We start from the raw sequence: 58650 nt of genomic DNA, 5'->3' as shown, positions 1-58650 counted from the left end.
CACAATCGGGGCAGGACAAGTGAGGGTAAGGGAAAGTTTGAAAGCTAATTCTTAGGAGCAGCTGCTCTGTGATCAATTGTTTTCAATAGTTTGTCACCGCCATGGGAGTTTTTATTTTTAATTTTTACATTTAGAAATTAAATTTAATAGGATGACATTGGTCAATAAGAATACATTGGTTTCAGGTAAACATCTCTATAGCATTTGAACTGTTGATTGTGTTGTGTGCCCATCACCTAAAATCAAATTATTTTCCATCACCGAATATTTATCTTTCTCTAGTCCCCTCCCCTTAAATTAGAAAAAGCTAAAAGACGATAGGATTTCACACATAAGTGGAACATAAAAATGAGATGCATGGACACAGCCACGGGAGTTTTTAGTTTGCCAATACATATAAGGCATGAGAGAGGTGACATCACCATAGATATTAAAATGATAAGGGAATACTGTGAAAAATATCCTGTCAGTAAATTTGGCAACATAGATGAAATGGGCAAATGCCTTGAAACACACAAACTACCAAAGCTCACTCCAGAAAAGAAAAAATAGATAATTTAATCATGTGGCCACCAGGCAATGTGTGCTACTGTTTCTAATTTATATTTCACAGTGGCAATTGGTCAAGTGGCAGTATTATTTGCAAATTTGGTGTAAAGACAAGAGCACAAGTTACATTGTATCCCCCTCCACCTATTCATCCTTTTTAATTAATTTTTTTTTTTTTTTTTACAGAGACAGAGAGAGAGTCAGAGAGAGGGATAGACAGGGACAGACAGACAGGAACGGAGAGAGATGAGAAGCATCAATCATTAGTTTTTCGTTGCACGTTGCAACACCTTAGTTGTTCATTGATTGCTTTCTCATATGTACCTTGACCGCGGGCCTTCAGCAGACTGAGTAACCCCTTGCTCTAGCCAGCGACTTTGGGCTCAAGCTGGTGAGCTTTTGCTCAAACCAGATGAGCCCGCATTCAAACTAGTGACCTCGGGGTCTCGAACCTGGGTCTTCCGCATCCCAGTCCGACGCTCTATCCACTGCGCCACCGCCTGGTTAGGCTATTCATCCTTTTTAAAGCCAGTCACCCTAGACTGTCACTACTCTCAAACCCTCTTCACACACACACACACACACACACACACACACACACACACCTCCCAGATCTTTAACTTTCTCATGGAGGAAGAGAAACGTGTTTTCTCCTGTTTTTTAATGTTAGTTTTTAGACGCATGCTTCTTCCTCTCCCTAGTGTTCCATTTAGATAATAAAGCTAGCAACCTTTCTAATTCACCACCTTATAAGAATGTACAGCCATTCATCCACATATCCAACACATATTATATTTATAGAATGCTATTATGTCTCAGGCACTGCTCTGGATGCTGAGGATAAGAGAAATGGACGGAAATAGCTATCCTCCTGGGGCTTATACTAGTGGGGGTAGGCAAAAACTAACAAACAAGTGAAATCTAGTGTGTGTCTGATGGTTGTCAATGACGTGGGTGGGGATAAGGTTAGGAATATGGTGTAAATTAGAATTACAATATAAAGACATTGTCACCCAGTAGATGATAATGAGTAGGCATGTGAGAAGGTGATGGAGTGAGCCCACACGTCTGAGGGCAGTTTTCCAAGCAAAAAGAATCACAAAGACAAAACTCTGAGCAGGGAATTAATTAGTAACTTGAGAAACAAGGAGGCCAAGAGCCTGAACAAAGAGACCCAATGAGAGAGGAGAAATAGAAGAGGGCACAAAGGGACCACCACGTAGGGACATTGACAGATTTTACATTTTACTTTGAGTGAGATGGAAAGTCACTAGGGGTTTCAAGTAAAAATGTGGTATAACGTGTGTGTTACATGTTATTGAGTCACGTTTAAGTCCTGGTGAACTTAAGAATAAGTGATTCCACAATGTCCTGCCCTCAATACCTTACTTATAGATTCCTGCCTATGGGTTCTTTTATGGAGTCAATCCATGTCATATTGGTCTTCCTTTTTTCCTGTTGCCTACTACTTTTCCCAGCATCATTATTTTTCCCCAAAACCCTGCCTTTTCATGATGTGCTCAAAGGAAAAGAGCTTCAATTTTATCATTTTTGCCTCCGGGGATATTTCAGGCTTAATTTGCTGTAAGATCCTCTTGTTCATCTTTCCGGAAGTCCAGGGTTTCTATAAAGTTCTCCTCCAACAGCATCTTTCAAATGAATCCATTTTTATTTTATCGTCGCTCTTTACTGTTTAACTTTTGCATTCATATACAGTAATTGGGGATTCAAGGATGTGGATGAGCTTAGCCTTGGTTTCTAATGAAATATCTTTACACTAGGTGATCTTTCCTAATTCTTCCATTGTTGTTTCTCTGAGTCTCAATCTTCTCTTGAATTTTTGGTTGCAGGCAATATGCACTTAGACGTAAAAAAATCACTTCACAGCTAAGGGTGAGGCAAGAGCACTTGAAAGGAGACCCATTAAGAAACTGCTATATTGCAATAATCCATGTGGAGTATGATTGTGGCTTGTGTTATAGGTATTGAAAAGGGGTCAAATTCTGAATATACTTTGAAGGTAGAACCAACAGGTTTTGCTCATAGATTAAATGTAGAGGTGATATGGAAGAGAAGGACCATAAAAGGACTCTAAGGCCTGTGGCTTGGGAAACTAGAATTGACAACACAGATGGAAACAGAAGTTCGGGACAGGGCACAGTTCAGTTTGGAATGTGTTAAGTTTGAGTCCTTTCTGCATTATCAACATAGAAACAGGAGAGAAGCTTACACACGAGCCTGGAAATTAAGGAAGAAATCCAGACTGTATATATATCATAAATATGTGCTATCAACAACTAGCTAGTACTAATGCAGTAAGGCTAGATAAGGTCACCTAGACGTCAAACAGTTGCAGAAATTTTAACAAAGAAGACTCAGGAGATGCAGCCATAAGACTGGAGAAAAATCCAAAAGCCAAGTAGAAAAAGGTTTCAAGGGAAAAGGAGTGATAAATTGTGCCACATTCTACTGAGAGACATCCAGTTTGCTAAGGACTAAGAAACAACTACTTGATTTTGCAACATGGGGGTCTTTGGCAACCTTGACTAAAAGTTAGCCTGAATCTTTGTTTAACTTGTTTTTTCAAAGTAAAAACCATTTAAAATCTTCACTTTACTATTGTATTGATGTCAATTTGTTGTTGTGTTTTCAATCATTTTTCTTATTTATATATTTTCATAAAACATCATTTGGCTCATAAATTTTTCTAATAAATTATCTTCATTGAACTTTTTTTTTTTTCTTTTTTCTTTTTTTCATTTTTCCGAAGCTGGAAAACGGGGAGGCAGTCAGACAGACTCCCGCATGCGCCCGGCCGGGATCCACCCAGCATACCCACCAGGGGGCGATGCTCTGCCCCTCTGGGGCGTTTCTCTGTTGCGTCCAGAGCCATCCTAGCGCCTGAGGCAGAGGCCACAGAGCCTCTTAACCCCCCGGGGCCATCTTTGCTCCAATGGACCTTCGGCTGCGGGAGGGGAAGAGAGAGACAGAGAGGAAGGAGAGGGGGAGGGGTGGAGAAGCAGATGGGTGCTTCTCCTGTGTGCCCTGGCCGGGAATCGAACCCAGGACTCCTGCACGCCAGGCCGACGCTCTACCGCTGAGCCAACCGGCCAGGGCCTGAACTTTCTTTTTAACATATGTAATAATTTACATTTTTTGTTTAATGCTTTCATATTAGATACTACTTTATCTTACTGTGATTTCTACGTTAATACCTTTCAGAATTACAGCAAAATCCGACAAAGTCCACAGATGTTGCAACAGAATTGAAAGAAAAATATGTATAAAGTACAGAGCACTTGAGATAAAACTGAAAGCTTATTGTATTGCTCTGGAGCGATTGTTTTCTCTGGAGGAGAAGCCAAAGTATGAAAGCCATTTTTAGATTTCTATTCAAAGCTAATACAAAAAACAGCTTCCCTTTGGTGCCTAATCTTTGTGTCACCATCTGCTGACCTCTTTCCTCTTTCCTCTACCTCTACTCCCCATCCTCTCTATCACACAAGTTATCCTTCTAAAAGCTAATTACTGATTACATATCACTTTAGTTCCTGTTACCTAAGATATTGTCCAAACCCTTTGTAATAATGCTTCTGAGAATCTGGCTTAACCCCACATAGCTTCTCTATCTATACTCTTCCTACCCTCCCTGTCCTCCCCCAGAACCACTGAGCATGTTTTATAGGTTGTTTTACTCTTTCATGATTTCGGCTTCTCTTTTACTTGAACTGATAAATGTCCACTCATCTCTAAGACTCTTCTTAAATTATTGTCTCTTCCAGTGTGAAACTTTGCCCAGTCAGAATTTGTCTCACCCATCCTTTGATTCTCTCAACAATTTGCCATCACACCTATAATAGCCATAATATTTTTACGTTGTTATTAGCTGCTTCCTTCTTTACTAGAGCAACCAAAGGACAGTGACTGTACCCAGAACAGCAGCTGGTACCCAGTGAGTGCTCAATAAAATTTTTGGAATAAAAATTAGTTAATTAGATACTAATTACACTCCATTAAAACAACTGCAGTACAATTAACACACGTTTCAAAATATCTGTGAATAAAGAACTGAACAAGATTGAGAAAAATGATGTTAAACTTTGAGTAGCATCATTCTTGATGGGTTCTATAAAAACAATCTCTTCTCTCCAGCTTATCTGTTAGAATACTGAAGTGGTTATTTCATGAATGAAATGCCCTGACAGCACCAAACAGTGCTTAACTTGGGAACATTTTTTTTTTTTTAGTTCACCAAGTTCTCTAGACATTTGTATTAAAAATTTATTCTTCCTTGCATTTAACTTCCTACCTTAATCAATACTCAATGCTTTTTGACCAGAATCTGCTTCAGACAATGATACACAAAACCATTTAAAGAAATTATCATTAGGTTTTCATAAATAGGAAGATAGGAAAAAGGCAACTTTAAAGATTCTTTATTTCTTTGATAAGGAAATCTCACATAAAAGTCTTCATCATTTCATTAATTCATAAAATGTACTGATGTCATTTAAGATTAAAGAGAAAAGTTCACACCAAATCATAAAGATACATTTTGTCTTCCTCTCTTCACCCTATAACATAAACAAAAATATATTAAGTACTAATTAAATGAATAAGTACAAAAGGCAATTGGTGTATTATTTTTATATCAGAGAAATATTAGATAGATAAGGAACTTTTTCTGCTGGCATTCTCCGAAGCTTTAAAAACAACTTCAAAGAATTTTGAGTTAGTTAAGTCACTAATTTAAAGCTGTGGGTATAATCAATGTCTTTAAAATAAAGTTGTTTTTCATTTCAATTGCATTTTTAAAAGCATTTAATGGTAGTTCTTAGGATATAGTTTTTTAAAGATTGACATTATTTAGCCTTGTCTAAATTTTTTGTTACCTGAAGTAATTTAAACTCCCAAAGCAGTACGAGTTTTTGAAATCAGCTTTGGACCCTGCAAATTAAGAATCAATAAGATTCATTAGATAAAGAAATGGATGACAGTACCAATCATACAGTTATTTCATCCTTCTCTATCCAAAGTTGAATTCACAGGTTTATAGATCAACCAAGTTAAAAATAGATATACATTTCTCATGTCAACAAGTTGAGACAATGGAGCCAGAGACAGAAAACAAATCCATTCATATCAATAGTAGGTTTTGTTTTTCCTACATCAATCTCTGACATAGAGCCGCATACTGATCAGTACACACATGTGAGCACACTTAATTATATTATCTATTGAAAAACTCAACATTTGGCCCTGGCCAGTTGGCTCAGTGGTAGATTCCTGGTCAGGGCACACATGAGAAGAGACCATCTGCTTCTCCACCCCTACCCCTCCCCTTTTTCTCTCCCCCCTCCAACAGTCATGACTCAATTGGCTCTTTTGAGTTGGCCCCAAGGCACTGAGGATGGCTCCATGGCTCTGTGGCCTCAGCTTCAGGCACTACAATTAGCAATGCCCCAGATGGACAGAGCATTGCCCCCTAGTGGGCTTGCCAGGTGGATCCTGGTCAAGGAGCATGCAGGAGTCTATTTCTCTGCCTTCTCTGCTCTCAATTTTTAAAAAAAGCTCAATATTTATAAATATTATTTATCTTTGGAATTTGTATAAAAATATCTAAACTTTTATATTATGAGATAGATAAAATTGGAAGAAAGGCTAAATTATAGAGTATATTTTTTAAATATAGTAATGCTATATTTAAATATGTTTAATAATACAAACTAAAGGCTTAAAAATGTAGCCAATTACAAATTCAGCTAATATTGCTAAATAATTAGATTAATATAATTCCTAATTACTCTTCTGCTGATATTCAAAAGTATGCTTCCAGATGAGTGCAAATATATTTTCTATAAATTTTAGTTCAGAAACTGTCTAAATTATTATCAGTTAATTATATATTCATATTATCATTTTTTCTAAGAAATAAATCAAAATTACTAATTCTTTTAATATATATTTTAAGATTATAATTCTTCCTAATATTTAGTGAGAAAACTGTGATTCTTTTTTAAATATAATATAATTCTTCAATTTATTTCTAAATAAAATTTAAATCTCTCTGGCACTATTTTAAAGTTACAGATTCATGAGGTGTTCTTTTCATTATTCACTGAAAATTCTGTACCAAATACAGTACCTTGAGTATGACAATGAGTTGCACATACCTCTTCTGCAAGGCAGACTTCCTGTTCTTGACCTTCGCAGCACTTTGTCAGTAGGCCAGAGAAATCTGCAATGACAGCCTCAAGTTGTTCCTCTGTTATTTGTGGCTTTTGCTTCACAAGGTTAATGAGAAACCTATGATTTAAAACAAAACAAAATACAAGAGAAGTCTGTTATGCAATAATATTTTTATAAAGCCTTCCTTGTAGAGAATTGTCAAAGCCTTAGCAACCTTTGCCATAAACTATCTTTCCATCAACCCATAACCAAACTTAACACTTAAACCTTGTCTAATATTTTTATTAGAAATATGGGCTAGGAACATGCTAAGTGTCTCATTGGTCTGCACTTGTGCAGATTATAGAGGAAACATTATTTCATAGTTCCACCATACTTCTATATAGTCAGTCTTTTTTTTACCTACCTAGACTATCCTTTCCAATTTTCTCTTCTAAATTGTTTTTCGCATACTTAAAGACCCAGATTTTCCAACATCTGCCATCCATAATTTTGACACCTGTAGCTGAGCACAGGTGATACTAATTGTCTGCTCTACTCAGTTAGCAATATTTTCATGTTGGAATTGATGCTAAATGGAACAGAAAGGGCTCGCCAGAGGAGTGCATTCTTACAGTAGCTTGAAATGTGTTACAGATTTTAAGAGAGGAAAAAGGAAGAACAAGCTTCCAATGTGAAGAAAGACCATTTACTAAGCAAGTAAGTATTAAAACGCATGGTAATTTGGAGACCACGAGTTGTCTTGGCTTGTATTACCATTATATTACAGAATGCCTCACACAATGAATTGAAATGTGCGTTCTCCATTTCTTAATACCCACACCTCATGGTTGAATCAAATATTATGGTTATTCTCTTCAAAGAGTAAATAACATGAAAAAAGGATTTAGTAGTGTTTTGGAATAAAAGTTCCCAGACTTACTGCAGAGGTATATTCTAATTACCCAAAATAGATCGCCCCTTTTCCTCAATCCCAAAATAAGATGATCACAACAGTTACAATGGAGACAATTTTTAACCATCCAGCAACTGTCTGCCTTACTGAATTTTCCCAAACCTAAGTACTAGTGAAGACACAGAGAGAAAACTATTCTGAAAGCCACTTTAAGTGCTGAGCCCAAGAGTGTTGGGTGTGCAGCACAGAAATATCAACTGCTATTCAGCGTTGCCAGCCTTCTCTGTGTTAGCAAATATCAACTTCTTACTGTTGCTTCATTGTTTGCAGTGCTACACCCTGAGCTTGGCACAGCTCCTTATGGAAGATGAACTTGTCCTCAGAGAATGGTGGAGGGACATAGGTTTCATCCACCACCAAGCTGCTGAAACATGGCCTCCTGTTGGCATACGAAGAAGTGCAGCACTGGCCCACAGCAGGATTTATAGGAGTCTCTCCATGCCTGATGCATAACTGTCCAAGAATAAGGTCAGCCTGGTTAGGAGAATGAGAAAAAAGCAAGGAGATAATTGATTCAGGTTTCCAGAAAAATATTGCAATTATTTTTAATTACTGTTACAAGAAAATTTGCTGTCTTTGGAGGATCATGTGTTGCTACATTGTAGATTCTCGTTTACCCATTAGTTTGGGATGAGCCTCAGCATTTAGTGGTGACAGATGGTCTATAGCTGTTGTTGAAGATAGTCCCTTCAGCTATTTGTGTCAGCTATTTGAAACATACTTCCAAAGTGGAGAAAAAGTCTCTGCCTTAATCTAGGAAACCAATACATGGCTTACATTTTAGATGTATATCTGGATGAGTTTTCTATTTTACTTTTGGGATGCAGAGAATACTTTCTAAAGGTAAAAATAGCACAAACTTAGTCATTTTATATATATAGTCACAAACAAAAATAGAGTCCTAATTGAAAAAAAAAATAGAGTGCGTGTATATATGTGTGTGTGTGCCTTTAAGGCTTTCCTAATGTAGAATCCTCCTACTTTCTACACTTTGAAGCTATTTCTTAAGCACCTACTAATAACTTGTAATAAAGGTCAACATATTTGGTGTGCAAGCTAGGTATTAGACTAGTCCTGAATGAATTAGTCATATTATCTCGTGACAGCCATTTTATGAGGGTGACATAATTTCTATTCTCAAATGTCAGATGAAAAAGCTCAAGCTGAGTGAGATAACCAGCTTCCCCGGTGTGACATGACTAACAAGTGTAGAAAGTGAGAAAGGACTGCAGGCGAGAGCCCTCCAGAACAGTCCTGAGTCATTACGCCATCCTGCGTCCCTGCATCCTTCCAGCGTGTGGGATTCGATAAATGACAAAGATGATGCTGAATCACAGGAAATGTTCCTTTTCTTTCTAATCTTTGGTGAAAAGTTTCAAAACATGAAGGCTAACTAGCAAATCACTCACTCCCTATCATCAAAAAGAGGGAAAAAATTTTATACAATTGTGACTTTAAGGGAAAAATAATAATAAATTTTAAAAAAAGAACAACCTGTAATCATACCATATGTAGGACACTAGGAACATTTTACTGTTGAGAACATGAGACTTACCCTGTTCTGTACCCTATACCCTGTCAAAGGGAACAAATTATATCTAAGATCATAATGAGAATGCTACAAAGGGTAAAAATAAACGTACAGCTAAAAATAAAATGACTAATTTTAACCTATCAAAAATGAAGCTTTCATTTTCTTTTTTAACCTTAAAATAAGTGTTTAGTGAACCAAAAAAAGAAATAAATCATGAATTGAATGGTGTGTAGGTCATTCTCGCTTCCCTTGACATGAAGCTCGCTCATACGTTGTTGAATGAACTGTTGCACTTCCGCCAGCCACTCCGGAGGACAGGAAGCCTGGCCACATGCTAACCATTCAGAGCTGAGTTCTCACACCCCCTCCAACTGCAACTGACTGAACGAGTCTAATAAAGTCACCACCATATTTGTTTTTACCATTTTCCCTAATCGGGAATTGTGAGGCCATTTCAATCAAACAGGGCAGAAACAAGATGAGACTAAACAAAACACTCACCGCTCCCTCCCCGCAGGCCAGGTGCTTCTCCTCACTGAGCTGGCAACACGTGGCTGCTGCGATTGCCATTCTCCTGGAGGAGGCCATCAGCTCAGTGGCGGACAGCTGAGGGGCTTTCTTTGTGTAAGCAACAAGAAATCTGAAAGGCAATTTTCACCAAATCCTGCTGAGTCATTCACTAGTTTGGGGGCTCAGTTATTCTCAAAGACACTCTTTTAAGTATCAGAAGACATGAACTCAGCTCATTTTATTATCCACATGGTTTTTGGACCAACTTTGGAGATGTGATTACTCCAACAACCACTTCTTATACTCCCATGATATCAACATATCACAATGGGAAAATAAAGCTCTGGGCACATGGTTGACTCCAATTCCCAACCTCAGAAGCTTCATTGATTTTAACTTTGGTCTTTAGGTGTTTTAACTGTAACAGACTAGGACAGAATGGATATCTGCACTGTAAAAATCAGCATGATTTGGGGGAACCCAAAGCCTGTGCCATAAATCAGATTTCACAGGCCGTTTTTGTTGCTTTCTAAACTAGGGAAATGGGGAACGCCACCTTTGCTTAGGGTAAATTGGGTGATTACGTTACATTGACTTCCCATCTGAAATAGGAGCTGAAAGTAGAGGAGCCATGGGTGACTATTATAGATGTATATTTCTCTCACTCATTCATAATTTTAAATCACAAAAAATATTGCTTTAAAAAAACATACGCATTTTGTAAATAATATTCTCCTAGTTTCTGGAAAAGGCCACAGCTTCGCTTTGCCAATCCTTGGCTTTCCTGGATGTGTTTCTCTAGTTCTTGTTCCTGAAAATACAAGCATTATTATGTACATTTTTTTCTCTTCTTGGATACGTAACTTTGTATATAAAAATTGCCCAACAATATTTTATTCTATGAGGATACGATTAGAAAAGGCAATTTTAGAGGGATTTTCTAAATATTAAAGATGACAAAGTTTGAATTATGAGAATGAAAGCAAATGGTCTTTGGGAAGATTAGGTTTAAAACTTTGTGACTCCAAGTTGTTTGATGAAACAATTCAATCTTTGAGTAAAGGATTACAGTTCTACACAAATTCTTGCTTTTCTGGAGCTGTTAAATATAAGTATTATTTTTATTCTGTGTGTCAAAGAACTTTTGGTTAACAATTTTATTTCCAAAGTAGGTCACTAGTTGTTGTAGTTGGTTAATAACTACTTAATATTTAGAAGACAAGTTAATATATATATATACATATATATATACATATATATATATAACTAATTAACTATTGGTTAATAACTAGATACTTTCAAACTAACAGTATTTTTTAGTGAATGATATCAATCTAGTATTTCAGATTCTCCCTAAAAAGCTAGAGCAACATACCCCTTTATCCTGGCATTCAAGAGAGTTTGGAGACTGGGAACACTTCTCCACTAACTCCTGATAGCCTTTAACAACTCTTAGAATTACTGGAACAGCAAATTTAGTATGTCTTCTTGAATATTCATATGTAAATCTGAAATATGTGTAAAAAATCATGTTATTAGAATTAAGAGAAAAATTCTGCATTATATGGCAAGCAGAGTTAAAATCCAAATAACAATAGAAATCAAATATATTTTAAACTATGTGCATGGCAAAACTGTTAATACAAATTAGAATTCTTCAAATTGTTTTAAAATGGTATGTTTTGTCTTCTTTCAGAGCCTTCATTTTGGCTTAATTGTAGGCTTTATATTCATTTATTCAAAAAATATTTTTCCATTGCAAACTCTATGCAAGCATTTCTTTAATCAGCAAATTTTCAATAATGTAAAAGATAAAATGCCTGACCTCTCATAAGCATAAGGGGCAGAAACAAACGCAAAATAGGTCATCTAATTTTTAGTAGTGATAAATCAATAAAGAGAAATAAAGGAAGTTAGAAGAGAGGGAGAGATAACACCGAAGTTAGAATGTGGCCACAAAAATCTCCTTTGGCTAGCTGTTCAGACCAGATAATCTGGCTGCTGAAGAGAACCACCCAAGCATTTGAGGAAAGATTATTCTCAGTTGAGAAAATTTCTACTGCAAAGAACCTGTCCAATTGAAGAACTGCTTCTATAATATAAACAATAAGCTGTGAATGTGTGTGGATATGTAAATTTAAAGATAATGCATGAATTTACTAATGGTATTCCCAGTTTATAGAAATAGGTTATGTTAGTTCTGCCTCCAATAAATTGTCAATATGGGTTCTTAAATCCTGACTTTGTTCTTATTTGCATAATTTTATTTAGCTGTGCAAACAATGCATGAATGTCTCATTTTAATGTAACAATTGAGTAATATCCTGAGGGAATATTAAAAAGAAAATTAGGGCATTATTTTCATTACTACATTAGAAGCAGACTCTTAAATTTAGAAAGACCCATGGAGATCATTAAGTATAATGTCCTAAGAGCTGCACAAATCCCTCCTCCAATAGTGTCCATAGATACCACTGTACAATAAAAGAAAATGTATTAACTGCTCGCTTCCCTTAAAGGCAAGCAGAAGGAGAGCATGTCATATCAATTACATTATAACAAGTTACTATATTGCAAATGTCTCTAAACACCTTTTTATTTTCTTACAAAAATAAAACATGAATTCAATATATAGCAAATAAAGTGTTTCAATAAAAGCCCTTTTTATCTAGCATTATCTATTGAGTTGTACTTGGGGAGGGACATTAAAACTTGCATGGGGAAAAGAACACATTCTTAATTATGAGCTCTTTTTATTACAAATATATTCATATCCTACGTAGAAGTTCAATGGTGATCTCCATATGAGTAACTCACACAGGGATGACAATGCTTCAGATTCCAGATAAATTCATACAAAACAAAATACAGCCTTAAAAGCAAGCCAGTTAATAATAGTAATGGTGAAAGTCTCATCAGTCTAAGGTAGATTTTATTCTTTCTTCCCTAGTTAACTGCTTAAATACATTTTGGCTCAGGAAATTCTAGCATTATTCTCACACACACCAAGCTCAAACACCATAGGCTTCACTTCCCATTTCAGCAACACAAAGCTGTCAGCCACATAATCTTTACTTGTGTGAACATACATTTATAGAGTGTATTTACCTTGCTATAAAGAGATCTTTTTCCCTTGAAGAAAATTGGTTGAAATCTCTCTCTCCTAAAAACCTATTTAGAGTTGGAGATAAGCCTTCAGGTCTTTCATCATTTTCTGCATGAATTATGCATTGACCAAGTTCAAGTGTGGGTAATTTGCAACATTCTGCTATTTTGCTTGGCAAAGTATCTTGTTGAGAACAGACATAGGACATAATTTTTTCCTGTAATAGAAAAATAAAGTATAAAATTATAAAGCTTATTCTTTAATGCAGGACCCCAGAGCCAGTTCTAGGAAGAAAGGAAGGAGGGAAAAGAAGGAAGGAAGGGAGGGAGGGAGGGAGGGAGAAGGGAAAGGAGGGAGAAAAGGGGAAAGAGAGGGATAAAAAAAGGAAACGAAGACATTTTACCCTGCCTCCTATTTTAGTGCTTTCTCCGATTTTGCCTTTCCTCACTCCTTTGTACCTACCCCTATTTGTTCAATTCTTTGTTTTGTTAGCTAAAATCTACTCATTTATTTTAATAGGAAGCTTTTAAAAACAAGAGAGAAATATACTCTTCAAACCAAATGGCAGACACATTGATTTATTTCTTTCTATTAATAGTGAAAGTTGCTACTATACAGCATTTGCTGTTAACATCGTAACATAGAAAGCAAACTTTCCCGTCCATCTTTAACAGAACAATCCGCAGTAACCCACTATGACCTCCAGAGGGCAGTCTATAGATAATGAAATGACAGGGCACCTAACTGGCCCGAAAGGAGCAGGATTTACACATTCTTGAGATAGGACTGGCATTCTGTGCAATCTCAGCAGGGAGAATTAGAATCATTAAAATCCAACTTGCGTACCATATTGAAATTAATGTTTTCATTTTAAAAGAAAAAGTGGTTATGAGCTCTAAAAATGGAAAAACCAATTTAAAAAAAATGATTACACAAATTAATGAAGTTAATACCAAGAAAACTGATGTCAAAAACAGGTAAAATAGTTCTTGTTACTGTCCCTTATATGCAAGTAAATACTTTGAAAAGGAAAAATAAATGAAATAATAAAAAAAAAAGATCTGCCTTTCTGGCAGCCTCCTCTCAGCTCATGTTCCCCGACTTCCTACCCCAGGACCTCTGCTTGTGCTCAGAGACTGTCACCCCTGGGCCTTTCTGCAGCCTCGGCTCCTTGCTAACTTCCAAGACAATCTCAGCCAAATTGCCACTGAAATGAACATTTTATCCTCACTTTCAACCAAAATAGACCAATAATCACACTGCTTGAATTGCCTTTGACCATATGGCATGCTCAAAGGATTCCTTTGTGGTAGTGGTTTGATTTTTGTTTTCAATCCTCCTTTATTTAAACCCTTTATTTGAACCTCTCTTTGGGATGGTTAGCTTTACCTTGTAGAATAATTTCTTGAGTTATTTTTGTTGTTTCTTGTATTACATTGTCATATTCATATACTAGATATGAATATATAATAACATGCCTCCCCAGTGTCAGGCGTTGTGCAGGCAGCCTATGGGGATAGCAAGGAACAAAAGACAGTCCCTCACCCACAAGTGACAGGATGTCACCTGTCTTATCTCTTCTATCAGCCTATAAATGCCTTGAGGTCAGCTTGTGCCTTGCTAACAAATGTTCCTCACAGCGGCTATTGCATAGGAATTATTTAGTATATATTTGTCAAATAAAAAAAACAAATGGATGAAGAAACAAACACATCAAAAGTAGAGTCTGTCTTCAACATGGATGGACCTGGAAACTATTATGCTAAGTGAATTAAGCCAGGCAGAGAAAGAAAAATAGCATATGACCTCACTCATTTGAGGAGTGCTATCCTCAAATATGAATCTAGGTAAACACAATAAATTAAAATCAATAAAAATTTAAAAAAATAGAATCTGCCTTTCAAAATCTGATGTGGAAGCCTTCTGAGAGGTTCTCATCTCCTTTAGAAGTAAGAATGTGGGGACACTGGTATCACAAGAGGAGAGTATCCCTTAAAGTGAAAGGCAGGGTCAACAAAAGGTGTTTTTTTCCACTAGCATGAAGTCTGTAGCTTCACTGAGTCAGCTTAGTTACCATAACCTGTGACCAACTCAAGTCAGATCGCCTTCTCCCATTTCTCATGAGAGCAAAAGAAAGGAAAGGGTGTGGAAATATCTCTTTTTAGAAAGCAAGATTCTTCACCCCATCCTGCAGACACTCCAGCACGTTTCCTTGGCAACATTCCTCGTGTGTGTGAGCCGCATCCAGGACCAGTTTCTGAATTTCAGTAAAGTTAGCTTTGGGAAACTTCTGACTCATTTTTGTTATGGTTCTACAGGGGGAAAAAAAATTATAAATCAATGTTGGTTATCTATCAGAATTAAATAACATTTATAGAGTAGTGATATAGTTGCATCTCCAAAGACAAAAGAACTAAAATATCTTGTCTTTTATGAAGGAAAGAAAAAGTGCTATAAGTCTTGTTGATTGCAGCCAAATCTCTCAAGGCTGTGGCTCTGTACATGATGAGCTGGCCACACCAATGGTTTGGAAATTATTTTTACCTAAGACCTCTCCTTGTGTATTAATATGAAATCTATCGTTTTTGCTGTTCATCCCTGATGCTGAGCACCTAGGATCTGTGTAGTGAGTGAGGTGAAAAAAGTTTAAAAGGATAAACAATGAAGAAATGGAAAATTCCCTGAGAATGATAATCATCTTTTCCTTGGGAGGAAAAAAAAATACTTTTGAGAGTACAAGGAAGGGTGCATATGTGTAAATCGATGAAATGGGACAAGAAAATGGAGCAGACTAAACATTCAAATGTTTCATGATGCCCAGACATGTAGTGTGGCCCCAAAAGGAAATAAGAAAAAAATAAAAATTCTTGTTTCTTCTGCATATCTCATTAAATTTAGGAGATGTTTAGGTGAAACCCCTACTCCCTAGAGCAGCTGGTGTTGCTACTACAAATCAAGGTGGATTTTCTTCAAAAATTTACAATATTTTAGTCTAATCAGTTATAGATATCAAATAAAATTATTATAACAATATATAATTTATATTTTTGTGTTCATGAATCAATCTTTAATAGCGTGAAAGGGGAAAACATAATTCTGACCTATTCCAAGAAGAAATTTCAGTCAGTCTTGGACCTAGCTCCATGACTAAAAACTTTAATCTACACTTCTACTGTGTTCGATATCTTTAAGTGTGTCATTTAACAAAGAAATAAAATGTGAATGCATATAATTAATATTCTTTGATTAACAGCTCAGATGTTTTCCTATATTAGAAACATTTAGTCATAAGATCCCAAGAGTATTTAAACCAGTTATGTAATTTAAAATTTTTTAGTAGGCACATTAAAAAGTAAAATAAAACAGGTTAAATTCACTTCAATAATATATTTTCACATCACATATCAAAAATATTTCATCACAGAGAACAGATTGATGACTGCCAGAGGGGAGGGGAGTTTGGAAGACTGGGTGAAAAAAGTGAAGAAATTAAGAAGTACAAATTGGCAGTTACAGAATAGTCACAGGGATGTAAAAGTACAACAGAGAGATTATAGTCAATAATATTGTAATAATTATGTATGGTTTTAGGTGGGTACTTGAAATATCCAGGGAATCAATTTGTAAAGTATATTATTGTCTAATATTCTGTACACCTGGAACTAATACAAACTAATATTAAATGTAAACTGTAATTAAAAAATAAAATTTTTAAAAGATATATTATTTTTTAATATTTTTTCTTTTAATTAGAATTATTGGGTGACATCAATTAATAAAGTTATATAGGTTTCAGATGTACTATTCTATAATACATTATCTGTATATTGTACTGTGTTCACTACCCCAAATCAAGTCTCCTTCCATCAGTAATTATCTGCCTTTTACCCTCTTCTACCTCTCTTCACCCCCCTTTCCCTCTAATAATCACCATATTGTTGACTGTATCTATGAGTTTGTTTGTCTTGCTTAATCATTGTAATATGTAATCAACATAAAAAATTATAAATGAGATATTGTACATTCTCTTCTCAGTGCTAAGTCTGAAATCTGGTGTATATTTTACACTTAGAGCACAGTTCCCCATTTGCACTAGTAACCTCTCAAATGCTCAGGAGCTACATATGGCCAGTGGCTGCCATATTGGATAGCACAGCTCCAAACCATTGGTAGTTATGATTTTTATATCTGATTCAATGTCTCATTGTCAGGATACAGACAATGAGAGATCACTGGCACAATAGACAAATAGGTATAATTAAAGTAAATCATGACAAGGACCTAGGAAAACTGCCTTCTGATGTCTAGCAGTATAGCCTTGGGTAAAGTACTTTAATTTTTCTGAACTATAGGTTACTCATGTGTAAAAATGAAGAAGTTGGACTAAATGATTTAACTGGGTTTATATTATTTTCTTCTTCATTGTAACAATGTATATTTCTATAAAGATAGAAAATAAAATAGGGGCAGGATGGATGCATGAATAGATGATAGATAGATAGATGATAGATAGATGATAGATAGATAGATAGATAGATAGATAGATAGATGATAGATAGATGATAGATAGATATGGTAGATAGATATGGTAGATTGATAGATAAGGAAAATCAAGGAAAAAAGGAAAAATAAGTATGCTAAGTGCAAGTTAATAATGGTCAATTAAAAATTCCAAATTTACCATTCCACTTTATAGCAGCTGGGACAAGAAAGTAAACTTCAGGAAGTTACCTTGCTTTCATCATCTAAAAAAATACATCCTAGTTCTTCAAAAACTTTTTTTTTTCACCTGACACTAGATTTAATATTATTGACTCAAGTGAATATTTTCAGAGAAAGCAATAATTGACATAATGGATTTTATAGCAGACTAGTAAGCAAAACATATATATATCTTATTCTTAAGCCAAAAATATACTTTGCACATCTGTGAAGACTAATCTATGTTGAAGAGAATCTAGGAAAACATAGCTTAACTATGAGGTATAATTTGATTGAAGACCAGGAACTTAAAAGTAACTAGAATAAATCAATAATATAAATATCAGAAGTCTTCTCAAGTATTTCTCTTCTAGGTTAATAAATGTGAAACATCAGATTGATCTGTTAACTTCCTTCCAATCCTAAAATTTCATAATTCGTAATTACATTAGCTCTCATTAAAAGAAGCTTCATTCCCTACAACAGTGACAAAATAAATGTAAACTTAAATTACAAAACGGTTGCTCTCCAGACCTCACCTTCCCTAGACAGAACTGAAACTTACATGGCTGCAAAGGTTCGGGGTCCAAAATTTCTCATTACTGCACAGACGTGTTGATTTAACAAGCTGCTTTCTCTTAATTCTTTTGTAATTGATGCTGCCTACAATTTGAAAAAACAAGGCATTAAGAAAGTATCTATTTTCTTTTACAGGGGTTAATAATTACAAAAACAACAGATACAGGTAAAATGTGAAACTCTATAAAGTAACATTTTTACTAAAAATTATAAGTGCAATACATTTTTGTAAAACTATTCATTTATTCATTAGTTTCAGTTGGTTTATGCCAGATAGATTTTTTAAAAAATACCTTGAAACAAAAACGTTATAACTTTCATATCTGGGAAAAAATATAAACAACTGTAAGACAGGTTGAAGCCTGATACTTTATTAAAGGCTTGCTCAGTTGCAAAAACATAAGATTGAATCACAGCCTGACATCCTGGGAATAGTCGTAATTCTTCAAAAATGTTTGTTGTAGGGCTTCTGGTGGCAAGTAATTTAATTGTGGATATTATTCTAGCTCTTTGAACCTAAGAAAACCATTCACTTCTTTAAACCTAAGTTGTTTTGATAGTTAAATGAGAATAACATAGTTGACCCTTGAACAACTTGAGTTTGAACTGTGCAGGTCTACTTATATGCAGATTTCATCAATAAATACCTGTACTATCTTTGATCTATGCTTAGGGATCTAGTGAAGAGCTAATTGTATGTGTTGACTTATGCCATTTTACATAGGGGACCTGAGCATCTGCTGATTTTGGTATCCTGGGGGACCTGGAACCTATTCCCCATGAACACTAGGGTAGTTAAGTTTTAGGAGGAGTCAAAAGTTATATACAGATTTTTGAAGGCATAGGAGTTGACACCCTAAACTCCTGTATTGGTTAAATGTCAACTGTACTTACACTTTAAATTTGTTCTAAGGATTAAAAGAAATCATGAATATAAAGCATTTATCATAGTTTTCACTGTTTTCTCTCTTTTTCTACTCTTGTTCTATTCCTACTCATCTTCTTTCACTTCCTTCTTTTACCTTTTTCTTTTTCATTTATCACCTCTGCATTTGTCTTCCTTATTCTCACCAGACTCATTTTCTTAACAATAAAATAAGTTTTGCTGAATGAATGAATAAATGATGAATAAAAATAGAGGAAATCCAGGTCTTTTAGCCCAAAGAGTATCAGACTGCTCAAATATGCTCTATTCTAAAATGCTAGAAATGATATTCCACGCACAAAACATATTTCCATTTTTAACTTTGGTTTTAATGAGTCATAGCCAGATGAGAGTATTGGTTCAGATATTCACACAAATATAATACCTTCGTTTGGAAGCATTCAACTGCATTTTCAGCTTTACAACAAAGTGGAATTATTTTGTCATAGTGTGCAGCCAAATAAAGAAGTGTAGGAGCGTACAGAAAGGGATGCCTCCTTGCTATCTCGTAGATGTATCTGTGAAATAAAATAGAACTGTAAGATTTACAACAAGCACATAAAACAAGATTACCACTGCTTGAAACTGGAATGTGTTTAAAGATTCAGAAAACCATCATATTTTTCCCCATGTGCTATCAAAATTTTTCCTCACTGAAAATCCCCAGGGGAAAGAACTCTAACAACTGATACCATATTTCAATCTGAGAACAAAATAGGCAGAGATGCTGACTATGGTTCCTATTAAAGTGTCCTTTTCAATAAGCCTACTCAGACATGTTTCAAGGGTCAGCAGTGCCAGACCACCACCACTAAGTAAAACAGAATGGTAGATTTCCCTTCTCCCAACCCATCAGTGCAGAATGGAATTATCCATTTTGGCAGTGTCCAGAGAAGAGATATTCAATGGGCAGGTTTCTCAGTTTCCTCATTTAGGCAGCAACATAGGAGACACAAGTGATTAAGAGTTTGCGAGGCTTTCCTAACAGAAAACCTGGGGTCAAACTCCAGTTTGGGATGCACTAGCAATGTGCCTTCACCCAATAGTTCTAACCTTCTAAACTTTAATCTCTTAATCTGCAAAATGAGAAGAGGAAAAAAATGCAGAGGAAAAGGACAAGGAGACTTCAGGGCTGCTGTGAGCATGCATCTAATCATAAGTGCAAAGCACACACAATCTTATCCTAAGTGCACAATGAGTGTTAGCCATGTTAGTGCATCCTAAACATTCCTGGATCACTAACATTTTTTTTTTCAGGACATTTGTTCAACACAAACCAAATATTTGGCTCCACATGGAGTCATTTTGTGAGGTACTAATACATCCATGGGCAAACGAAAATTGAGAGATTAGAAAGGGAAAAGCAAGGTGGATGGCAAGAGGCTCAAGGGACACTGGTGGGTGTGGTGTGTGGCCTCTGCTGCCCCTACCCGGCAGGCTGTGGGAACAGAGGTGCTCAAAGTTGCTCCCCTAATTTCCTAGTGCAAAACCTCAGTAGATCAAATGCTGAACTTTATTTCTACCTCTCCATGTTTTAGAGTACATCCGTAATTTGCAGAAAGACAAGATCCTGCTTGGAACTGCTCCCTCTCTGAGGTTTCAATCTACCTCTAAATTGGATCCTTACCGGTTCATGACTGTCTCCCTGTTTTCTTCGTATTCCTTACAGCTGGTGGCAGGCTCTAGATGTTGGAAAGGCGGGATGGATGCTGGAGCGGCCTTTTTGCGTGCTAGGAGACAGTTGTGTCTTTCCTCTTCACGCTGGCTGCAGCAGTCTGAAAGGCCGTACTTTTCATGAATTTCCTTCTCATGGCAAATTTCTTCCAGAAAGGTAGGTAGCTATAAGAAAGATTTATTTTTAATGAAATACAACAACTTTAATTTTAAAAATCTCTAAGACACATTAGAAAATTTGTAATATCCAAAATCAGGACTATAGATTAAGAAAATAATTCTCCATTTGAATTTGAACATATTTTAGTTTTAGCCAGATGAAATAACTTTTTTTAATTGAATTTATTGGCACTGGTTAACATAACTGTACAGGTTTCAGGTGCTCAATTCTACAACCCGTCTCTCTACACCGTATTGTGTGTTCACATTCCTCCAAGTCAAGTCATTGTTCATCAACATTCATCACCCATACACCCTCCTTCACCTCGCCCCTTCCTGCATGGACACTATTGTCCATTTCCGTGAGTTTTCCTCTTTTTCTGTCCTTTTTTTAAATTTATTCATTTTAGAGAGAGGAGAGAAAGAGAAAGAGAGAGAAGGGGGGAGGAGCAGGAAGCATCAACTCCCATATGTGCCTTGACCGGGCGAGCCCAGGGTTTCGAACCGACGACCTCAGCGTTCTAGGTCGATGCTTTATCCACTGCGCCACCACAGGTCAGGCCTCTGTCCTTTTTTGATTGAATCCCTCCACCCCCCCTTACCCAGCACCCACCCCTCAGACAGCTGTCAGCCTGCTCTCTAACTGTGGGTCTGTCTCTAGTTTACTTAGTTCATTTTGTTTTCTGAAATAGCTTTTCTTAATGCCTTCTGGGAAATGGAATTTTAGTTTTTAATCATGAGTAAGTAATGATTATTAAAGTTTTTTTTTTCATTTTAAAAAGAAATAAAGGCAATGCAGTATTTTGATTCCCCTCAAAAAAATTCTGAAATATTTTACTTTTCCCTTTTATGTTATCAACAATTTGGCCCTGTGCTATATATAAGCTCTCCTCTTTTCTATAAGCTATTTTTCAGATGTAGATACTCATTCCTCATGACATTTTTATGATGAGACATTGATCTAAAATTGGATATTATTTTTAGCTAAAAATAATTTGAAATCGAATAAAATATTTTTCATGAGCCATAATTACATTTAGCTAAAATATTTTAAAATGTATGTTTTAAATGTTTAAAATCCTTTTTTGTTGCCTTAATTTTACCAACGTTCGATGATGACACCAATATTCTAAAAAATGACTGTGAAGAATAATACTGTTTTATTTATTTCAGAAAATTTTTAATTTAGCTTTTATAACTGCTAATATTTAGAGAATGGATATCTTAAGTAAGACTTTCAATCCCTAATCTACATAAAAATCATGCCTTTAAGTTTATAAACATAATTTACCAATCTGTAAAATTATCTTGAATTTCTCTTCGGAGGTAAAATTGCAATATGGAGTGTATGGTGTTTAATTTATACACATCTTTAGAAGATTATTGGAATGAGTAATAAATAGAGATGCATAACAGGGATTTTTATTAAACCATCAGATTCATAGTTAGAAAGTACTTTTTTTTTCTTTTTTTTTTTTAAGTGGGAGAGAGAGAGAGACAGACAGGAACAGACAGACAGGAAAAGAGAGAGATGAGAAGCATCAACTGATAGTTAGAGCATCTTGTTTTCTCATACATGCCTTGACTGGAGGGCTTCAGCCTAGCCAGTGACCCCCCTTGCTCAAGCAAATGACCTTGGGCTCAAGCCTGTGACCCTGGGCTTCAAGTCAGCGACCTTTGGGCTTACGCCAGTGACCATGAGGTCATGTCTATGATCCCATACTCAAGCCAGCTCCCTTGGGGTTTCAACCTGGGTCCTCAGCCTCCCAGGCCAACACTCGATCCAGTGCACCACTGCATGATCAGGCAGTACTTCATATCTTTAAACACATTAAAAATTTTGTAATATCCAAAATCAGGACTATGTATCTCCACATACATTGTCTTTTGGCCACTTTATCAACCCATCATGCCAAAGAATTCTCTGGGCAGTTTGTTCCATAATTAGGTAGCTCTAGTCTCTATAAAGTTCTTTTCTATATTGAGATAATGTAACACTATTACTTACTGATCTTCTACATTAGGCTGTCCTTATACTAGAAAAAGTATTCACTGTTTATCTGAAATTCAAATTTAAGTGGGCTTCATGTTTTGCTATTGTTGTTTATTTGCAAAACGTGGTAGCCCTTTGGGCTATGCACCTCACACTCACTATGGTGAGGTACAGTGTAATGAAGCCTACAGGGATATTCGTTCTGGAGCTGTGTGGCTTAGTTTAAACCTTGGTTTGGTCTGGGCTCTCTTAAGCAAATCATGTAACCTCTCTATGACTCAGCTTCCTCAACTGCAACATAGATTCACATCTATCTTTTGAATTATCATGAAGATTCCATTAATTTATATTTGTAAGCAAAGTTGATATTCTGCTTATCAACCCCAGCCAGGATCTCTTGGCTTACTGGACATCCATTCTGACTCATCAGTGCTATGCTCTATCTCATAAAATATTTTGATTATCAATGTGTATGCAACACTCCCTAGAATAATGCCTGTCACTATGTCTTAATAAAAATTAGTTTCTATTACTATTATTATATAAATTTCCATGATGATTTTAAAATGGAAGTTATTTTTATTCCTTATTTGTATAGATGAGGAAACTAAAGCTCAAAGTTAAGAAATATGCCTATGGTCTCCCAGATACTCTTATTTGAGAACCTTAGCTCTTAGTCACCATATTTATATTGTCTCTTTACAATAAGAACTCATTTTCTCTTCTACCCTCTTTAGCAGTTCAGAATTAATCTAAAGCCTCTTTCATACAACAGTCCTTCAAATGTATTTCTCATGCTATCCCTGTATCTTCTCTTCTGCATATTAAATTTTGGTTGGTTATCATAGTATTACTATTATTATTATAATTATTATTATCATCATCATTATTATTATTCACTCACCTGGTTTTCTAGACACTTTGCTGGCTGCTCATTTCCAGAGGATTTCTCAATTACAGTCAATACATCTTTTACCATTTTGTTTACTTCCTGATAAGTGGCTTCTTGAACAAACTGGGCAAAAAATATGGTAGCTCTGAAACAAAAATATACATAAATGCTTAAGGAGCAGACTTAATATCAAGCTTCTTTTTCTCAAGTTTAGTTTTCATATTTTTTTGTTGTTGTTTTCTATTCTTTTGTAACCTATTTAGAAGGCAATCTTTATTAAGAATTTATGTGGAAATAGATTCTAGCCATCCAGGAAGAATATCAGTCTTCTTCTTGTCTCCTTAATATGATATACCCATAAATACACATCTATCTGTTAAAAATCAACATAAGTGAACTTCCTATAAGAGTGGTTCCTCCTTTTAGCAATGAACTTATAATTGAGGGTATCTATAATCTTTACAGTTTCTTTTAAATTTAAGCAAAGAATTGGTCATCAGACTTCTGCCTGTGTCTACTCTCAGCATGATCAAGGTCTTATCAAGACTATGGTGCTAGTGGACTGACCGAAAGCATTTTCTTAATAGGTTTCCGTGTGCAAACAGTATTAGTAACATATTCCTTTAAATTCCTTATTAGAAACTCCAGAAGATTTAAATAGAAAGATAGCATTCAAAAGAACAACCTAACCTCTACAAAAAAGAAATGGAAAATGGAATATTTTGCCTCTTCCTTTTTGTTATGAGGAATAAAGTAGTATTCAAAATAGACAATATTGCAATATCATCTTATTGGTACTGATGAGAAAAATTCCTGAATTCTTTTCAGTTGCCACTGATCAGATACTAATCCTCAGTTTCTAAAATCTGATTTGATTTGTCCCATGGAATTACAAAGATTCTAGAGATTAATATGTAAGGCAAGGCCAAGGTCTCAACCTTTTCAATATTAACTTGATATTAAATATAAATAACTGTTCTTGGCATGGCCTAGATTTCTTTTATACTTTAAAAACTTCATTGGGATAACCAATTTTATGTAATTATTTGATTAAAATTATCATTGCTGTGCATGTTTAAAGTGAAATTTATATGAGCAAAACTTACAAGTCAATCAGATTCACCTCTGCAGAGCATTGGGAAGAATCCAATACGGAAGCTGGGAAGCAAAATAAACTTCATAAGAAATGGTATTTTCAACTGCAACCAGGAAAGTAATCATCATTACATGTAAATGTTTGTATTTAAGTTGGAAGTATACAATTCTAATAATGAGAAGGCATCAGGGATCATCTATCCAAAAATCTTAATTTTGTATTTGAGAAAACTGGAAAACTAAGAAATAAAGTTAAGATTAATTTGTAGTAGACTTAGCACTAAAACCCATATATTTTATATTTTCCAACTGTTTGTTTCTCCCCTGTATTGTGATGCTCTAATAGGCTTGGAAATCAGGTTATAAAAATCATTAATTTTAGTGATCCTTTTGGACATGTTTACACCACATTTTGCTTGCCTATTTGTATCCCAGTTGCATTGTTTCTTCTTCAGATGGCCAAATAATGACCCATTTTTTTTCTAAAGTAAAGAATAAAGATTTTACTTATATTACTTACTTTACCAGTCTGAGAGGATTTTGCATGTAATAGAACCAGGATTATGGTCTGATATATATATATATCAAAGTAAAATGTATATCAATTAAATAAATACTGTACAAAAATTAATTCAACGTGAAGAATATAAATCATTCATAGGTAATGTCTAGCACTGCCATAATTTTATAGACCTGTTATAAAGTTACAAGTTTATCATGCATTTATAGGTACTTAACTAATGAAATATTTTTCCCTTGTGTGGAACAATAAGTGTGATAAATAAACCAAGACAAATGAGTAAATGCAAATTTAATAACTTTGATACAGAGAAAAGGCATAAAAGAAAAACACTAAATATCTTACCTATTCCATATGGATTGTTATGCATCGTTCTGGATTCAGTAACATTTAGTAGGAAAATTAAAAAAATTGATACCACCCACTTCATAGTTATTAGTTATTTCTTTGTTGTTGGCAAAGGTCAGTACAGACTATTGAAAAACATGCTGAAATTCTTTTATACCCTTCTCAAGCAATGCCTGTTAACTAGTAAACTTTTATTGGTATATGTGTTACTTTATTTCCTTAGGTTGAAATGGACAACTTGCCAATAATTAACTGCACAGGGATTATTTGTATTTAATGTTCAAGGACACAGGCCTCTTTTGGGTGGAAAAAGAGAAAGAATTGCAAATTCATTCCATGTTGTTCATATAATAACTATTCTTCTCAAACTACAGAGCATTCAAAGAGATGATTTTTCACTAAATTGTACAATAATTAATTCTTTTCAAATCAAAAATTTAATGCGACTACAAAGAAAAGAGACCAGACTTTGTATGAAATTCAGCTGAATACATTAATTCATTAAAAAGTATTAATTGAATGCCTACCACATGCCATGCTCTGGACACATTGCCCAGCTCAGGATTTCACTGAAGGATTCACTAATGGTTATCATATTGTTTAGATCAAAAATCCTTTTCACCTGACTTGTATGTCAATAAGGTCCATTTTTAAGTTTTTAATATACTGTGTTTTGCTTAACATACACAACTTTGAGAATAAACTCTGGTCAACCAAATTCTGTTATCATTATATCTGTGACAAAATAATTTCGTATGTGTGTCAAACTTTGAAATGGGACAGCTTCACTCTTCATTTAACAACTCAAGATGATTATGTTAGTACTAAATAAAGGGCATTTAAAAATGTCATCTAGTTCTAAAAGTTCAATGGACATCTTCCATATGTATGAAGGTTCTCATTGTTGGCTGCACATTAAAATCACTAAAGGAGTTTTTTAAATTCTTAGTGCTTAGACTGCAGCCTAGGCAAATTAAATCAGAATCTTTAGGAGTTGGGACCTACACATTAGTATTTTCTGAAGCTTCACATATGATTCACTATTCTACAGTCACTATTGAAAAATCAAATGACCTATGGTAGGAAGTAAATATGACACATTTATAAGATGGAATAATATGCATCCCTAAAAAATAATTTTGTGTAATAATATTTTATGATATGGATATATGCTCAAGACTGAACAATTCATTTTGTGGATGAAAAATTATTTCATCAAAAGATTAAAGGGGACATATGTAAAAAGCCTGCCTGGGAAAGAATAGACATATGCAAAATTATGATCTTTTAATATTATAGCTATAGGTATAAATAGATACATAACTATAAATAACATGTGCACATCAAGCTAGAGGCATATTGTGACAGTCACCAGTCCAGTCTCATTTATTGAGACGCTGATGAGACTAAATCAGGAGGAACAACTTTACTGTTATTGTAGATTCTTGGTGGATCTTTTCTCTGATTTTGTGCTGATTTTGTGTTTTCCTTTAATCTCCTTCTATATTCTCCCTTACCAAGCAGACCTCTGCAGTTTTCTGCCCTAAGGTCAGAAAGGCAGGGCAGTGTCATGGTTGAATATGTGGGCTCAAGGCCAGGCCTGAATTTTTACCCCGCCACTTATTTGCTACGTGACTTTGGGTGACTTATTTAATTGATCTGGGCTTTTTTTTCTTTTTTTGAAAAATTTTATTTAGAAAATTAACTTTAACAGGGTGACATTGATCAGTAAGAGTATATAGGTTTTAGGTGAACATTTCTATAGTATTGGAACTGTTCATAATGTAAAGAGGGACAAATATAAGATGATGGAAAATGATTTGACTTTGAGTGATGGGTATACAACATAATGGGCTTTTTTTCATCATTGATAAAATAAAAGATGACAATGGAGCTCCTTCATGAATGAATGAGGATTAAATAAATTAATGAGCATAAGTGGCTCAGAATAAGGCCTTGCACAAAGTAGCACTTAATTAGATGAGACTTTTATTTATTCATTCAACAGAAAGATGAAGTCTGCATACCAGGCATTGCAATTTGGTGGGAATAATCAGTAACAAGGAAAATTCCACTGTTTCACTCATGTTGCCTTTACAATCTCCTGGGAAAAACAGTTATGTCAACAATCACAAAATGATGTGATAAATGCAGTGATAAGAACAAAAAAATATCCACCTGGCATTTTTGCAAGGTGTCAGGTAAGCCTTCCTGGAGTAAGAATTGTCTTACTGAGAATGGAAGAAAAATTGGAGGTGAGCTAAATAAAAAAAATGAGGAAAAAGTATCCAGGCAAAACTAGGAAATTGTGGCAGCATCCTTTGGTGAGGAAGAGCGTGGTGAACTTGAAGAAATGCATTTTCAATAAAATACAAAGTTTAAATATGAGGGAACTTAATCCAAAAAGAAAATATTCTGCAAAGTTGGGAGAGGCCACATCTCAAAGACCTTTTAGACCAAGTTTACACCTCATCCTAAGATAATGGGATAGTATAAAAAGAAGCTAATAAAAAAAATCATATTTGTGCTTTGAAATCATCTCTCTAGGTATAGCAGGAGACAAGAATGTGACAAACAGATGGGTTGGGAAGTTTTTGCCATAATATTATCTAATAAGCAGGCTGGATGAAAGTAGTACTAATGGGAAATGAGAGTGTGGCTAAAGTTAAGTGGTATGAATGAGAAAAATCTAAAGAGCTTACTGAATACGTGTTCAGTTTTGGAGATTTCGAGCTCAAGAAGGAGTGACCAGTTTACTCGAACAGACCAGGTTTATGCCTCTTGACCTAGTATAGTTGTTAAGCAGACCATCTGGGTTTGCATGTTGACATAACTTTAAGACCTTGAAGTTAAGAAGCTGATAGGCAGTTCAATAGTGCTTCTTACCCTCTGAAACAAGATCGAGGCTGGAGATGGAAATTCAGGAATCATCATTTTGTAGAGAGTTATTCTAACTATGTGATTGGAAGAGAAAAAGAGATTGTAGAGAAAAAAAGTTACCCAGAGGAACCACCAAATTTTAAGAGTGTTAAAGAGAGCTTTGACCCAGTTTGTCTACTAACTGCAAACAATCCTTGATCTATATGTCATTGCTCAAAGTTTGGTCTAAGTACATAGTCCACATCAAATACTTATCTGTTGCTTAAATTCTGACTCCGTTTACTTTTTCATAAATCTGTGAAACTGCTCAGAAGCAACAAAGCACAGTAAACTGGACTTCGGTTTCAGACAGATTCCAATCTTGGCTGTGTCAATTATTAGCCATGTGACATTAGGCTAATAATTTAATCTTTGCAATTCTTAGTTTTCTCATATATATAATGAAAATGATATTTCCCCCAAAGTATTTTTTTAGCTACAGATGGAATAATGTATTTAAAGTATCTGATGCCTAAGAGATAATTTTTAAAGATAACAATTACTTTTATGATTAACATTGCTATCCCGTGTTAAATATTATAGGTACTCTACTTCAAAGCTGGTAAGCTATTCATGTGATTGCTAGAAAATGACTTCTCTTCAGACAATACTGGACTATTTATTCTTTCTGGGATCCATTTTGGTTCCTGTTTGTTGGTTTGAGTGGTTGGGTGTTTTCTTAATGGTACTTTTCATTTGGCCTTATAGCCCAGTCATTTCAAGCTATGCAATTCTTCTGAGATGTGATTTCTTGGATTCAAGGATTCATCTTTGTGAGTCCTGCCATGCTTAGCACAGTATCTGGCACAAAGCAGAGCCATGGTGTTATATTGAGTTATATGCTTGAGATCTGTATGATTTAGCAAACTATGTCAACTCAATAAATTTTAAAATAAATAATAAAAATCCAATTAAAAAATAAGTGGCCCTGAATCAAATTGTTGCAGTCAGAATCTATTCATTCATATTACACAAACACCCATCAAACTACAGAGTATTACTGAAGCATTTGCATTTGTATTTTCTCTGATATCCAGGATCTAGAGGCCCTGGGATGGAGCTGAGAAGAAAACAGTGTCTAGAGTCTTGGGAGAAAGCTGATGAGTCTGTTTGCAAGAGCTTAAAACAAACTCTATAGAGCAGATATAGTTTGCCTTCTAGGAGGATGAGTGTCCCCAGAGTCCTCCAGCCCATAGCATACTCTTGTCCCTTTAGATTTAGTGCCTTTACCCCATGCTGATCCTACCTATGGAGAGCAATCAGAATCACCACCACCACCACCCTCAACTGGTTTCTAAAAATCATGAGTCAGGGAGGAGTGCTTACATTTATCCTTGACACCTCTGGCTTGTTTTCCTGGTGCTGTTAAAGTATATTTTTACCTATTCTTTATCTTCTCTCTTCTTTGTCCTGAACCCTAAATTGGTTACTCCTTAAACGTTTTTTCAAAGAACCCATAAACAAGCTTGTATCAAGAAACTTGAAATCAAACATGAAGAGGCCTTTCATCTTGCCCTGGCTGGATGGCTCAGTTCGTTAGAGTATCGTCCCAAAGCACAGAGGTTGTTGGTTCAGTCCTCAGTCAGGACACATACAGGAGCAGCTTATGTTTCTGTCTCTGTATCTCTTCCTCTCTCTCTAAAATCAATAAAATAAACATTAAAAATACATAAAAGGCCTTTCATCTTATATCAAGACTGGTTCACTCTTTTTACATTGAGCCCTAACCAAACACCTTTTTTGTTCTCTACCCCTCTTTTTATACCTTTTGTCATCTAGCCTTGGCTTCTACATTCCCTTGCTATTACTGTTGTTCGGAGCAAAGCATCTCTGTCTTTGTTTAATTTGAGCCTATCTAAACCATGCTCTGAAAGGAGGAGACAGCCTTTTACACTTGCTGCTTCCCAAAGGCTGTAAAAGTACTTTGTTCAGATAAAGAGAGAGATGTTTTCCTTTATCAGGGATTTTGCCTCCATCCTGTTTTGAGGTTTTATTAGGGAGGGGAAGTTTTTCTTCTTTCTACAACAGTAACAGGGTGATAGGTATCAGAGTCAGGAAAAGCAACCAATCTGCCCATCTAACTTAAAAGGATAGAAGTACAGCGAGATCAACAAAATGAAGTAAGACATCAAAGTAGGTAAGTCAAGCAGACATAGAGCAAAGTAAGTCAAGGGTGAATCAGAAATAAATTCACAAAAATCTATAACTCATTAACAGCATTTCTTCTTACATAGGTTGGCTGCTCCTGCTAAACAAGGCATGGGTCCTTAAAATAACTGAACTAGTCCACAGACTCAAATAGATTAAAAACTGCTTGAGGAAAACAATCGTATTTTGAAACCATTTCCTAGAAGTCTTAGAACAATAATATGTATAGGGAAAACCTTTTTTAAATACTTTTTTAATGATATATAATTTTTCTGATGAAGAAATATTATGACCCCTCTCTTCCCAGCTTCTATAGCAATGACAGGGTATGACAAATAACAAAGGTATTTTCTGGCCTTGTGCCATTATCTGCATAATTGCTAGATACTCCATTCCCTCAGCAATGTTGAAAGATGGCTGATTGTCAGAAAAAATCCCTTACATGGACCAGAGATTTCACACATTATTATGAACTAAATGTTTATGTCCTCTAAATATTTATATGTTAAAGCCATAATCCCAAAATGTGAACCCTGCCAGCATCCAGAACTGTGAGAAAATAAATATATGTATTTATGCCACACAAGTCTATGGTTTTTGTTTTAGCAGCCTAAGGAGACAAAGACACACACACACATATCTATATAAATATACATTGTAAATATACATTCTTCTTCTCATGGGAAATATATTCTAGTATATTCTAGGGAATAAGAATCTAGAATTATTATCTATTGTCCTTAAGAAATTCATGCTGTTTACAGAACATAGACTATATATTTCTAAGCAATTCTTCTTTATTTAGAGAAATGTTCCCTGTTTTTGATGTCTTTATAAAATAATAATAAATGTGTTTGCCAGTATTCTGTGGTGAGTGGATGACATTGTGCTTGCACAATTTCTGTCATGAAAACAGTAATAAAATGAGTTAGAGCACATATCCATTTCCATACTCGATACATTCCAATTATTTTTGCAGTGAGTTTTGTCTCAAACAATGCATTTATTGTCCACTCCATCACAAAGTTAGAGGCCAGCTCTATCATCCAATCCTGTTCTAAATAGAGATGGGCCAATCCTTCAGCACTGGAAAGAAGCAATGAAATGGATACCTGGATGTTGTTTGTGATGTTTTATATTTTTTTTCTATTGCAAATTTTTAAAATGTCATCTTTCTCATAGCACGGAGGCATCTTAATTTTGGCACATTTTTTTCAACAGCCAATAGAGCTAACTCTACACTCTATTTCCTTATAGCCTCTTGCACCAGTACCAACCCCAAAGACATAGGCATGGTTGTCTGAAATTTTAGAATATATCTGCCTTACTGATGTCTCCTTCCATTACTGAAAGATGTCTATGACTCCTGATACTCAACACTGTAACTCCTCAAACAAATTACTCCATTTGAGGTGGGTAAGGGGCTTCATGCATCCAAATAAGATGAACTTTTGCCCTCTGTCACTTATGTCACCCCAGAAATACTATACTCTACTCCCCAATAATACTCCTCCTTAATTTAATTTTTTCCTTGAGATTCATAAGACCAGTTCAATAAGGAATCAGTCTTTAAGGTCTGGATATCAAGAGACTCAGTGAATAAATGTTCACAACAAACCCAACTAAGACATGAATGATATAAAGAGTAAATACAAAAATTTATCTATTCATTTGTATGCAATATTTTTTAAATATTATCCAGGTATTGGCTTATAGAATAGTACTGAAGAAATTATAGTAGGGTCACATAAATTAAATAAAATGGAAAAATGGCAACTTATCCACCTATGTATCAATCATCATGTATAACATTTTATTAACATAAAAAGATGTATCTTAAAATGCTAAAGCACTTTTTTGGGTGTCATGCAGATATTCATGTATTTATTTATCAGTTAATCATACAGGAGAGATAATTAGGAAGATCTTATATCAGTGGAATGGATGCAAAAGTGACACCATCATGTGCAACAGTACTAGAGCTATCAGTTTGAATATGTAGTTCTTGATACATTTTAATTCAAGAGAATTTTCATTATTTCACATTTTAAAACAGAATTTATCATTATTATTATTTTAAAGTACAAACTTGCATGATTCAAGTTTGCAAATTCATTAATTTTATAATTTGTAGTTTAGAATATTTATAGTCCACAATGTAAATTAATTTATTCATCTAATTTTTATTTATTTATTTATTTATTTATTTATTTATTTATTTATTTATTGTATTTTTCTGAAGCTGGAAATGGGGAGGCAGTCAGACAGACTCCTGCATGCGTCCGACCGGGATCCACCCGGCATGCCACCAGGGGGCGATGCTCTGCCCATCCGGGGCGTCTCTCTGTCGCGACCAGAGCCACTCTAGCGCCTGGAGCAGAGGCCAAGGAGCCATCCCCAGCGCCCGGGCCATCTTTTGCTCCAGTGGAGCCTCAGCTGCGGGAGGGGAAGAGAGAGACAGAGAGGAAGGAGAGGGGGAGAGGTGGAGAAGCAGATGGGCGCCTCCCCTGTGTGCCCTGGCCGGGAATCAAACCCTGGACTTCCGCACGCCAGGCCAACGCTCTACCACTGAGCCAACCGGCCAGGGCCCATCTAATTTTTATTAAACACCATTATGTACCAGGTTATGCTAAGTGCCAAGGGAGACACATGGACTTTTAATTCATGATACTTTCTTGTGAGAAACATTATATAGTTGAACAAAAGATATATAAATGAACTGATACTATCAGATGGCTTCATTCTCAGGACTCAGAGCTACGTGTGTTCAAATTATAGCTTTAGAATTCAAGATTTTACATATTTAAAATGTACAGAAAGTCTACCATTATTATAATAAAATGTGAAAGCTGTAATAAGTCAAGCTCAAAGGGAGAAGGGTTATCGGTGAATAAAGTGGCTAATTCTGTACAGGGACATTTCCTCAGAGACAGTGACCTTTGAAGTGAATTAAAAAGATATAAAGAACAGAGAGAAAGATATCCCAGGTAGAAGGAAAAAGCATACATGAAAAAGCCTGGTGTGTTCATGAATAGTATGAAGTTCAAACTGATTAGAGTATTAAATAAAAGATGAAGAAGAGATTGGAAAGACAATGAGTCTTTTTATTAAGTGACTAAACGGAGCAAAGAGATTTGCTAAGTGAGAAGGACAGAGTAGAAATGATGTGGTCTTGGGTAATATATTCAACACTTCTGTTATAAAACAGGAGTCTTATAACACTCTCAGCTGTCCCTTCATAAACCAAATGCCTAAAATTGTTAACAAGTGTAATAAAAGTAACTAAGCACTTGTTACTTAACTCCAGGGAGCACCTTTCACATTTTATTCTACATTAATGGAGTAATCTGGATTTATGGACCACCAGCATGGGCGAGTGTGAAGTATACCCATTTATCAATTAAGAGTTTGAAGTGATAATTATATACTTGTTTATTGTTCAATCTAAGCACATAAAGATTCTTCCTAATGTCCAGGGAACATATCTTCCCATTTATCCTAGACTGTTACATTTCTTCTGGGATCAGTGTTTTTTTCCCCATTTAGTTAACTGTCCTTACAATCATCTCCGTTGACTTTATCCCTCACATTTCTTAGAGTTTCAGTAGTAAGGACAAGCCATGTTTTATATACCTACCTGGGCCATAATCTTTATTCTTTTATTCAAAATTATTATAATGTTAAAATAGTAATTCAAATGTTTATAATCCACAGCGTAGAGGAGTATCCATGCTTCTTGTACTTAATTAGCCTATTAGGAACTAGAAATCTTCCACTGATGTGGGAAAAGAGAGAATAGTGGGACTTTTCATAGAACCCCCAAATTTTTAGGACAGCCACTATTCTTCGAAAAATAACAATCTTGACCCATTTATTAGATTTTTTTTTATTTTTTAGTTAATTGCAGTACAGAGAAAGGAGGCAAAATATTTAAAGAAATTTATGTTCTTTAGGTAGGTTGTTGGTTTTACACCAAACAAAAGGAAAAACAGATGAATAAACTTTGGATCTTCATTTCTCTTTCTTCCTCTCAGTGTAAGCTGAAAAACAAAAGGGCAAATATAAGTACTGTTTGTAAAATGGTATGTGTATTTTAAATCTACTTAAATGAATGTCAAGTTGCTTAGACTTTCTGCAATTTCTAATTTTCACCAATAAAAATAATTCAGTTTGCCCTAGATTCATGACAGCTGAATTCTTCTGTTGAGCTAGGACACCCTAGTAACTATTATAAAGTCCTCACTTCATCACTGATGTTTTTATACTACTCAACCTTCAAAATCACAAGCTTTCATCATCATTCCTCAAAGTCATCTATTTAACACTTATTTCTTACCTATGTCAATTATAAACCAATGAGGCATCTTCTCTAAGTTAGACCTCTAGGAAGAAAATCTTACCATTTAGAACTAAAACAAACTACATTTTGAAACTACTAAATTTGCAGAGATATGAAGTTGCTTCCTTGCCTGAATGCATAATATGTAGGTATTATCTTGTGGGCAAAGGGTAAGTTAAAGCCTAGTAGTAGAATTAGCCTCACGATCACTTTGGAAAATATGAAAGTAATTCATACTAAAAATAGTTGGATAACTTGTTTTTAAAATAAAGTTTATGCCTGACCAGGTGGGTTGTGCAGTAGATAGAGCATTGACCTGGAATACTGAAGACACAGGTTTAAAACCATGAGGTTGCTGGCTTGAGCATGGGCTCATCTGGCTTGAGCATGGGCTCACCAGCTTGAGCACCAGGGCACCAGTTTGAGCATGGTATCATAGACATGATCCCATGGTCATTGGTTTGAGCCCAAAGGTCACTAGCTTGAGTCCAAGTTTGCTGGCTTGAGCAAGGGGCCACTGGCTCAGCTAGAGCCCCCCTGTCAAGCCCCCCTGTACCCTGTCAAGGTACGTATGAGAAGGCAATCGATAAACAACTAAAGTGCCACAACTACAAATTGATGTTTCTCATCTCTCTCCCTTCCTGTCTGTCTCTCTCAACAACAAAAAAATTAAAAAATAAGGTTCATTATAGTTTTTAGAACCAAAATAGATAAAACATGTTTATGGTCAAACATCTAAATTTTAAAGTGGGCCTTTTTATCCTAAGAAGAGAAATCTATTACAACTCAGTATGTTGGCACACAGGAAATTTAGCAACATATTATTTATTATTAAGGAGGAGTTCATATAAAGTAGATCTATCATATTCTCCAAAGACATAAATTTATTATTGAGCTATTAGGTTGAGTCTTGTGAAATCAACTGTATTTATAACCTACAAAAATGTATATCATCCAGCTTAAAACCTAAAATAATCCACTGCTCATTGCTTGGCTAAATGGCTCTGTTTACTGTGTCACATTAGGTCAGAACAGGACAGTGATTAACTGTCAAGCTCTGGTTCAAATTTTTAATTGTGGCTCCACCTCTCACCAGCTGGGTGGTCCTTGGATTAACTACTTAGTCTGTCCTTTGGTCTGTGCTTTATTGTCTCATCTGAAATATGGGAATAATAATGAAACTCAACTAGGGCAACTATTCTGAGAATTAAATAAGAATATATACAAAGAGCTTAAAACAGTGATTGGCACTAGTTCATATGATTCTCAACAAATGGTCAGTTAATCTTTGATATTTTTTTTAATTTATTTAGAAAATTAAATTTAATAGGGTGACATTGGTTAATAAGAGTACATAGGTTTCAGGTAAACATTTCTATAGCATTTGAACTGTTGAGGGTGCTGTATACCTATCACCCAGAGTCAAATCACTTTCTGTCACCACGTATTTGTCCCTCTTGACTCCCTCTTTGCAATCCTCAACTCAAGCCCCCTCCCCCTTATAACCACTTCACTTTTATCTATGTCCATGAGTCTCAGTTTTATATCCTGCCTATGTGTGAAATCATATAGTTCTTAGCTTTTTCTGATTTACTTTTTTCACTCAGTATAATATTATCAAGGTCCATCCATGTTGTTATAAATAGCAATATGTCATATTTTTGCTATTTTAATATAAACTATTATAACTACATTTTAAAAAGAATATAGAGTATAGTTACCTGATATGCTTGTGATTGTGTTGTTTTTAGGCTAATGCAGCTTGACTTGAAGCAACAAGTTTTGGACCCTGAAAACAAAGAAATGATATATTTGAGGAAAGTATTAGCATTGTTGTTAGGATAAAAATTGACATTTATAATCATTGATGATTAAAAAGTAATTTTCCATGTTTCAGATCTTTTAATTCCAGCTTAGTACTAGAATCTCTAGAAGGAAACTTACTAACACCCATTGTCCCCACAGGAATAAAAACATTACTGTCAAATCATGGCAAAAAATATTGAATGACTCAGACATTTAAATATAAACTTCTTCACTTATCTGTAAAATCAAGCACTAAGATTCAATCAAATCACAAACCAGCACTCTTTTGAAAAATGCTTAAATAAATTAGCATTCTGGTTTAATAATATCTTTACCAAAAGATTTTAGAACTTTCAAATATTTCTATCTGCATTCATAAATGTCCCAGCTTTGGAAACAAAACAAATGCTATGAACACTTAATAACATGCATTAGTACAGCAGGAGATAAAAAAGCAAGAGCTTATTTAAATTATTTTGTTTTCAGATGACTGTATGTAGCATAAGATTCCTGTCCCCCATGTATAAAGTGTCCTTCAGATATATAACCCTGTTTAAATGCAACACAAAGGAAATGAGGTCTATTAAAATAAAGACAGCTCCAGCACCTCCTCAGCAAAGCAGGCCTCCTTGTCAGCGGCTGCGCAGCACTTCTGTACAAAGGTTGAGAAATCTCCCATAACAGTTTTAAGTTGTTCCTCAGTTGCTTTGGGCTTGTGTTTTAACAGCTCAACAAGTGCACTGCATTTAAATGAAAACAAACAGACAAAAGCTTACTCAGATAATAAAAAATGGAGATGGTAAAGACAGTAGTGCTATTGTTGGAGATCATAAATCTTGGACCTAGCAACTCTGTGGTTGAGGCCCAGGCTTACCACTATAGACTTCAATATTCTCATGTGCATAATGAGGAAAATGAAATCTACCTTCTTAGAGTTGGTGGAAATATCAAATAAAATCATTGATATAAATTGTTCAATATCTGTAGTGTCAATAAATCAATACATCTCTTTTTAGTTAGTACTTTAGAAAGAATCATACCATTGCATTAAAAATTATTCCGATTTAGTAAGTTTTTCCATATTGAAGTTTATAGCAATTTAAGAGTTAAAACTGATCTTTGAAAACTTAATTGTCTTGGACTCCATTTAAAAGTTGCTAATCCAAGAATCTTTACATTTGGTCTTTGAAATTTGGTCCGTTCAAAGTGAATAGTGGGAGTGGGGAGAGCATAAGAAACAAGACTACCCAAACTCATGGGAGCTGGGGGTTCTCTTTCACTGACATCTGCACATATATTTTGCTATAGAGAGCCATGTGAGTACAATAAGTTTTGCAATATTACTCTTAAGTCTTTGGCCACGATCGGAATTCACCAGAGACGACAGCAACTTTATGTTGCATTTCTAACCCCTGTGACAGGAGTAGGGAGTCAAGCCTCAGAAGTCACATTTCTAGATGTTTTTCATTAAAATTCCATCCTCAAAAGTTACATCTTATAGGTTTGCCTTGCCTATGAGTTGCCATCGACCAAACTTAAAATAATCATTCAATGCTAGAAATAAATTCTTCTAAGATTTCTACTAATTAATTTGCTATCTGCACAAATGAATCACTTCATTGTTTATCTTTTTCAACTGGACTTGTCCTAAGACATTATTCTACTGTAGCCTTTATCCACATGATTATTCTGAATGATTTCTAGGCAAGATTATAATATTGTTTTGGTGTTGTTTGTTTTGCTAAGCAAACAAAAACCTATCCATTTTATTTTTGACACTTTTATTACCCAACAAGGCTAATATCTAAACACTCTTCTAAGGAATGTAATCACTACTTCAGAAAACAGTTATCCATTCAATTCACAATTCACACTATCAAAATTACAAACATATGCAGTAATGAAATACTCCTCACGTTTGTTTCTTGACTTGTTGCTCCGCCTCGGGAAGTGTGCACATATCTGCATGGAAGGTGAATGTTTCAGCATTAAATTCTTTGGGAACATAGGTTTCATCAACATCCAGAGCAGAAAAGCATGGCCGTCTGTTCACCAATGACTCTGTGCAGCATTTGGTAACTCTCTCGCTCACTGGTGTCTTCTCGTGTGCCACGCACAACCCGTTGAGTACCACGGACAGCTGAAGAACAGAGAGTAGAGCAGAAATTTTTTAAAAGCGTAACTTAAATTTTTTTTCATGAACTCCTGTTTTCCAATGAACCAAAAGAAGTGATACATTCTAACTAGTAACACTGGGTCTAAGGGTGATTTGAGACAGCGATTTGCTTATCTTTAACACACACATGTTTAACACACACACACGTTAGCTCTCTCCTGCTTCTAAAAGTTAACTTTGTGAATATTTAAAGGCAAAATTTTATCATTATTGGCTTATTATATTTTAAAAGACTCACATAGTTTTCAACACAAGCCATTCTTTGTGCTTCAGGAAGCTTGCAACACCTGGTGCCCACTTGTCCGAGTTTTCTTGAGACCTCCACGAGAGTTGGAGTTGACACTTGGGGTGCTTTCTTGGTGTAACGAACTAAGAGCCTATAACAAAATAGTCCATGTTTTTCAGCCAAACAAGAAACTATTTTTTTTTTCTAACACAGTAGGTGGAGCAGAGAACACTTAGACAAAATCAATTAAAATGATTTTCTATTCATAAAATTATCTCTATGTCCAGGTTAGTAGGGTGGTGAGGGGGAAGACTTTGTCCTAAGCAACTAGTTGAACTTAACTTTGAAACTCATCAGTGCTATATAATCTTAGGAAAGTGACTTGACCTACTATATAATACAGTTACAGTAATATATTTATCAATTGCTTCTTTCTTTGAATAAGAATTATTAAGAGCTTAATATACAAGGGTAGGTAAAAATAGGTTTACAGTTGTTCATATGGGAAAAAAATGCAGGTATGGTTATTCCAATAACTTTATTAATTCTTGTTTCATATACTTACAACTGTAAACCTACTTTTACCCATCCCTATAAATTAACACTGTGCTAAATTTGAAAGATATGGATTAATTTTCTCATATATAAAATGGGAGGAAATGGCCCTGGCCAGTTGGCTCAGCAGTGGAGCATCAACACAGCGTGTGGAAGTCCGGGCTCGATTCCTGGTCAGGGCACACAGTAGAAGTAATTATCTACTTCTCCACCCTTCCCTCTCCTCTCCTCCTCCTCCTTCTCTCTCTCTTCTCCTGTTCTCTCCTCTCCTCCTGCATCCATGGCTCAAATGCTTCAAGCAATTTGATCAGGGGCTCTGAGGATAGCTCCAAGGCCTCACCTCAGACATTGAAATAGCTTGGTTGCCAAGCAACAGAGCAGCAGCTCCAAATGGGCAGAGAATTGCCCTGTAGAGGGTTTGCCCAGCGGATCTCAGTTGAGGTGCATATGGGAATCTGTCTCTTTGTCTCTCTGTCTCCCTGCCTCTCACTTAATAATAAAAAAAAAAAAGAAAAAAGAAAAAATGGCAGGAAATGTATCTGACTCAATAGGGATGGTATAAGGTTTAAATTAAAAGAAATAAAGTATGCAATCAACCTGGCATGAGATCTAGCATGCAACAGTCATGTATTAAGAATTTTAATCACCATTGAAAGTCAATGTATAACTGTAATCTACTCAAGGGAAGAGGCTTGTTCATTGTTGTTATCCCTAGCACCCACAGTTAGAAGAGTGCTGACATGTGTAAGTTGAACAATAGATGTCTACCTGACGATATGTCCCTTCTTGTCTTTAACTCCACAGGTAAGATAATAATCAGGACATTAGTCTATCAACTTATATATTGCAGTACTTCCTGAGCTACTGCTTTTCAAGCCCAACTATTTCTTGCTCTGTGAAGCATTACTGTTTTTTGTTTGTTCATAAACTATTCTTTAACCTCAAAATGCATCAATTCCTACATCCCAAAATTTAGTATTTTCCTTCCTAGTCTCAAGAGGCTAATTTTTTTAACTACACTCAGATATATGTCTCTTCACCCCATCAGCTGTTTTCTCTCTCCTGTTCCAGTCTTTCTTGATGGAGAGGGAATAGAAATACATATTGTATTTTCGTGATTGAAAGTTCTATGACAGGTCATATATATATTAAGTCTTAAGAAATTACAAATTGCTCAAGAAAATATAAAAAAATACATACAGATTTTGGAAGCCATACTCTCCGTGTTTTTCGAAAACTTCACAATTTTTTTTGACTAAATCCTGAGGCTCATCCACAAGAGTCTTAAAGTCATCAAACTAAAAGATAAAAAATATATATATATATGTTTACAGTATTCCACCTAAGGACCAGATACAGGCTGTTTCTTACCCATATAGGCAGAATGAGATCCTTCTTCTTTTCTGCCCAAAGCCATGTAAATGGATCTTTGATGCCAAATTTGCTACAGGAGATCCAAACTGAATAGTCTAAGTGATTAAAAATCTTTAGGCTTTGGAGTGTGACTGCTGGTATTTGAACCAGCTCATCTGACTCATTTTCTAGTTGGGGAACTTTAGTTCCAGTCACCAAGTTTTAGAAACCTCACCTCTAAGATACCACAGAGAATTTCTCTGTAAAAACCCACCTGAACTAATGAAAATAAATATGGCCGGGAACATAATAAAAGCTCAGTAAATTATAGCGATGATAATAAGCATTATTATTACTAAACCATCTCTCCAGTTGGATCCTGAGCTCTCTGAAATAAGATAGTTCACCTTGGTTATCAGATCCAGTATGGTGTCTGGGATACAGTAGGTTCTTGGTAGAGGAAAAAACTACTTCCTTCTGATTTTAAAGTTTGTAAACCACTATATATGTTAAAAGTGCTAAATATCCTAAACATGCTAAATTCCCATTTTAGCAGAGCTAAATGGGATTAAACTCTCCAGAACAGATTTCCTCTCCTTACTTAATTTCTTATAAAACCATTCTTAAACATTATTAAAAATATTTGAAAATATTTTAAGTGAACAGATTGCACAATCTTTCTTAAGACACTAATTCTTGGGCCCTGGCCAGTTCATTCCATGGATAGAGTATCACCTCAGCGTGTGGATGGCCTAGGTTTGATCCTCAGTCAGGGTACACAGGAGAAGCAATCATTTGCTTTTCTTCCACCCCCTCTCCACCTCTTGCAGCCAGGGCTCAATTGGTTCAAGCATCGACCCTGGGTGCTGAGGATAGCTCAGTTGACTCGAGCATTGGCCCCAGACAGAGGTTGCTGGGTGGATCCCGGTCAGGGCGCATATAGGAGTCTACCTCACTATTTCACCTCCTCTCACTTAAAAAAAAAAAAAGATACTAATTCTTGATACATGGTAATTCTTAAAACCAGGTTACCTTTCTTCATATCTAAGCTATATCTCTTTTAATTAACATTTAAATTTACTTTATTTTATATTGTTCTCAGGAGTGTAAAAAAGAGAAAAGGCATAGTCAAGATTTTGTAACATTAGAGACTGCTCTCTTCAGATCCTTTTTCTTTATTGTTTTTTGTTTTAGACTATTCTAGATTTTATTAACCATTCTATTAAGGCCATTTTTTTTCTAAAACGTTTAAGAGCACAAAATTGAAACCATCTCAAGAAAATGTCTCAATTGCACTACATAATATTTTGCATTCTGGCATCCTTCTTCTTGTTTCTTATTATTGGAACCCCTCGTGAGAGTTACATTTGTTTTCTTTGAGAAACCTACCACTTTGGAATAGCATGCATGAGGGTCATCGGTGGCACAGCACTTCTCCAGAGTAGCTTCATATTTCTTGGCAAGTCTCAGGAGCAATGAGATGGAGTATTCAGGATGCCTTCTTGAGTACTCATACAAAAACCTAATTAAGATGAAAATAAAATAGACTTAGTTGAACAAATAGTCAAGAAAAATCACATAACTAACCACAAGAGTAACTCATATTCCGAAGGTCTCCATTGGACTAAACCCCATACATTAAAGCTTGGTATCTAAAGACTTGAGGTTCAGAGTTAGGGCTACCTTCATGCAAATCTTGATAAATGATAGATGATGGATAGATAGATAGATAGATAGATAGATAATAGATATTCCTAAGTTTTTCTTTTTCCTCTATGTATGAGTGAAATCTTGAAAGGTACATAATTTTTTAAAATATTATTTAGTGCACAGAATATTACTATAATTAACAATAAAAATTCAAAATTTATCACCACTTACTGAATATATATAACAATTTATTTTATTATTTAATTGTATGCTGCCTTGCCATGCTACTGGACTTCTAGTCTCTACAAACAAATATAAAGCACCTGGCTAAATACTTCATTCTTCTTTGCTGCCATCAGATAGATAGATAGATAGATAGATAGATAGATAGATAGATAGATAGATAGATAGATGATAGATAGATAATAGATAGATACATACATAGATAGATATATAGATAGATAAGGAGATATAAAGATGTATTGCATATATCCACACATATATGTCATGGTAGATTCAAGAAATAATCTTTGAATAAAAAGTGAGTAGTATGTGTATCATTTATGTATGCATAAAATGTTTCTAAGAAGTATTTCCAGAAATATTCCTAAGGAGTAAAGAATGTGGTGGGGGAATTATAGAAACTTTTATTTATTACTCCTTTCTATTGATTGAGCTTTTGGCATGAGCATGTATTATTTTATGATAATTTTTTTAACTTAACTTTTTCCAGAAAATTTTAAAGGTTTGGAGAAAGAAGGATAAATAAGCATTGTAGATAACAATTGTAACAACTCCAAAAGAAATCTAGAACTGTTTTCTAAATCCTCAAACCATATAAAAGCTATGAAAAGATCATTCCTTATCCACTTACGTGCCCAGGAAGGCGTCTTTTGCTTCCTTATAGTTTGTACAAACATCCTTATCGTCAACATAAACAGCATTCAGTGGGGACAGGTCATCAGGCATATCATCATTTTCCACCTCAGCGAGGCAGTGGGATTTTTCCAACAAAGGCTTAGAACAGCAATCCTTCAATTTACTGGAGATTGAATCTTGATTGTCACATAAATACTTGGCAAGATCAGCCTAGATGCAAGTTGATGAAAGTTGTTCAATGTAAATTGATATCGCTATACTTTCTCTCCAGACTTTTGTTATGTTGGCAGAACACATCCATTGTGTTCTATACCACATACATACCAACCTGCCTTCTATGAATATGTTCAGTCTGTGCTCTTAAGACTAGAAACTCAAAACTCCTATAACATTTCCACTTGATTCAAAACTAGTCAGTAACAGGGGCCCATATTAGTTTATTTATTAATTTTATATTTCTACTGTTAAGGCATTTAAGTGTTTCAATTAAAACCCAGTATTAAGGGGGCTGAATGAAAAAGATGAAGAGATTAATAAGTACAAATTGGTAATTACAGAATAATCACAGAGATAAATCTTACAGCATTGGAAATATAGTCAAATTAAATTATATATTACATATAAAAATTATACACACACACACACACACACACACACACACACACACACACACATATATATATATATCCCAGTAATGTTTTTTCAGTGTTCCCCAACATTAAGTGCAGGCATTTTGAAACCAAATAAGTAAATAAGGTGTGAGGGATTTTAGAAAAATTAGTCAATATCATAATCACAGGCTCTGCTTACACATGTAAAATTCTGCCTTCAATTTTCCAGAAAGTGTTCTAAGAGATTAGGATTCTGGTATTTGGTCATATATTTAAGTTTATGGGAAAGAGATACCATGCTAAATATTTGAAATATTATATAATTTCCAAAGGTCTCTTCAGATACCTGCTCTTCTCCAACTCCACACACCTTCCCCCCAAGATCTTAGAAATCTACCTTTGCAGCTGTCCTACTTCAGTTTAAGGCTTTGTTCTCAGAATATGACAGAAAGGGATTACAAATTAGTGAATGTGTTTATCAGATCATTTAGTGAGTGGGATAGCCATATTTACAAAAAAAATACCACAAGGCAGGGAAGAAATTGAGCATATTAGGCATAGAAGATCATTTCAATTCACTGTCAACTGCCTCCAATTATACTAAACAAATTCATCATACTAACTAGGTATGTTACCAACACAAAGTTACTAAAGAGAATACTGAGGATTCTTTACCCTGTCATCTGCACATTCAAGCAGGTCACCTTCACAGCATTCCTTGTGGACTTTGGTAAGATCTTTCACCACATTGGAAATCTCCATAAAGTCAGCTTTGGGGAATTTCTGGCTCAGGCGAGCTACAGACCTAAAAGAATAATAATAATTCCCCCATCAAGACTTTATTAACATGCAATACTTTATGGGAGAGCACTAGGAAAATACTACTTATAACAAGAAAATTCAAGACAAATTGAAATAGAGAAATAATTTGTAAAATTCATTAGTTCTTATTTTAGTGCTAGTTCTGAACCAAATTGCTATCTTAGATCAAAATGTTTCCTTTGACAAAAGTATCCCTTGGAAGAGTGTGTGAAGGTTAGGAAGAAGTCAACGATTCATAAAATCAGAACTCAAGGAGAGGTTCTAAAAGAGGTGATACCTGAGAGGCATCGGGTTTGGAGCTGGTATCTGACTTCCAGATCTGACTGTGTTGCTTATTAGCAGTGTGATCCCAAGCATAGTACTTGGCCTCCCTGAGCTTAGCCCCTGCAGGGTCATGACAGCATGCTAAATCTAAGGACTGTCATGAGAATCAAATTAGATAATGCATACGAAAGCATTTTTTCAATTGGAGAGGACCACACAATCTTCAGTTTTTTGTTTTTTTTTTTTTTTTTTTTTTTTTTTACCAATTAAAAATCCTTCATCCTGACTTTTAAGGGACTCTGAGAAAAGAAATTTTATAACTTTTCAAAATGAGGGTATTTTGATTAGGCGTATTTTTACTAAGAAATGGACATAGGACCATCTCTAAGCCCGCTGACAGAATGTAAGTGGCTAACTAATATTCACATGCTTTCACAAATCATTTCAGAATTGCCTAAATCTGATAAAAAAACACTTCTTCCCCCAAACCAGTCAGCCTGTTTATGTATTGTCACATTAGGGTTGTTCTGTTCATTTATTTGTTTGAGTTTGGTAGTGTAGATGACAGGGATGACAGGCAAAGATAGTTCCAGTGATGGTGTCTAAAGACCTTGCAAAGTGTCTATTATCTTCATTTTATCTTCTGTTCATGTTGATTAATTTTTGACTAACAAGTGAAGGATTGAGGACCGGGGCAAGGGGTTCTTGGTGCAGGTGCTAAGGATATACTCCTAGAACCAGGTAAGTAATATAAAAGTAGAGGCCAGGCAAAAATAAATAATTAAGAGCAGAGCTGGAGCTATGAGAAAATGAGAAGTAACCTTCATAACTGAATTTAATTATCAGAACATAAAAGGAAAGTAGATAGTTTCAGATAATTGCAAGGGCTGGGAGGGAGATAACATTAATAAAAAGACCTTGACTACAACTGTATAAATAGTGGACCACTAGAATAAGATCCCTATGATAAAGATAAAGGATTAAGAAGTACAGATGGGTAGTCATAGAATAGTCAGAGGGTTGTAAAGTACAGCATAGGGAATTTAGTCAATAATATTCTAATAACTATGTAGGGTGTCACATGGGTGTGAGATTTATATAAGATGATCACTTAGTCAGTTATGTATCACTGGGATGTATACCTGAAACTAATATAATATGTCAACAGTAATTGAGAAATAAAATGATTTAAAAATATAATTTACCTAGTCTGTATAAACAGGAGTCTAAATATTTGTCCTAGCATGACAAAAACAATATTCTATAATTTGATACATTTGTTGAAAATGCATCGTAAAAAATAATGACAACTTGTCATTTATGCTCTGATTTTTCACTTCTGTTAAATTTCTACCTTTTATACAACTGAAAAGATGTATGCAAAAGCAGGGTGTAAAATCACATATAAATACACAGTTTTGTCAACTGAACCATCGTCCTTTACATCATTACAAAGCACAAAACTAAATTAAAAATACCATGCTTTGAAAGCTCTCTCTCCGAATTTCTGGAGACTGGAGCACTTCAGTCTATCCTTGGCAGCTGCTGTCAATACTTTTTCCTTCAAAGCATCCATCTGCAAAAAGAAATAATTTTGAAAAATTTTTTTAAAGTCTACATGAAACACCCCTTCCTAAGCTCAGATGAGACTATGACAAATTAAACTTTAAACATAAAATGTACACCTAGATTCCCAAGTACTCACTATTGGCAAATAATTATATTGCTATGTAGTTAGAGGAAAGACCAGTCAGGTCATAGCAGAAGCCCCTACGTAGTTAAGAACCAGTATGCAGGCATTGCCAGGGAAAAGGGAACTGAACGGAGAGGTAGAACAGAGCACTCTAATATCTCAGGAAATATACTTTTGCTGACTTTTTAATCTTGCATAAATTTATTTCACTCTCTCCTTCACCAATTCTCATATCAATAAACTCCCTAGAAAAGATGATTCCGCACATAATAAATATTTATGGACTGAATAAATAAACCCAGGCTCCTAGAAGCAAGTAAATTCTCCACTTTGAATCTCCACCCCCAATAAGGAGGGTTCCTGAAAAGATAAACAGAAACTAGGGCCCTTTGCTGTGCAGATTTACCAATGAGTTTCTGTATTTCACTATAAAAAGAGGCGGAATATTTAGAAACATACACAGATTCCCTTTATTAGATCCACTTTGGCAAAACCTGGAAGAATGAGGATGTCACAGGCCTTCAAAGAGGGTCAAAGATCTTTAGGGTAGATAAGAGTAAGGAAGCCTTTTTGTCCAGTAAAGAAGTGTAGGTCAGAGACTTAGGTTCCCTAAATCTAGCCATACCATGTCCCGTGTCTGAGCTTTGAGTCTGAACTGGCTCTTCTCTCCTTCTGGGGCATACCTTTGGTGTCAGGCAGGCACCTTTATCAGCAGCTTGGCAGCATTCTGTCAAAACATCTTTATACTCATGAGCGTAGTAAAGGAGTTCTGGGGCATAAAAGAAAGGATGTCTTCTGGCAACTTCATACAAGTATCTAAATTTTCAAAAAGAAAATCAGGAAGTCATCTTTCTGTAGCAGACAGTATTATAGGAACAATTATTATCAACATTTTTCCTATAAACTCCAAAACGCCAAAGACATCTAACTTACCAGTTAAACTCAAGTTAAGTTACACATGATGGCTTTGCCTTTGTCATTTCTTCAGTCAATGAAAAGGTTAAATTTATATGTATATAAAGTATATACACACATATAAAATAGTTAAATATTGGTTAGATAAGATTATTGACTAAAATAAAATCAATAATCAATTTTGAGATAACTAAATATATATCTTCATAATATTTTAACATGTATAATTTTTAGGTGGATCATATCCTGTTTTAATGAATTCCAAAAGATTTGTGATCAAAAATTTTTATTGTGTAAAATTTAGAGTATTAAATTTTATTTCTTTGAAAGTCATCATCAGAACAAAAGCTTCTTAGTCTTAATGTTGAAAATATTTTTGCCATAATAACTGTTGTAATGAGTAATTGTTATAATAAGAATGTTGAAGCATAAAAATCTGATTACTTACGTTCCCAAAAACTTCTTTTCATTTTCGTTAAAGCTAGCACACAGAACATCGGGCTCTGGTCTCACCAAGGCAGGGAGGTTCGGGTTATCATCTTTGTGTTTCAGGAAGCATTCATTTCTCTCAGGTTCTTGTTTTTCACAGCAGTCAGCCAAGTCACCATAGGTGGCACGGAGAGATGCCACTGTACACAGTTTATCTCCAAAAAGCGTGTGCTAAGTGGAAGAGAGAAGGCTTCACATTGCTGGGCAGTGTTTTATTTTCTTTATCCCCGAAGAACAGTATGAAAAATCTAATCTATTGGTAAGCCTTGGTGAGGAAATCATATAAAAGACCCACTTTTTTCTCAGGTTTAGAAAGTTTCCCTTGATTTGACCATCTACATGTCATAGTTTAAGAAGTAACTGTCACACTTTAGTTACACTGGATAAAACAGAAGAGCAAAATGATAGTCAATCACTTAAAGAATGAATGTTACTTCAATTTCTACCTGAGGCTAAAGACTAGGGGCAATTATAATAAAAGTCAAAGAGAAATAATCCTTTATGTAGCAAGCAAATTCACAGTAGAGCAGGAAGTGTTAGCATAGTTTCTCAGTTGACCTACCCCTGTGAGAGGTCCAACTTTTTAGTAGATAACATTCAAAAACTGGGAATGTTAACTGTTATTGCATTAAAATATGAATCTATTTATTCTACAAATATTTGCCTCAAAACACATTCCACTAAATGAATTCTTTGCATTTCCATTAATTTTAATATAAAAATAATTGTAAGTTCAGGGATAATATACTGCTCAAGACAAAAATTAATTTTCAAAAAATGCATTTTTTAAAATCTCATTTAGAGCCATTCTCTTGTGTGAAGTTAAGGTACAGATTCTGACTTGAGAGTGAGATATATATAAAAAGAAATAGGATGAGGAAAGCTTCAGTGATAAATAAAAAATGGACTTGCCATCCAGAAAAGTATATATAGGTGAGTGATGAGAGAAACATTAACCTCTCTTGCATTGAAGACCTATTGTGGAAATATAAAATGCTCCAAGTCCTTTAAAAGATATGAATGCCCCAATATAAATGTAAATGTCCTTAAAATGAGGATTATATAAATGTACTACTACTTTACACAGGTGACAAAATTAGCACAAAAATCAGCTGAGTGCTTCCTAAGATTAAAAAACACGCCATCACTATTAGCTTCTATGAAAACAAATCAAACATTAGATTTTAAAAAGAGCTCTCCAAAAATGGTAAATTTCCATTTAAATACACTGTGACCATTGAATATGGTCTCAAAAAGAAATGCTTTTAAAATGGTGGGCATGGCTAGTCTCCATCATAGAAGAAATGATGGCTCTACCCATATTTTAGTGCTGCTTACAAATATGGTCATTTAGTAATAATTGAGAAAAGGCCAAATGGGAACTTTTTTCTCTTTGAAGTGCTCAGGATTACTTAAAATAAGAAGAAATAACATTCAAAATTACAATGTATTTACCAGTGACTTGCCACAATTTTCAGCTGACTCATCAGCAACACATGTTTTTGCAAACTCAGTTACTTCGGTTGTTAATTTTAAATGCTCTTCAAATGGGCACTGCTGGAGATACTGAGAAAAGGCGACCAGCACCCTGTAACACAGGACATAGAAAAATGTAGTATGATAGAACTTTAAAGTAGGTTGCTACACTAACGAACAAATTGTATTACCAATATATGTTCTTTAGTGTTTTACACATCTTTCTATTATCCAGAAAGCTTAGTCACATCAGCAATTATCTGAGGCCTAACCAGTTACATATGGTTTTCTAAGCAAAGAAGGATATGTTTTTCCACCATGTTTAAATAAATCTGTGTGCATGTGAGTAGATGCACACATATAGATCTAATTGTTCAGATGAGGGGAATTATAGGTCCTTTGACTATTTAAAATAAAAACCAGACACACACCTCCTTTAATAAGGTTATAGAATGAAACTAACCTTTAGAAAATAAGCTATTTTCTCATTCTTTACTAGGTTATAAGAATATTGAAATGCTCTTAAGAAACAACAGATGTTTTTGCTAGAGGAAGTTAGTGAGTGTGCTGGAAAGGAACCGTATTTTTAAGTCTTTCCCATCATTCAGGTGATGTAAGAGTTCCAGAGCTACAGTAGCCATCAGCCACATGGGACTCTATAGAGTTAAATGTATTAAAATTAAGTGCAATTTAAATTTTTGATCCTCAGTTGCACTTGCCGTATTTAAAGTACTCAATAACCGCATGTGATCAGTAGGTACTATATTGGACAGCACAGATAATGAATATTTTCATCAATACAGAAAATTCTTTTGGACAGTACTGTTCTAGAGTCTGGATTCTGATGACAGGGAAATATAGGAGCTTCAGAATAATAACCAATGCTGTTAAAAACATTAAGTTTGACACTTTAATATTTTAACTTACAGGCCTTTGAAATGTTCTTCTCCCAAATCCTTGTACCGATGAGCAATCTCGCTCTTGTCTGAAGAGGAAAAAAATTTGTTTTCAGTCTGAAGAAAACAACTGGTTAGGATATCATTTCTTATGTTTCTCTGTATTTGGCTTAGGTATTCATTTGCTCCAAAATATTAGGTCCTGATTCAATTTTAGTATGATGGCAAACTATTTCTTCTGCTTTTAAGGAAAAGAGTTATTCAATGACCAATGGTACTATTTTAAAATTATTAAAGTCATTAAATATTTATAGCTTTATATTCAAACTTTGATAAGATTTAATGCTGTTAGTATTTATTAAGAGCTCTTGATATTACAGTATGAAAGAAAAAAATATAAATGCCAGTTCTATTTATAAGATAAACAAAACAGGTTTTGTTATTGTTGTTAATATTTATATATCAATGAGGGGCAGTGGATAGGGCTTGGGAATTTGGAGTTATAAATTCTCTCTTCAACTATACTCTGTAAAGTTTAAGTCACTTTAAGTTCCTTCATATGCAAAAGGAAATTACAGTTATTAAACAATTCTCACCTTTTCTTTTTCACTTAGGATGTTAGAAATATATTAAGCTACCTTCCTAAAGATTCACAAATACAAAATATCATCACAGTCTAGAAATTAATGCTAAAGGAAAACTTACTTGTTTAAAGATGCAGGGTTTACTAAAGCTTTCCTTTGCTAGAATAATAAAATAAATTTGAACAATAAATAGAAAATAGAATTCTTACGTGCATCTCGACGGACCACACCCCTGGAGTAAGCAGAGCTGAAAAGAAGGAGAAGGGAAGTAAAGGTTATCCACTTCATTGTGCCAAAGGCTTGTGGGTTTGAAAACAGGGAAAAGTAGGATGAATAGAGGGAAATTAGCACTAATATACTCCTTTAACCAATCATTGTAGATGATTAACTAGACTCATCTTTGTATTTCATTGGCTCTCAACTGATTACAAAATTCATAATGTTCTTGCCAAAAAAATGTTTGACTAAATCCGTTGCGTATGTTTGCCATCTGGAACTTTTTTCTCCACAAGACCTTGTCAATTCATTAAAGTTATGTAAAATATCTTATCAAATTTTACCTCCTAAGAGTTTAAACGATCTGTGCCTATTATTCATTACCATGTTCTTTGTGATTTAGCATTTGAACATTATAGCTTTTAATATTTGCAAAAACTTAGCCAACCTAATGGTTTAGCTTGGAAATAAAACATACTAAAAGAGCTAAACTCTGAACTGTATAGATGACTAATTCCAAGTATGCTTTTATCATGAATAATGGAGCCAGATTTATCTTTCAGACCATAGATGAACAGAAATTAAAGAATGTCTTCCTAGAATTATTTCTGTTGGAGGAAAGTATTTTTTAAAGCCAGAAAACTTAAATTAGAAATGAAAAAAGGAAGCCATTCTAACTTCCTAAATAGAGAAATAATTCCCTGTTGTATGAACTATATAAGTTTTTCTTTAGCTTCCAAGAAAGCGTACACACCTCTAATCCCAGCCCTTTTTTTTATGTCTCCTGGGAACACTGGATCGAGCATGCAGCCCTTACAACTGGATATAATGGTATTACTAATTCTCAAAATTAGGCCTTTGTCACGCACACATATACTTTGTGCATAGTTTTTATTTAATAAGTGAAAAGAATAACATTTGTTTCTCCATCTACTTTATACTGAAATATCATATTTAATATAATAGTAAATATAAAAAACAAAAAAATCAAATTCTTTATGATTTTAGAAGCTGAGAATTAATTTTTTCTATATTTCATGAAGTTCCCATGACTTTCAAATATAAGCATGAAAAACACTTGAATCTTTTCCTACAGTACCAATAAGGTGTTTTTCATGAGTATATTCTTATTAAAGATTAGGAAATTGTTGAAAAATTAAAATATTTCATTTTCAACACTATCTACATGCCTAAAATCTACCTTAATTAAACAACCCTTTAACATTTACATTTTGTGATTCTCAAAGGTAGAATTCCAACTTTTTTTCTATTAATTTTGTATACACATTCTATACTGAAGAATAAAACCACATAAATGTTGGTTATTTCTAGATACTCTGTTCTTCAAGCTTTTAAACTTATGTGTTATCAAAAGACTCTGGTTTAAATGTATGCATTTATATACATTTAACCAAGAGTTACAAATATGGCTTACAGAATCTTGTTTCTAAGTAAATAGGAAATGAACACTATATTTCAACTGTTTTCTATTTTATAAGAAAGTTTCAAAAGAGAGACTAGTAAAGAAAATTACTTCAGATGGAAATAGTAGTATACTGACCATTTAGAAGAGAAGAAAATACACAATTGAACTATAAATATAACTGGAAATTAAACCTTAGTCTTTATCCCTTTTGTCCTTTGCTTTCCCTTCATTTTGATAGGCTAGAAAAGGCACATTTTTGAAACAGATGAAATATCTCTTTGGACTAGTCCTCCACTTCCTTGTTATCTGAATCATAAACTTGAACCTACACACTCTTGCTACCCTCTGAATACCTGAAGCTTCTCACCAAGATATTCAAACCAAGTTTCTCTCCATCTGGCCATCTTCTTGGACCATTCCTTATGCCATTTCCCTCAACGATACACAACTACTTCTGAGTCACCTCCTTTTAGAAATAAAGTGAAACATATGCATAAAAATGTGACAACAATGTCTAATAGTAAACACAGTATTTTAACAGACTTTCTTTTCTTTTTTTATTTTTTTTATTTTTCTGAAGCTGGAAACGGGGAGAGACAGTCAGACAGACTCCCGCATGCGCCCGACCAGGATCCACCCGGCACGCCCACCAGGGGCGACGCTCTGCCCACCAGGGGGCGATGCTCTGCCCCTCCGGGGCATCGCTCTGCCGCGACCAGAGCCACTCTAGTGCCTGGGGCAGAGGCCAAGGAGCCATCCCCAGCGCCCGGGCCATCTTTGCTCCAATGGAGCCTTGGCTGCGGGAGGGAAGAGAGAGACAGAGAGGAAGGAGTGGGGGGGGGGGGGAGTGGAGAAGCAAATGGGCACTTCTCCTGTGTGCCCTGGCCGGGAATCGAACCCGGGTCCCCCACACGCCAGGCCAACACTCTACCGCTAAGCCAACTGGCCAGGGCCAACAGAGACTTTCTAGTGACAACCACTTAACCAAAAAATCATTCCAAAATATGGGAAATTTTATTGCATTCGGAGAGAAAATTAAAAACAGGAAATTGTTTTCTTAACATTCTTTCTACTATACTATGGACATATGTAGATCTTGTATATTATGAAGGGCCTGGACTGTTTTCTAAAAAATACAGAAGGTAGAAAAGTAAAAGACTATTAAGCATTAAACTAATTAATTGAAACATGGTAAGTAATTTAATTTCTTATTTATTTGTGAAGATATATTCCTCATTAAACAAGTCTGTAATGAATTTTTCAAAATGGGTGAACTTATATAAGCATTTCTAATGCAAATAAAAATTACAGTGTAATCAAATATCAATTGTCTTCTCATCTCCCTCCATAAACTATTCCCCCCATGAGAGAGCAACTTGCATTAGTGAGAAATATCAAATTTGCTGAAGATTTCATAGGGACAAAAAGAAGGTTTACATTATAAAATCCATACTAGATCACCAGCCTCGGCTTATCCCATCTCTTGAGTCTGTTTCTCTCCAGACCATCCATGGCAGAAAGGTCCCTTTTTCTTCTTTTTTTCCTTTTTATGTATTTGTTTATTTAATTAATTGTGTTTACATAGATTCTAGAAAGGTCCCTTTTTCTGCCTTTTCTCATGTTCATTGAGCCTCTGGGATTTCCATCTACCTCCTCTCAGGTATCCTAACCAATTACTTCAAATTTCTCAACTCTTTTCTCTGCAGTTTAATTCATCTCAATGTTGATTTCTAGCTCCAAACTCAAGCATGCAGGTCTGTATATATCTCCATGCCATATGAGTCAAGTTGGATTAAATTATTCTTAAGGACCTTTCTACCTTCAACATTCTATAACTCCCTATTTCCAATATAACAGTCTTATATAATGAAAAGAGAACCTGGCTAGTAGAATGACTATCCAGGTGTCTCTCACCTTTCAAAGTCCACATGACCCCACTCGCTTTCACAAATGACCTATATTAGTACATGTTTTTTATAACTGAAAGAAATCTGATAAGATTTTTGCATTTACAAAAAAAAATAGGATGAAAACAAAAATAGCATTTGTTTTGCAGCAAGCACTATAGAGGTAGCACATAACCCCAGGAAAGAGAGTAGTGCTGGCAAAGCTTCCCCAAAAACTACAAACACCATCTCAGCATCAAGCCACCAGGGCTCTGAACCGGATCTGGGAGCATCCGTGCTTTATCTAGACTTTTTTTTGTGCATCTGATAGCAAGATGTGTTCTAAGGTATCAGAAAAGCCTAAGAGAACTGGTAAAGGTGTTATGCTTAGCAAAAACTGGATGTAATTAAACATTTCAATTTTAGTGAGCAAAATAAAGACATTGTGCATGTGTAGAATTTTGGGTCTGGGACCACTCAAAAAAAATTTTTATATAAATTCATGGTACCTGCTTCTTTGCTTTACACCATTTTGGCTTACAGAAGAAGACTTCATAGGAACAGTCGACTTTTGGATAGCAAGGGGAAAGCCTTGAGTTAGGGAATTGGGATCCACTTTTGCAAATTTGTTCATTGCTGAACTATCCAGTGGCTTTTGAAGCATTACTTTCTATCCAGTTCAGGTTAACATTTTTTTTAAAATTAAAAGGTTATTTAAAACTTGTCTAAACTACATAAATAAAATTATACTTTCCCTTATCATTTTATAGTTTTTTAATATAAAAGTGACTATTGCCTAGAATCCATAATTATCCATTCTTCATAAAAGTTAGCAAAAAATAGCATTTATAAACATATGCATTCAAATTAATGCTAGTAACTCCTTTCTCATAATAATAGCTACAGATGGAAATCAAACAAAAATAAATATAGTGCTCAGAGTTTAATAGTTCTTAGTCTATTCTTATTCTATATTTTTTTCAAAAATAATTCAAAAGACTTACTACTTAAAAGGAGGTTAAAATGACAAAATTCAACTTTTTAAACCTTCTTGCAAAGCAATAAAGTTTGTGTAACTAAAATATTCCTATGTTAAATTTCAGTGGATCAAGTTTGGAAAGTTTTCTTTCATTAGAGGATAATATTTTTTTTCTTCTGATGTCTTTTAAATTAAAATTTATTTACTGTTTTTGTAATCTTCTAGTGCCAGAGTTTAGCTAAAAATTCTCTGGCTTGCCACCCAACTGAGCTTTGGAAGGTAAGCCTTGAAATTTTTGTCAGTTTTTCAAGCATCTATGCATGAGCTAACATCAAGAAATTAGTTATTTCATTCAAAAGACTTGTAACTTCAAGAGCTATACTGAATAAACAATTGAACTATGTTTTCTGTTTTTGAAATTTATCTCTAGCAAAATTATAATGATCTATATAATGTAAATGTTTTCAAAATGAACTTCAAATATTAGTACTGAATATATATATGAACTGAGTATTTTAAAATTAGTATTTCATTATATGCATATTGAAAAGAACAAAATTCTATTGAAATAATATTTATAGGTTTAAAAGTTTTGTTTGCAAAAATAGTTCATTTAATAATAATGTGTTGCAACAAAAATATTCATTCAAACAACATAAAGAAGTACTTTCAGAAACATGATGTTGACAATAGCACTTTCCAAGATGCTTCTAATTCAAAATTGTGAGATAGTCGGTATATTTAACACCAATGGGCTAATGTACTAGATGAAATATACATAACCACTATTTCATTTCAATTTTAATTTTTATATTTACATTAGACAATTATTCATTCATTAAAATTTTATAAATTAGCCTTTAGCATATAATGGCTTGGAAGTAAATAACTATTATTGATGAGTCCAAATTTCTCTGCTGTTACATGGAAAATTGGCCCAAAATACACATCAAAAATGATGCTATCTAAAAGCAAACATTGTCTTGGCATCAACAAACCCACTGTTTATTTAAGAACTCCAGCATTCTTGCTGACAGGGCACAATCCAGAAAACAGTGTATTATGCTTATTTTAAGTAGCACCACGTAGTTGTCATTTATGCTCAAAATGTATTGAGTTCCCACTAAATGCCAAGCATGTTAGGCAATGAGGAGCACAAAAGATTAACAAGACACAGTCTCTGACTTCAATAAGCCCACAGTCTATTAGGGGAGATGGACATATGGAAAGATAAGTATAATGCAATATAATAAATTACTATGCACATAGAATACAAGGTATTCCTGGGGTGATAAGGAAGTAATAGTGGAGAAGCTTTAAATCAAGGCCAGTCTAAACATAAATAAGATGTGAGGGCTCTAACCTCTTTAGCTACCTATGCAACTTAACAGATGGTAAAACTTCAAATTTGCATTCTTTGCATTCATTTTTGCTTGTGAAGGAACTTTGTTTGGAGAAGTAGAATGAACAGGTAGAGGACTGAGGAAGTACACATATGAAGATATGTAATTTCTAAATATTTGATAAAAGACCAGAAGGAAAGAGGCATTGTTTAAAAGATACTGGAACTTCCTTTAGGTGTAAGAAAGAAAAGAAAGATAAGCTGACTGGCAGAAAAGAAAAGCAGGAAGAAATCATTTATATTTTCAAGCAAAACTAAGAATTTGAATTGTCATTTTAATATTATAAGCCCCAAAGAAGGATACTGTCCTTGTAGAAAGCCACCAAACTTCCATGACAAAATACTTTATTTAAGATGATTAACAAAGTGGGTAGACCCCTCAAGTAATTAGTGATGAAACAGTGCTCCTGATTCAAGCTGCATTTATTTAAAACACCATGTGCCTAGTAGTCTGGGAGGGCTTTCCTGGGGACATGACTTTTAAACTGAAAATTTTTTAAATGGACATGAGTAATAAGGAAAGCAAATAGCTTCCCAGTCATGGGGGAGAGCATGTACAAATGCTTGAAGCAAGAAAGAGCATGAAGGAAAAAAGAACTAGACAAAGATTTGGGAGAAACAGACTATGACATGAAATATGACAGTAAATGGCATTGCCTGTCATCTTAGCTACATTGTATTTTTGGTCTTTATTCCATAAACAATAAGAAGAAGTCCAATGACTTTTATTAGCTCAATAATGTAATCTAAATTATGCTTCAGCAAGATTCTCTGGCTGCAGTGTGGTGAAGATACTCAAGAGGGCAAGAATATATATAAGAAAGACTAGTCAGAGAACTAATGCAATAGTCCTAGCAAGAGATGGTGAAATCTTGAACAACATCCATGGTATAGAAAGGGAAAGAAGTGGGCAGATTAGAGAGATATTTAGGAGTAGTACTAAGCATGTACCAAATAAGAAAACTTCTCTAAAATCCATGCTTTAGAAGGCTCTCTGTGGCCTCTTCCAGCTATGCTGTACCCCAGAGGGCAAAAAATCCACAAACCCAAGGGTGTATATGCCCACCAAACATTTTTCCTCCCTTTCTAGATCTTGATTCAGGCACCCTGACCCTAGAAGCCCTGCTCAAACAGCCTTGAATCTCTTCGAGGGCCTGAGAGGGCCTCTCACATGAGTCTATGTTCCCATGGGCAGACCATGTCACTGATGT

At 34.9% G+C, this 58650-nt stretch overlaps 2 protein-coding genes across 2 annotated transcripts; both read right to left on the bottom strand.

Annotated features, from left to right (window-relative positions):
- Positions 1–5451: 5451 nt before the first annotated feature.
- Positions 5452–25811, bottom strand: AFP (alpha fetoprotein). Its single transcript, XM_066385260.1, has 14 exons — positions 25727–25811; positions 24873–24924; positions 23779–23911; positions 20676–20887; positions 19434–19566; positions 18110–18207; positions 15026–15155; positions 12846–13060; positions 11113–11245; positions 10451–10548; positions 9729–9867; positions 7944–8167; positions 6723–6855; positions 5452–5496 (listed from the first exon to the last, which is right to left on the bottom strand). Exons 1-14 carry the CDS (start codon positions 25809–25811, stop codon positions 5452–5454), a joined length of 1830 nt encoding a protein of 609 aa, XP_066241357.1.
- Positions 25812–34666: 8855 nt separating this feature from the next.
- Positions 34667–51898, bottom strand: ALB (albumin). The gene is made up of 14 exons (XM_066384962.1): positions 51740–51898; positions 50978–51035; positions 50030–50162; positions 48534–48745; positions 47854–47986; positions 46956–47053; positions 45067–45196; positions 43776–43990; positions 42641–42773; positions 41099–41196; positions 39356–39494; positions 38858–39081; positions 37549–37681; positions 34667–36924 (listed from the first exon to the last, which is right to left on the bottom strand). The coding sequence occupies exons 1-14, from the start codon at positions 51816–51818 to the stop codon at positions 36883–36885; spliced, it is 1827 nt and encodes a 608-aa protein (XP_066241059.1). The 5' UTR covers positions 51819–51898; the 3' UTR covers positions 34667–36882.
- Between the last annotated feature and the right edge of the window lie 6752 nt (positions 51899–58650).

The sequence above is a fragment of the Saccopteryx leptura genome, chromosome 5 (assembly GCF_036850995.1).
Source record: "Saccopteryx leptura isolate mSacLep1 chromosome 5, mSacLep1_pri_phased_curated, whole genome shotgun sequence".
NCBI classification, from domain to species: domain Eukaryota; kingdom Metazoa; phylum Chordata; class Mammalia; order Chiroptera; family Emballonuridae; genus Saccopteryx; species Saccopteryx leptura.
The sequence above is the reverse complement of the archived record's forward strand: the minus strand, read 5'-3'. Positions and strand labels throughout refer to the sequence as shown.

Bases quoted from the DNA above. Each gene is read 5' to 3' on its own strand.
- AFP (XM_066385260.1), bottom strand. From the start codon at position 25,811: ATGAAGTGGGTGGTATCAATTTTTTTAATTTTCCTACTAAATGTTACT. The intron at 19,567-20,675 runs GTAAGGATCCAA...TTTATTTCACAG, and splicing joins AGGGAGACAGTCATGAACCG to ATACATCTACGAGATAGCAA. The intron at 8,168-9,728 runs GTGAGTGTTTTG...TCTCCTAACCAG, and splicing joins TGGCCTGCGGGGAGGGAGCG to GCTGACCTTATTCTTGGACA.
- ALB (XM_066384962.1), bottom strand. From the start codon at position 51,818: ATGAAGTGGATAACCTTTACTTCCCTTCTCCTTCTTTTCAGCTCTGCT. The intron at 47,987-48,533 runs GTAAGTAATCAG...TTGAAAATTTAG, and splicing joins GAAAAGAAGTTTTTGGGAAC to ATACTTGTATGAAGTTGCCA. The intron at 42,774-43,775 runs GTAAGTGGATAA...CATCTTAATTAG, and splicing joins AAAGACGCCTTCCTGGGCAC to GTTTTTGTATGAGTACTCAA.